Raw genomic sequence first — 72,089 nt, forward strand, 5'->3', positions numbered from 1 at the left:
ATATTTAATAGTCCACATTTAAAAGTGGTATTATTTGACTCTATTTTATTGTTGGTAATTATCTTTATTAAGTTAGAATGTCTAACTCCTCTTCTGTTTGTTATTGATTTATTTACTTTATTTACTTTAGTTTTTACTTTAGTAGGTCGAGGGACAGACACAGTCTCAATGGGGTTTTTAATTGGTGACTGCTCGAAAAGAAGCACAGAGAAGCATGAAAGACTGCAACTCTGTGTCTTGGTCTCAACTCTGGATTGTCATGGGTTTCTAATAAAAGGTCCTAAGCTGCTAGATAAGAGAGCTGCTCCATCCAAAGTGGGATGGACGCCGTCTCTCCTCATGAGACCAGGTTTCCCCCAGAAGGTTTGCCAGTTATCTAAAAACCCAATGTTGTATTTATATTGCTTGTAAATACTGGCCCTACCTGGAGAAGTTGGCAGTCTCCATGATGGACCTCAGACCTTTGCTGCAGATGAGGCCATTCCTTTCTGTGATGCATGCTAAGGCACATTCCACCAAGTGTGAGGTATTACATATTCATAATCAAAAGAAGTGTAAGTGCTTCAGTACTTGGATAATATATATGATGGGTTTCCCTCTGATTTGTTAGATCACATGGAGTGGCAGGAATCAGGAGGCTACCTTTCTCGATGTGCTCTCACAACTAAGTACATGACTAAATCTGGTAAGTATTCCTGATTTACACTACCAGTCAAAAGTTTGAATATTCTTCCTCATTCAAGTAAATGGAAAGGTGTGTCCAAACTTTTGACTGATAGTGTATATTATATTCTAGTTAGGTCTGGGCGATTAATCGATTTTAAATCGAAATTCGAATATATTTGTTTGGATGGGTTTGGATGTTAAAAAAATTAAAATCGATTTTTCCTTTTAACTTGGGTAAAACTACTACCCAAGTTAAAGTAGTAGTCTACTGCTCTCTCAGCTCCATCCTCCACCCCCACCCCCCACTAGTTCTCAGACAATATCAACATGGCAGTGTGCGCGGAAAGCAGTGAGAGAAGCAGTGAGAGTGCCGTCACAGGAAGAGATATCTGACACTAAAAACGTGGGTTAATCAATTACCAGGGAACTGTCTAAAATCTCAATATTTAACAGAGGAGTCTGGTCCGCGACCGGCATCACACTGCTGCTGTATTTCAGTCCAGAGAAACTTCTCCAGTCATGGAGGACGTAGTGAACAAATATTTTTAATTGTTGTCTATGTACAGTGCCTTGAGATAATGTATGTTATGATTTGGCACTGTGAAAAGCGAGGGGCTCGTTTTCCCAGAGCCTACCATCTAGCCCGGAGCCTGCAACACATAGCAGCGTTGTCCACGGGCGGCATTTCCAAGCCGAGTTTCGTAGCACGTTTGATCAACATATTAAGTGAAGCTAACGGCTACAAACAACCACAACACACGTCGGTTCAAGCAACGGCATTTATTTACTTAACACAGCGCACAGTGAGTTACCCACGGGTTCAGTTACATATTCCATTTAGTTAACAATACTTTCTCTAGTTTACCAAATGCAACACCACACTCACGAGTCGACTGCCGGTCTCCCAGGTCCGTCCGCAAATTGGTCTGGGTGGAAACGCGAGCCACAGTGGAAGCAGATCCTTATTCTGTCTACAATTGGTGTTTGCTAATGACGGGGGGGATACTTCTGAATGAAGTAATACGTGAATACTTCTGTGTATCATTATTATTGCTGATGTGATGTATTTAAAGTGTATGTTTGAAGGGGGAAATATGTATGGATATTTATAGGTATTATGAGGGGATATTATGGTGTTAACTCTATTGTCTATGGCTATTATAATGATTGTGCTTGGAGAGGTGTTACCTATCCGAGTGAGTTCTCCCAATGAGTAGCTGATTGGTGGGCTTATTTAAAGCTAGTGGGGAGACGGGGTAAGAGAGAGTGCTTTCATATGGCTGTAGGTGAGCTTGCTGCGAGGTTGCCTTTTCCGTGCCTCTCCAAGGGAGTTTTGTTTTGCCTATGAAGGGCTGGTTTGATTTTTGTGATTTCCAAGTATTTTCTTTATTTGTTTTTTTTGTTATTATTTTTTTTGCACATGCGCACTTGGCAATAAACCAGCACCATTTTTTCACTTGAACCCTTGAAGCTGTGTCCCGTTTTTGCACTTTGTGGCGTCCCATCCCGTGTGTGAATCGGGGGTGCAATACCACCTTTTCACAGTTGGTGGCAGTGGTGGGATAGTGGTGCCCTCCAAGAGCAGCAAGAATAACTCCGGAAGACGGGAGTCGATGCGTCCGAGGATGTCCATCCGACGTCTAACCAGGGATAAGCCGCAGCGAGGGCAAGAAGTACATGAGGAAGAGGACGGAGCCAAGGGAGGTGATCCAGTGGTCGATGATGCAGCAGAGGACCTGGGGACCTTAAACTTGGCATCACTCTACAGCCTCCTTCAGAAAACCCTCCAGGGCCAAGAGCGTGAGGCCTACAAGCAGGAGCAGAGATGGCGTAGCGTGCAGGTGCAGCTGAACAATGTCCGAGATGAACTGGAAGAAGAGCGAAGGCGTGGCGGTGCTGAACGTCAGCCAGGGGGTGATGGCGATCGACTTCTAATGGCATCGCCACTACCAGCAGCCCCATCAGAACCGGAATCTGGACCAGCCGACCCACCAGAACGAGCAGCACCGTCTCCAGCCGCCTGGACCAGAGCAGCGGTGCCGAAACTGGAGGAAGGGGATGACATCGAACAGTATCTCACCACCTTCGAGAGGCTGGCAGTGGCCTATCGGTGGCCAAGAGCTGAATGGGCTGTGTACCTGGTACCTTACCTGACAGGACGGGCCCGCTCAGCGTATGTGACGATGGATATTCAGGAGGCCATGGACTACAGGAAGGTGAGGGATGCCATTCTCGCAAAGTACGAGATCAGCGAAGAAATCTACAGGCAGCAGTTCCGTGATCCAGATGTGCGACCAGGAGAGACTCCGAAAGAGCTGTACACCTGCCTGAAGGACTTTTATAGAAAGTGGATCAAGCCAGACGGAAAGACTGTGGAGGTGATCGGAGAGCTCCTCCTCTTGGAGCAGTATCTGCAAACTCTGGCTCCTGATGTGCGTGTGTGGGTGAAGGAGCATAACCCGAGGACTGGCCAGCAGGCTGCAGAGCTGGTAGAGGCGTTCCTTGCTGCACGCCCGGGGGCGAAGACGTTCCGGTACCAGAGCTACAACCGACCACCAGCCGGGGGTAAGTTTGGGGGCTTCAGTGGGGGAGTTGGTCCTAGGGGGTTTGGACAGAGTAGGGCACTAAACACACAGCCTCACCCTTCCCCTACTTCCCACCCTAGACCACCATACAACCCACCATCTAACTCCCAGCCGAGACAGGCCCCAGCACCTACAGCCACACAGAGCAGAGTGAATGTTGTATGTTACCACTGTGGGCACACAGGGCACATAAGCAGAGAGTGTCCCATCAAAAAGGCCAAAGAGATGAGCATGTGTAGTGTAACCAGACCTGGTAGTAAATCGGAGGAGTGGGTCAGCAAAGTGCAGACGGTCCCAGTTCATGTCAACGGCAAAGCTACTGTTGCTCTCCTCGATACAGGCAGTACACAGACCTTAGTTCAGCCTTATCTGATCGACGGGTCAGAGAAGATTGGGAAAAAGCATATAAGGGTGTGTTGTGTTAATGGGGATGAGCATGTGTATCCTGTGACTGAGATAGGCCTGAAGGTTAAAGGGCGGACCTTTTGGCTACAGGCGGGGTAGTTGAAGGGTTGAGCAAGCCAGTAGTGTTGGGACAGGATGTACCCATACTACCCGAATTAGTGCAGTCTACCAAGCCAGTTAGCATGGTAGCAACACAGTCTCAAGCCAAGGCTAAGACGGAGGCTAATAGGTCACTGCTAGACATGATGCCCTTCAGTCAGAATGACGTTAGCCTACCTGAGAAGGTAAAGGAGCGAAAGAGCCGCAGACAGAGACGGGGGAGAAACTGCAGGGCACAGTGCAGAAGCTGGGAGACCATGTGCCAGTTCCTGATGTGTCACAAGAAACTGTGGGGGAGATTCCCAGTAATTTTAGTGAATTACAGAAAGAAGATCAGTCTTTACAAGAAACTTTTCGTAAAGTCACTGAGATAGATGGGAAGAAGACTGGGGTGGCTGCAGCGTTATCGGGCAAGCACTACTTTATCCGTGAGGATCTATTGTACCGGCAACCTGAAGGGGGCAGCAGTGAGCAATTGATTGTCCCAAAGTGTCTAAGGGAGAAGGTATTGGCATTAGGCCATGATATCCCTTGGGCAGGGCATCTTCACAATGTTAAGACGCTTGAGAGGATAGCTGCACGTTTCCACTGGCCGGGGTTATACAGTGAGGTTCAAAGGTACTGTAAGTCTTGTCCCACCTGTCAGCTTACCAGTAGCCACAAAGTTAAGCCTTCACCTTTACATCCACTCCCCATCATTGGTGTTCCTTTCCACAGAATAGCTATGGACATAGTTGGGCCGTTGGAAAGAACACAGTCAGGTCACAGATTCATTCTGGTTATTTGTGATTATGCTACTCGATACCCAGAAGCCTTCCCCCTGCGCAAAATCACAGCTAGCGCTATTGCACGTGCTTTACTGCAAGTGATATCTAGGGTAGGCATACCACATGAAATCCTCACAGATCAGGGAACTGCATTCCTGTCCAAGACACTTAAACAAGTTTATAGTTTACTGGGGATAAGCGGGATAAGGACCACTCCCTACCATCCTCAGACTGACGGGCTGGTAGAGAGGTACAACAGAACTCTGAAGAGCATGATAAGGAAGTTTGTTGCAGACAACGGCAAAGACTGGGACCAGTGGCTGCCATACCTCCTCTTTGCTTACAGGGAGGTCCCGCAGGCGTCCACAGGGTTCTCGCCCTTTGAACTGTTATATGGGCGTCAAGTCAGGGGCCCTCTGGATTTGCTGCGGGAGGCCTGGGGGAATCCTAGACCCACCGAGAGCACCAGCATACTCACCTACGTCCTGAAGATGCGGGACAAACTGTAGGAGATGGCTGGCCTGGTGGAAGATAACATGCGGCAGGCTCAGCAGACCCAAGCTCAGTGGTACGACCAGTCAGCAAGGCAGAGGAGCTTCAAGCCAGGACAGCAGGTTCTCTTGCTGTTGCCGACAACAGAGAACAAGCTTCTGGCCCGCTGGCAGAGGCCATATCGGATTACCCGTCAGCTGGGGCCAGTGACCTACGAGCTGGAGATGCCAGGGAGGCGTAAGACCAGACAGGCCTCCCACATCAATCTCCTCAAGGAGTGGCATGAGCGGGAGTTGCCGCTCAGTCACCAGCTGATGGTACGAGCTGTACTTTCTCTAGTTTACCAAACGCAACACCACACTCACGAGTCGACTGCCGGTCTCCCAGGTCCGTCAGCAAATTGGTCCGGGTGGAAACGCGAGCCACAGTGGAAGCAGATCCTTATTCTGTCCCAGGACAGTACAATTGGTGTTTGCTAATGACGGGGGGGGGGGGGGGGGGGGGGGGGGTGTACGTGAATACTTCTGTGTATCATTATTATTGCTGATGTGATGTATTTAAAGTGTATGTTTGAAGGGGGAAATATGTATGGATATTTATAGGTATTATGAGGGGATATTATGGTGTTAACTCTATTGTCTATGGCTATTATAATGATTGTGCTCGGAGAGGTATTACCTATCCGAGTGAGTTCTCCCAATGAGTAGCTGATTGGTGGGCTTATTTAAAGCTAGTGGGGAGACGGGGTAAGAGAGAGTGCTTTCATATGGCTGTAGGTGAGCTTGCTGCGAGGTTGCCTTTTTCGTGTCTCTCCAAGGGAGTTTTGTTTTGCTTATGAAGGGCTGGTTTGATTTTTGTGATTTTTTCACTTGAACCCTCGAAGCTGTGTCCTGTTTTTGCACTTTGTGGCGTCCCATCCCGTGTGTGAATCGGGGGTGCAATACCACCTTTTCACAGGCGCTATACAAATAAAATTGAATTGAATTGAATTAATTAACTGACACTGAAAACAACTGCTTTACAAGTCAGTAGTCAGTTGGTAGTTGGTAGTAGTGTGTGTGTGTGTGTGCGTGTGTGTGCGTGTGTCGTCATTCATTTGCACATAGTACCCCATATGAATAATTATTTTGTCTGGATGATTTGAGCAGAGAGCTTGGGTGTCCTGGGAACATGGTGCAGCAGTGGGTACATGATGTCAATCAGTGGGCAGCTGATGGTACTGTGTTTTATGGCCAATTTATTCAGTAATAATGTAAGATGATGATCAATTCAATAATTGAGGCTGTATGGTCTGCTTTGCCCAATGATCAAAAGTCTGATTAATTTACACTTTTGAACTCAGTACCTACATAAAATATGAAATGTTTACTTATATTTGTATTGCTGTTGTTTTTATTAAGATTCTCTCGGTACCCAATGCAATGACCAGCAGAATCTTCAGCAGTCCATTGAACAAATGTTTGTCAGAGTTCATCAGAAAAAAGCCAGCCTTTATACTCAGACTGGTATGTTGAAAACGCATGTAATATTTCTACCATCCGATGTCTGCATACGCACATATGTTCATCCTTTCTGTTTATTGGAAATTGAGGTAAGAGAAGACGAAACTCCTTGAGACAATCAAGCTGTATAATGAGGAGCAGATCGATGTGGTGAAGGTGGAGAGCAGACTCTCCACCTTCACCACATGGTTGGAGGAGACAGTGGGGCAGATCTGATACGGCCATGGTAAGTGCACAGCAGTGGTATGGGACAATTTTTCTTGAGTCTGTGATCATGATTGAACAAACTGATGACATGACGTATATGCTACTCTATATATACATGTATGCCACACAAGAGATCTTGTTCAGTGTTAATTTTGTAATGTTTGGGTAGCTGTGGTGTCTTTGACAGTCATTTCTATACTTTTAAAATACTTGCCAATACTTGTACTTTGTTTAAGTTCTGCATTCAGACATATTTGCACATACACAGGTTATCATACACTGATCCGCACACATTTCCACTTAACATACTCACACCCCATTCTTGATTATTGATTATTTGGTTATGCTATTAGTTACAATAAAAACATTGAATTGGCCCATGCCTTACTTGTGTCCCTCATTGTTGTCATGGGCTAAGAGCCAGCTTGTGACAAAAAAAAAAATATCTTGTGTAAAAATGTGGAACGTGAAGTCCCTTTTTTGTTTTAGTTCTAAAACTCATCTATTATATAGAGTACATAAAAAGTGGAAAAACATACCAAAAAAACAAGGTAAAGACATTAAGTGCTCCACTAAAGGACACTTGAATCAAACAATAACTGAAACAGTGCAGGAGTAAAAATTATGCTGAGAACACTAATCTGTGTGGAAATAGTGCAAATGCCTGAAAGGCACGCTGTGTGACATTTAAAATACTTGTTTAACCCAGTCAGCCTGCTGATTCTGACGCCTCTCTGCACCCGGAGACTCTGCGTTGTGTTTTATTGTTTGTGAGCGGGTCTAATGCAGAGGGACGAGCCGGACCCACGGTGGAAATTGATCGTGGCTTGGACCGTGCCGTTTATTTTCTTGATCTTCGTTTCACTCCTTTCGAGTACAGGAAAAACATTCAAACATCAGAACTCTATAAAAACAACTCCGTACTGTACAACTTAAAACAAGCCACACTCGCAGCCGATATAGCATAAAAAATAGAATCAAAATAAAGTGACATATTTCCATTCATCATAATAACTTTACAAACGCAATACTAAATAATATTCAAACTATACTAGAGAGAGCAGTTCACCGTGTGCTTACCTTTCGAGGACAGGACAAATATTAAAACAAAATGGCCATCAAGCAGCCATGTAACTTCAAATATGGTGGCATATACAGGACAAATAACTATAATTGCTAAACCCCTTTGAGGGCAAAAATAATGTACCAGCACCATCTATTGATCAAACTAGGCAACTGACCTACACTTGCATTTTGTACATGCTGTATACATTCAGCTGCAAAGTTTGTGTTGTGCTTTATTTACTAACCTTGGGTAACGCACGCATCGGAATCTCCTTCACGTGCTGGCAGAATGTCAGTTACACTCATCTCCCCAATGATGGCCGCCATTCTCTCTTCATGTGGCATCAGCTCAGGGCACTTGCCGTTCTCAACGGGTTCAGGCCAAAACAATATGCAGATGAGGTGGGTCAGGTCAGGCCTCGGCCTTCTTTTTTTCTGCTCATAAAACACATTTCTTGCAGGTTATAAATTACATTAAGTTACATGTCATTTAGCGGACCATCACCGATCTCCACAAAGCCGCAACTTTCCTGTGGCCGAAATTCAACCAGTTGCGGATGCTGCCCGCTGACCAAAGGGCAAATGTACAACAGAATGTGAAGTCCCGCCTGTTAGCTGCGCAGCAGCCGGTACCGGAGGACCCAGATGACATGACCCAGGAGACGGGTGCTGCGTCAACAGCAGTAGCACCCGTTGTTTTCTGGGTCCAGCCTCAGCTGCCAAAATCCATGTGAAGCATCCAGTTTGCTAAAAAAACAAGGCTCCAGCCATTTCACTCATAATCTCTTCTCACTTTGGGATTTCATAATGCTCTCTTTTAATATTTTCATTTAGATCTTTGGGATCGAGGCAGACTCTTAAAGCACCTGTGATGGAGTTCACCCAGTCTGTGGGCTCTTCCACTCGTTCAATGACACCCATATGAGTCATTCTTTCAAGCTCCCTTTTCAAACTAGCCCTCTCCTTGGGGCATGTACTGGCTCGGCATCATCCTTGAGCTGTATTTAAGTGTAAGGTAAAGTCCCATGTCCTTTGAAGACTGTAGGATATTTAATGACTGTGTCTGAACTTCCTTCACACTGTTGGTGTTCCTGTCTTTTGCCTTGTTTGACCACTTTCATGCTGTCTGTGTTAGTCGTATGTCCTCAGATGCTTTGTCTCCGAAGACAGACTTGTGTCCATTAGGCACAATGTTGAGCAACATGTTATGCTGTTTGCCTTTCGCAGTCACTCCAAGTCTGCATCCACCTTTTGTTTTTATTGGCTGTATTGACTTTTTCTGTGAACTTTTTAGGCTTCTTAGTCAGTGCCTTGAAATTCTTCTCACTGATCAAGTTAGCTGCTGCCCGTGTCAATTTTAAATGTTACAATTGTCCCATTGACCAACAGTGGAGCAGTCCATTTGTCATCTGAGACTATACTTACAGTTTGTCTTGTGTTGTTCATTCTTGAGGACTGTGTTGACATCTTCATCATGTGACACCATCTTGATGAAAAATATTTCAATTAAATCATCACTGTCATTGTTGTCTTCCTGTACTTTGAACACCTTGTCCTGTCTTTTTGGAGAGACACATTCCTACAAAATGGTTTTGTCCTTTACATTTTGCACACTTTTTTCCAAAGGCAGGACATTGTCTTGGTCTGTGTTTTTCATCGCATCTCTTGCAAGTGAACATTTCTTTATCACTGATTTTATTTCTGTTTGCTCCATGGCTTTCCTTTCATTGACACGGCATTCAGTGTCTCATTTTCTTGGTGTGGTTCTCCATGAGCAGGCTCTCTGACAGTACATATTGTTGTGCTAGCTCACTGGCTTGACCTATTTTTATGGCACTGTGCAACGTGAGTTCTGTTTCCCTCAACAGTTTCTTGGAGCTTCTTCTCATTAGTTCCGATCACTATTTGATCTCTTATCGTGGAGTCTCTGAGATCACCAAAATGACAGGACTGAGCTTTAATCTTGAGGTTGGTGAAAAAAGTATGAAATTACTCACCCTGGTGCTGCAAGCATGAGCGAAAGACGTACTTCTCGTACGTTTCATTTTTCTTTGACAGACATTGCTCATCAAACTTGTTTTTGTCCTCGGGTTGAGAAGACACAAAAGTGTCAAAAAAGTCAAAAGACCTCTATTGCTTCTGTTGCCGGTGACGGTGAGCAGCATGGCTGTTTTCCTTTCATCTGCCCATCGAGCTACTCCGACAGCCCTCCAACTTGCATCTACGTTTCCAGTCAGTTTCAGTGGACTTGGCGGTTTCATTGCATCCATCTTGTGTCACTTCTTATTCTGGACTCCTGGTACCATATAAAGTTCTTATTCTTCTATGAGTAAGTCATTCAGAAGTGATCGCTATGCTAGCTTCAGCTAGCTGTTTATTGTCATGGAAAACATGTGCCGTGTGTCCCTTCAGTCACAACTACTTCATTCTCTCAGTGCTCAAGTGATGTTAGCTCACCATCTAGGGGCAGCTCCTTTGTTAGCACTTATCATTACATATTCTTTATTTGTGATGTGGTTCATAAATTCTGAAATGACTTGAATTGATGAAGAAAAAGTTCTAATTTCCAATTTCCATATCTATAGTCACTTTGTCAAGGATGACAAACTGTTGGAATGCAATTTGATGTTTGGCAAGAACTCTTTATTCACAAATGTATCACTTTGCAATGAACTTAAGAACAAAAAAGATATAATATTTTTAGGCAATTTTTAAATGAGTTTAGTCGCTTCATTCAGTGATGTCACCTTGTATCTATGTAGGTGTGTTACTTGAGTACATTTGTTTGCACATTGTGAAGTTCAATAAGTATTTATTAAAAAAAAAATGTACCTGTTCCTGTGAAAATAACAATAATAATAAAAAGAATACACTGTATTTATTGTTGTAAACATTTATTGGTATTTATTTGGGTTTTAGGGTGTTTGTATATAGTATATTCATATTTGGCATGAGGGATTTATGTAAATATTTATTGTAGATTTATAAATATTTGTGGTTCAAATGGCATGGGCTTTCAATTAGAGTCAGCCACTATAATGGAGTCAGCTTCAGACATGTGGTGCTATTAAATAAATTATGGAATGTCTTTCCTCAGACTTTGCTCTTGAGCCAGCTAACAATTTGATTGAGAAAATGAATTACTGAGTGCTAATGCAAGTTGTAAAAGGTTAGGGTTCACTACAGACATTCTATTTACATGCTACTAGGACTAGAAGATGAATACATGAAAAAGCATAGCGCTAGAAATGAAGCAAATGTGCTTTGCTGCCTAATACTAACAAAACAAAACATAAACATGTTCACATGGGTCTTGTGTTCTCTCTAATGACGGTTGGATCAGAAGCTGATAAAGAACAATCCCAGAGTTATTTGACATTTGAATGAATGCTGATTAATGCTTTTCCAACTTGTTAAAAACCAAACCTGCGTTTTTGTCCAGTGGGCATATGGTATGACTTATAACATCTTGTATTGGCTTGCTGCAATAGCAGTAGCAATGGTGCACTGCTGTTTCTGCTTTTACTATAGTCTCTGTGGTGCTTAACGTCATTACTGCCCTCCTGTCACCACAGCAACTGGCCTGGCTACATCCTCAGCAGTGCATTTGTTTAGACATGAATTAACTCTCTCTCTCTCTCTCTCTCTCTCTCTCTCTCTCTCTGTGTGTGTGTGTGTGTGTTGCCAGATGCTCCTTGCTGTAAATGTATATCCCACACAGCAGAAAGTCAGCAAAACTCATGTCAGTATGGACACAGTGTGTCTATATTGCTTATTTTTTTTGCTTATTTCATAAGTGAATGAATGTCCATATTCCTTTAAGTGAATGAATAACATTCATTACTCTACATCATCGTATCACACAATATACTCTCCATCATTATTCTGTCTCTTCCTCTGCCACACACTGTGCTCCCACTGTTCTCTGGGAGATCTGGTCACATGCTGCCCGTTTAATAACACTAAAAGGTTTGTCGCACCCACACCTCTCCTTTCTCTTCTCTCTCAGTAACTTTACTCATCACAGGTCAACACTGATAACATGGCAAACAGTACTGGGAGTATCATAAACATAGCACGACTGTCTCAACACAAAGATACTCCCTCCTGGCTGGTCTCCCTGCATGTGCCATACGACCTCTGCAACTCATCCAGAATGCAGCAGCTCGACTGGTCTTCAACTTACCAAAATTCTCCCACACTACACCGCTCCTCCGCTCCCTTCACTGGCTTCCTGTAGCTGCTCGCATCCGCTTCAAGACTCTAGTGCTTGCGTTCCATGCTACTAACGGATCCGGTCCAGCCTACATCCAGGACATGATCAAAACCTACACCCCAGCCTGCCCACTCCGCTCTGCATCGGCAAACCGGCTCGCTGCCTCCTCACTGAGAGGATCGCACAGGAACTCGCGACTGTTCACTGTCCTAGCTCCCAAATGGTGGAACGAGCTCCCCATCAACATCCGGACAGCGGAAAGCCTCCACATCTTCCGCCGCCGACTAAAAACACATCTCTTCCAACTCTACCTTGACTAAGACGACGACGGAAAAAAAAACAACAAAAAAAAAAAAACGTATACATCGCACTTATGACTAGCACTTCATAGTTTGGCTTACTTGAAGCTCTTACTTACTTCTAGCTCTTATTTGTACCCAAATGTTTAAATGCACTTATTGTAAGTCGCTTTGGATAAAAGCGTCTGCTAAATGACATGTAATGTAATGTAAAAGATAGATTATGAAACAACATAATGAGTTATTATTTTAGTTTTATCATATATTTCCTTTTAGTGGAAGTGAAGCAATTAAATATCTATAATTTGTGCATCTCTCAGAGATTTATCATATACATCAGTCTTGAATAATACAATGTGTTTTTAAATCTCTGCAGCTGAAAGCACATCAGCACACTCTGTGCTGTATTCTACACAACAGGACTAACTCCAAAGCAACTTACAAGTGATGAACATAGTATTAGTAGGAAACATTCAATACAAGGGTGGGCTGAACATTTCATACGCTGACTAACTGCATTGTTTAAAACATGGAGAAAATTTGCCACCATGGTGTTAACAAATATCTGCAAAAAAAAGGGGTTAGGCCTCAAGGACATTCATGACATGTTTGACATGGTTGCTACATTAGAGGAGGATGCTACAGCTTTATCAACTGTGTAATTGTGGGCAGGTGAGTAACGGCGCAATGAGAGACCATTGGGGGGAAAGAAGTAAAAAGGCCTAGGTAAGTTGAAGTCAGTTAGTTAGTTAGTTAGTTAGTTAGTCAGTCAGTTAGTTCAGCAAGCATCCTGGTTTCTTGCAACCTGGATGTGGCTATGGTTGTGTGATAGGATGAGTCCATCAGTGACAATATGGCTAGTTTGAAGAAGCAAGCAGTTTTGTTGCTCTATTGAGTCAAAAGTAGGTCACTAGCATTGTTGCCTCACAGCAAGGTCACCAATTGGAATCCGTGTTCGAGCAAGGGCCCTTTTAAGATATATCTTACAATTCAGCACATTTTCTGCTACCCATTCGTGGGTCCTGCACCAGTCTTCACATGTGATATAGTATAGCAGTATGACTTATCCAGAATGTACAAATTACATAACACTTACCTGACAACATCTTGATGAGAATAAAAGCAGTTTGGGTTTGGTAAACACACCACAGCCAAGGTCTGTTTGCATAATTATTTATTCACATATTATTTTCACATACTATATATTATTATGATTATTGCTGCAATTTCGGAGACTTTCAGTTATCCTCTTTCAATATTCCCACAATGGGATTCTATTTTATGTTCCTTATATTTTTCATCTTCATGCATGCTGAGTAATACATTACACAGGAGCAGGGTGCAAATAAATAAAACAGTCTCTTCTTAAATACAAGTCATAATCTATCCATTCTATTAATGCTTGAGTAACATGCCTTTTTCAAAGTCCATAGGGTAAAATACTTTTAGGAAAGTATGCTCTCTTAAAGGGTGAAGGCTTAACAAAAAGCACATTAATAATACATATTGTTAAAGCTGACAATCTATGATGAATCTTCAGTACCACCCAAATCCCTGTTTCCCCTATCAAAGTAAAGCCTGTCTATACCACAGAGGGAAGAGGCTACATGTACTTAATACATATCATCTATGTACAGTCACTTTGAAAGTAAAATATGGCACCAGATCTGTTTGTGAAATATAAAGTTGGAGATTACATATTGAGATATTTCTGACTATAAGACTATTTCCTTTTTAACTAAAAACAAAATCTTCATGTATTTCTTTCATCCTCTTAATCAGTGTTCACACTTTACAAGCCAAAGTAGAAACGCTGACACACACCGACACAGTTCAGTGGTTTCTGAGAGTGAGGAGCATACTTAAGACCATGTTTAAAAGTAAATCTGACTTGTCTTCAATGCAACGTGTCTCACTTTGAGCACAACTTTCCGGGTAATGTCAGCTTGCAGTCTGACTGATATCCAAAGCTACAAACTACTGTATATGAAGAGTAATAGTGACAATAAGTTTTTAGGAAATTACTCAAACACTGACCACAAACATTGTGTTGTGTCTCAAATATCAATGTAAGCTATTGACTTTTGTGTGTGTGACTTTTTCATAGAACACGTCTAAAAAGGTGCATTTTCATCTGACAAGTGGCTTCAGTCAAAGTCTCTGGACAATGAGAAATAACATTACCTTATCTCAGTAGATCTCTGATATGCTTAGCATTCTTTTTTTCATTCTCAAAGTAAGAGATTGGCTTTTTTTTCCCATACACATGCGTATGCATGCACACGCTTAAGCTCTTGCATATGCACACATAACTAAAAACTGAGGGGATTATGTCTAACCTACAGCAAAGGCAAATAATAAAAAAAAACTTCAGATAATTCAACCTCAGACATTTTTTAATTTGATGTAATTCCCAATTCATTGCTCAGTATCTGTTGTTTCTTTAAAAGGCACCTAGTGTCCTCTCGACAGAGCAGAACTCTCCTGCATGTAAGCTTGAGGTGTAAGCTTTGTTCCAGCAACATAGTTGCTTTTTAAGGAAAGTGGTTCATCTTTGTGTCACAGTTTCTACCTTGTGAATTGATGTGTCTTCATGACTACACAGAGTATGTCTGTGCTCCTGAATAATAATGCAGTGGTGAGTTTTGTGCCCTAATGTTCACAGGTCCTGGGCCAGGGAAAAAATCTTCTCCAAAATCTGAGACATCCTCGAGCCTCCAGACAGAGAAGCCTCTGTCAGACGTAAGCTGACTCACTAGACTGGGTCCTGCCCAGGTTGGGGGCCTGGGACAGGTGTGAAACATCCTTCTTGCGCACTTCACAAATGGACTTCCTTCGAGCCTGCACCCCTCGCATGGCCGTCTTTATCTTCCTCCAGCCGAGGTGGTTGAGCTCAGCAAGGTTGAGCACCACACATACGCCACTCACTGCAAACATAAAGACCAGAAAGACGGTCTTTTCTGTGGGACGAGACACATAACATTCCACCTCCCTCACACATGGGTAGCGATCACATTCAAACATTCCCGGCACATTGAAACCATAGAGGAAGTACTGGCCGGCCAGGAAGCCAATCTCAAGTGCGTTGCGGAACACCACCTGGATGACGTAGAAACGTGAGATGCCTTCCTGTCGCCGCACTTTAGGACTTTTGTGTGTTTGAGGGAGACCTCGAGGTCCATTGGGGATCTCCTTGACCTCCAGGCAGTCATGATCCTCCTTGCTACTGTCAGGGTGCACCAGGATGCCATTGATGTTGCGTGCATGAAGCTTGCGAGTGTGATGGTCATGGTGCCGACCGTGGTGACCGTGACTGTGATGATCCATGAAAGGATGCAGCAGAGAATAGCTGCGGTCGCGGGCTTTAGCGGACTGATGAACAGAGTATGTGATGAAGCACAGGCTGGGCGTGCACACCAGGATGATCTGAAAGACCCAGAAGCGGATGTGTGAGATCGGGAAGGCCTTGTCATAACAGGCCTGGTTGCAGCCAGGCTGCAAAGTGTTGCAGACGAACATGATTTGCTCATCCTCATACACCTTTTCACCAACTATGCCGACTATTAGGATGCGGAAAATCACCACCACAGTCAGCAGGATCCTGCAGATAGACAGAGGGAGGAGGAGGAGCAGCAAGAGGGGGGTGAAGGAGGAAAAGACAGAGAGAGTGATGAGCATGTGCACAGATGCAGGTTCTAGAAATATCTGGGTTTGAGTCTGATAATGTGTTGATGGAATACCTAGTGTGGTTGGATACTAAAGCAGCTTGTAGATTTAGCCACTTTCAGACAGTAGTGTGCCTTACAATTAGGAAAAATGGTCCAAAAACAGGACTAAACTGGCCAAAATGTAAAAAAGTTGTGCTTATAAAAAGCAAAGAAATTATGTAATTTAAGAAATGTTTACTTAAAACGAGTATTCCATCTCTTAATAAAACTGTCTTATACCTTAGATTTTTTTAGATTTGCACAAACAGTGCCAGTCTTCCATTCCAGGATTATTTTTTCTTTTCAGGTAAAAACTGTTTACAGGGTAGCCATCGCTGTCTACTAATTTAAGGAAAAGTTCCATTCCTCATATTCATCTTCATCGTGAATCTCTCTAGGCATAAATACACTGCCTGGCCAAAAAAACACCTGGAATTAACAGATGAAGCGATGCACCCATCATGTGGGCATATTCCAAGATGACAATGCCAGGATTCATCAGGCTCCCTCTTCCAAAGGCTCAACTAAAACCTCTAGATCAGCTTAAGCCTACCATTTCTTAAGTCTATATAACAACCACTATATCTCGCCATTAGATTGCCAGTTTTGTCAGATAATTAAATTGTCTAAATTCTCATTCTCCTGCACCAATGTTTAAAAAGAAACTCAAAGTTTTTAGTTTTAGTTTCTCGTAGTGAAACTGCTGCCTCAGGTAGTTTCACCAAAGAAAATTAAATCGAAACCACAAAATAACACATTCAAACTAAATTTGTGACAGCAGTGGATAACAACTTTTGTGTGCTGAGATGTAAAATTACAGATTTGTATGGACTTAGGGAACGGTAATTTCACACCAGCCGTGTTGTGTGTGTGTGTTGCTGCTGCGTTCCATCATATTATTCATTTTGGTACCCATGTTAACAGATGAGAGTATTTACACCGCACAAAATGTGTGTCTCACATGGCGAATGCGGTTCCCAAATAAAAGTTACGGACAAAAAAAAATCAGTTTATAATGATATTGACATTCTATCAGCATTGTTATATAAAACACCTCTCACTGTAGTTTTAATGTCCTGGCTAAATCTAAACACAAGGTATATTATCTCTTTCAAACAATGTTTACATTTTTACTTCTGATTAAACAAATATAACATGACATTTTTTTGTCAGAGATAAATCAGAAAATTAGGTCCTAATCATATTGGTGGTGTGGGGAGACAAGCGAGACACAGCGCAAGTGAAACACAGCAGACAAGCAGCCAGTGAAAACACACATGCGCGAGCGAGGCGCAGCACAGCCATAATCTACACATCATGCAAGTGTGAACAGTATTAAGAATAGGTAACAATTTTCTTAAGCCGTCATAGAATGAAGCAGGTGCAGATTTTAACAGGTGAGACTTTTGTGAAGCTGCTAAAAATCGGTTTTCCCCTTGGTCCCCATCAGCAGCCATGTTTTCATTAACAATAGGGAAAGCAGGGGACACTTAGAGCTCAGTTGCAAAGCTGTGTCAGTAACCCATACAACCACATTTCAAAAAGCTGGAAGTATTCCAATAGTCTTTAAAAAAACAAAACAAAAACAACCCAATATTTACTGATTTACTGCTCTGACACATCTGTAGCTTAAAGCTTAAACATCAGTTGCTAAAATGGAGACAGCTCCTGCTTCAAGAGTCATGTAATGGATGTGGGTGATGTTTTGTAAAACCTGGGAAGACTTTCACAATCAGTGCTGCAGTAAAACAGCTGTGTCCAGTGGATTCTGCTGTTGAATCATTGTTGGCACTGCGGTGGAAGACTGAGGCTTTAGGGCTGCACTGTCAGCTCTTTTTAATGAGTGAGGCAAGCCTGTACATTATAGGGCTCCCCAGTATTTATGCTACGACGCAGTGGATGCGTATGTTCCCTGAACAGAGAAGTCAATTACTTAGGAGACAGAAGAGGGGCATCCAAGGTAACTAAAGGGATATAGATGGTGGATTAGAACAACTGCTGAAAATGGCAGATTCATATGGCAATAGCCTTCAATTTGGGTGATGTGGGTGTTACGTGCACATTTTAAATGTACACATAAAGAATTGTCTTTATTTTGTTCTTTAATCCACAACACATCAAATGATATTCCTTGATCTTGTTCTTTTAATGAGGCCTCAAAAGCAGCCTTCCATGGCCAGTAACCATGAAATAGAAATGAGAGGTTTAGTGCAAGGAAGGAAAAGATTTTTTAGACACAGAGGGGACATAGAGAAAAGACCTCTAAAAAGTAGTTTGTTCCTTTGGGAGCGACAGTGGTGGTAAGAAACATAATGTGAAACAGGCTGAAAATAGAGCAGGGCGATGCTGCAGTACTGTTTGTGATCTTGGTTTTTGTTATAATTGTGTAAGAAAGACAGGCACAGGGACAAAAGTAGGGTACACCATAAAATGGCATCAGCGTCCAACCGTCTGTGTTCGGAGCAGCTGCCAGTAGATACGCTACAGTGACTTTCAGTATGTTTGGAAAATCAGCTGAATGAAGCCTCTCTGCACCTTTTGTCTACCAGAAGCTAAAAGCACGTCTTATATTTGATTTTGTGAGGGAAATTTCTAATTTTTAAGGGTTATATTTGTTCAGAGAAAGGGACTCGGACTCTAGTCGCACTTAAAGTAACACAACATAGGATTTGCTCTTGGGTTCCACCCACAGTTGGCAAAATGTATAATTTGTTACAGCTCTCATAGAATATATGTCAAGGTAATGTGCATTAATTGACAAGCCAGCGATACCAGCGAACCCTGATGAAGGACTTTTAATATACAAACAACCATGTCTTCAGATCAGTTACCTATAATAAAGCATTTTATACAGATATGATTACATTATTTTATTTTTAATATATAGAAACTAGAAGTAAGCCCCCTGCATAAAAGACAAAAGGCTGCAAAGCTGTAAAGTAAAATATTGTAGTTGAGTATTACCAGCAGCAGAGAATAATCAGTGTTTACCTTAGACTATCATTCTTGTTTTATTCCAGGTGACTAGCAAAGTTTACAAGCGCCATATAATTCCGGAGGGAAACTAATGGATGCAATCTGGCTTTGTAACATCAGCATTAGCAATGGGAAGTTTAATGTAAATAATTGCTATGTTAACATTGCTATGCAGACTATCCATCCATCCATCTTCTACTGCTTTAATCCCCACATGAGGGTCATGGGGGGCGCTGTGCCAATCTCAGCTGATATAGGGCGATAGGCAGGGTTGTTATGCAGACTAGATCTAGAGCCAACCATGAAATCTGTTGCTTGTGGCATCCCATTGCTCTGTCTTCTGCTCACTGTGAGCACGTTTCATAGCAGTGATTCACCGCTAACTATCTCTCTGGATCTGTGCGGACCCGGTAGGTTTTTACCTTGGTTATGTGACATCAGCTACTGGAGCTCTATACAGCCACTAACTGAGACAAACGTCATGTTTCTTGTGGTGCTGAACACAGATACCAAAACATTGTAAAATGCAGTCATTGAATTAAAACAAAGTTTTGATTGTGTGTTTCTTGACATTGCAGTTTTGGAGACAAGCGAGGATGCTTATGTCTCTCACACTTTGGACACCTATTGTTTCTTAAAGAGGACATAGCCCGGAAGTGCCAATTAACGCTGCATTTGGGTGTGTATCTGCGTCATTATATCGTCTATGAAGCCCTTAAAGTCCATAACAGTCAGTTCAGCGACTGCTGAGAGTGCAGGCTTTTATTGTTTTCCTGAATTCTACAAAGCGGCAAGGCACTTCCGTTGACTAATTACGTCACTGGCGAACCTCACCACTCCTGTAACAGCAGCGTCTCCGAGTCCAGGCACATCCAGTGACGTACTTTCAACCGTAGAAGAAGAAGAACTAGTCTCATTGTAGCTGCTGTATCAGTTGAGAACGACATTACTCAATGTGGACCCCCCTGACTCTGTGCACATTAAGACTCTGTCAGACTGTGTGTTACAGTAGGCTAATAATCACTATAGACACTATCTGGTACTGTAGACATCATGTGTCAGGTTGTGAAATGTTCCTATCACATCATGATGAAGATTATAACTGTTTTTGAAGATTAATATCATGGTCATTTGCATGCGTTAATATTTCTGCTAACTGGATTAAAATGGAGGCTGTGCTCTTTGTATACCCGTTGCCATGGTGAATCGTAGTATCACAGCTCAATTGATGATGGCTTTTTTCATTCCCAACACACACGCTTAACTCAGTGAACATACTCAGAGTTGATGTTAATGCTGATCAGCTGTTCTGAAACCCAAAACTCCGAGTTTGACAGCTCAGAGTTGGTCAACCTAGAGTTAAGGTTTTAACTCAGAGTTTCTGAAACGGGCCCCAGATCTTTCCAGTTTGTGTCGTCCAGGTTCTAATGAAATATGATAAATTCATTGACAGGCAACTACATGTATCAGCTCTGAGGTCCAGCTGCTCATGTCTGATGTTGCCTCTGTTCTCATCACTCACTCCAGAGAGTTCCTCACTGGTTTCCAAAGATTTGGTAACAGAAAACTCCACAACAGATATCACCGTTCACTTGTCATTTGACAACAGTGGATTTGACTGAAGGCTTTTCACTGAGGGTTCTTGGCACCACATGAAGTCATTGGAGACATACTACTACATTGATATAGAAACCTGTCATCAACACAGCACAATTATGTATGAATATAACTCAGCTGCACATGTGCTGTCTAGGACCAGAAAAAGAAGTCAAAAAGCACAGAACTGGCTTCCTATTTCTTTTAGAATCGGTTCTAAGATTATTTTTATTTGTTTTTTCGATCTTAATGGTCTTTGCTTTTAACTCCCAGGTCTTCAGGTGGCAGCCTTGATGAGTTGTTTTTTTTCTCCTTTATTATATTTTTATCTTGTGAAGCACTTTGAGTGACATTGTCTTGTATGAAAAGGTGCTATATGAATAAAGTTTGATTGATTGATTGATTGATAATTATTAGTTTAAATAATAAAGGCAGTGTCATTGTGAACATGGGAGGAAAGACTTACAGCACGTCTGCATTTAGTTTCTTTTCAAGCTCTGGCTCCTCTGATCACAGGGATATTGCTACATTAAAATGGCATTAAACAGATGTCACTAAGTCTAGTCTGCATAGTGACACAAGCTCATAGACCAGGTCGATTTTTTATTATCATTAAAAACTTTTTTTTCTATATAACTATCCAAAACTAACAGATGGTTGAATTGTGTGATTTCTGCAAAAAATATAAATAGAATGCCACTGTGGAATACACTGGCAATCCCTCATCCTAACATATGCTGAGTAAACTAAATTATATTGTCTTTGTTAATTTTAAAGGGATACTGTTTTAAGTGTGTTTGTATGGGGTACTGGCAGGAACTGGCTCGTGACATAAATACTCATTATTATTATTACTATTACTAACAAAATGGCTGCAAGCTGACAAAATGTACGTCAGCTTGATATCTTAAGAATATGTTCACCTCATCTCATTTCAGTCCAGTGACGGAGTATGTGCTCCGGTCATGGAGGAAGTACTGAACAAAGAGTTTTAATTAACTGATTCTAATGATTCACTTACACAGTTACACTGAAAGCAACTGCTTTGCAAGTCACTAGTCACTCGTTTGTGTGTCGCGTGTAAAAGGAAGTGCAGTTATGGCTCCATCCACGTTGAGTAGGTAGTTTTTTTGTAGTGGAAACACAATCTAAACCGTGCCATGCAGTGCCATGCCGAGGCGAGCCAGGACCTTAGTGGAAAAAGGCCATCAGAGTGTCCAATTAACAATGAGCAATGGGTATCTTGCTCAGGGGTAGCCCAAGCCATGACTTGGCTCGGATTCAAACTGGTAACCCTCAGTTTACAAGCCCATTCCCTTCGGCTTGGATATGGGCTGCCCTACCTTTGATTTAATGTATTTAAATATAGTCAATAATCTGCCAGCAGAAGCCTAGAAAATGTGTTTTGGTTGTGTGCTAACGGAGGGTAGCACTTGATTGGATGAAGAGTAAAGGGGTATTTTAAATGTTGGCTGTCATATGCATCTGCCTCCATCTTGTCCTATAGCCCTTGTGTCTTTTTGTCAAACATAATCATTGTCCCTCTGCTGCACATGACCAAACCATCTCAAGCATGACTCTCTCTTAATTTATTTCCAAATTGCTCAACCTGAGCAGTCCCTCAAATGTGCTAATTTCTAATCCTGTCCATCCTAGTGACTCCCAACCAAAACTCTGCATCTTCAGCTCTCCTACTTCAAGCTCCACCTTCTGTCTAAAAGACAGAAGGTGCTCTGTTGTCGGCTGCACAGAGCAGCATGTTTCCTTACGTCAGCCTCAGAGGAGAATTGTGGTAGTTATAGACTGCACTTTTGTGAATTTTCTTTCCAAAGGATTTTTAAAAATTCTGTACGGTATCAGCAAGAAAACACGAATACATCACAAATATGAAGTGTTGTGTCGGCAGGCATACGTGTACTGTTTGTGTATGTGTATGTGTAGGTGTGCACTCTCCAGCTGGATAACAGGGTAATCAGCATGGAGCAGATTGCTGCATTTGCAGAAAACAGTGGGCAGTGGTTATCTGCAAACATCAGTGTTTTAAGCACTGCAGTGTAACAAGTCAATACTGGGTGTTTGAGCAGATTTGGGTGGGACAGCTACAAAGGCCTGAACCTGCAGAATATTTAATAACTTTCATAAATGATGAAAAAGATTTTACAGTTTTCAGAACCTCAATCCTGATGGGCTGAATGTGAAAACAGGATACACAGTCAGTGAGTGGTTTCAAAAAAGGACAACATGAAGAGAGTGCAGATACAACAGCACTTGCTGCTGGATTCCTTTAGGATCCTCTGATCGCTAAGAACATTCATTCACTTTTCAAACATTCTAAATCTGTGACACTGAGGAAGATATTGAAAAGAGTAACATTGATCTCATGTAAGTCTCTTTCCTAATTTTCACATTTTCCCTTGGTTGCGTCACTGACAGCTGGTATTTTCACAGGGTGCAGAGAGCAACAGCAGCTTACAGACGAGTTAAGATTAAGACGAAGTAAAGATTAAGGACACGAAACCTTAAAATGTACTGCTCTGTGACTTCAGAAACTGATGTGTGGGCAGCTGACTGACCTGTAACAGTGGAACGGGAACCGCTCTTCAACTGTTTTTCACCTCAACATGCAGGCTCTGTCTTTCCCTGTGGATCCTCTCACACGCATATGCACACACACACACTCATCCGTATGAACACATTCTTGTACAGTATTAATATTATTAATTAAAACTCTTTAAGATTCTTACCCTAAACCTATTTCTAAACCTAACCCTAAAACAAAGTCATAACCGCCCGTAACTGCCCTTTTAAGTGTGAGAGAATGTAAGGACAAGCCAAAATGTCCTCACTTCCTGTGGTCTATAAGGTTTTTGGTCCTAACAATGGCAAACGCAGTTGGAGGCACCATGGAAACCACGGACAAATATTGTCAGCCCGAATATAACCCTTATGGGACCCGCATGGACATGCTGGCTGGGTTTGGACAGGCTAACCAAGACATTATCTCTAATCTAAAGTGTAACATAACCACAATTGACATCTTTCCTGTAACCAAAACAAGTTCCTCGTAAATTAGATTCTGTCTCATTACGACCAGGCTCTGGACTCCATGAGGACTGCTGGTCCTGACAAGGTCAGTGTTTATGCCAAAAAAAGGTCCTAACACAGACACACAGACACACACACACACACACACACACACACACTCCTGCACTTTCATTCATGCAGCAGCTGCTGTCACTAGCCTCCTGGGATAGAAATGACCTGGAGCACAGCAGCAGATGCTTTGGAGAAACACACATTTTACTCTCACACACATTCACACTGTCACTTCTGACTGTACCTGAGTCAAGATTAACAAAGACAAATACCAGCACAGAGAAAATCCGAAGATTACTGAATTCCATATTATCTGTGGAGAAACACTATGTAAAAATATTCGTCTTACGTCTTAATAATAAGCTCCACTGATTGCTGGTGGCAGCACATAATGAAAAAGACGTTAGAAATTAGGAAGTTTAGTTATCAGAGTGGAAAAAGTTATTACCCCTTATCGCTTGCTTGTCTCTCAAACAGTTTAATCCCTTCAGGTCTTTTCAGCTGGTGGGATGAATATACTAAAATCATGTTTTGAAGAATGTCTAGAGAATTTTAGAAGTAAGTGGAATCTAATTTTCTACACAGAACTAATCTACACATAACTAGATAAATGATGGTTAATAACAGTGCAAAATTGTATTTATCGTAAACAGGGCACTTTTGTATAGGGTTAGGGTAAGATGTACACTATAGCTGCACTATATACATCATATAGCCACAATACATTTTACTAATGTTTTATTTGACATTATATTTACACAATGGAATCACAATGACTTGATAAAATAGTTTTGACCTATAATTAAACATTTTTCTTTTCAGTAATTTGTGTTCACTTTTGATAGGACTTTATTTTGAAAACCGGAAATAGGACTGCTTGGTTTGGATCGCTTGAGTATAATTGACTCACTTCATATTTAAGAGGGGCTGATTTGACCACAGAAAGCCAAGTGACGGCAGATTTGACCACAGTGTCTGACCGGCACAGGTCAACGGGTGAATGGTCATCAAGACTAGAAAAACGCTATGTAAATACAGACCATTAACATCAAAATTGTTCCTGAATTTTGATAATACATTTACATTGTTTATTAAATATCCCTTTAAAAAAAAAAAAAAAAAAGGTTTTATTGTAAGAACTCTCTGTGAATAACAGCTGGAGGATATTGTGTTTGAAGAAATTCCACACACCACTTTTCCTTTAGGTCAACCATGCTTGATGATGCTGATGCAGCTTAAACCAGATGCAGCCCTCCTCCATCCCATTTGTCTTTTTGCCATCTAAAATTAGCCCTTCTTCTAAGATTGTCCCTTTATCTGTATTCTACCTAAGGAGGGAAAAATATGTGAGGAAATTAATTAATTAGATCAGCATTTTTGCTTTGTTTCTTATATTTTTGTAGGGTTAGGGTACCAAAAACAATGCAAATGTTTACAATCGATATTGGACGTTTTAATTGGTAATGTTACCTTGCAAAATCAAAATTCCTTATTGACAACTGACAGGAAGCTAAGGAGCTGGCTTGTATTATACCATTTTATATAGATACCATGGGTGTAAAATATTAGCAAGCATATTTTTTGTAATACAAATGTAAAAAATGTAAACAACCACAATTTTAAGTTGTCTGATGTAGTCCAAACAATACTTCTTTAGTTTATTTTCTGTTCTTCTGCTGACTTGGCATCATATTTTCATTGGTGATCAAATAGGGGTTGCTAAGGTAAGTTGCCACTGTTTGTCTTGTTGTTGGTCAAAGTTTTGCAGCTTCGGACTGGACTTTTAACACTTTCAGACACAAATAACATATTATTTTTATTTTTTATTTCTTTATTTTTTTTTTTTACTTAGCTTAAAATTGTTTATATGTCAGTAGAAAAAATACACACACGTGCCTTTATGAGCTCCAAATACAGATAAACACAGTGTCTGGATTTATAATTTTTGTATGCTCCCAGTCATAAAGAGAGAGAACAAAAACCTTTATTTAACAAATAAATAATTGTTTAACAAAATAACAATATTTCAAAAAAATTGCTTATAGGGGAATGTTACATGCCTACGACAACACACACACACACACACTATTGATGTGTTGTTCAGATGAATAATAGCCTGTGCTGAATGAAAGCTGAGGTCAGCTTTAGTGGCAAATTCCCTCGTCAAACAGTATAATCAATAGCATTCAACATCACACATTGCTGCACAAATAAACTAATGACAACTCTACATGCGCAGGAAAAAATGTTTCATTTGAAAGATAGACCTGCTCCTCTCTGCTCTATGATGGATGACTAATCCAAGCAAAATGCTCAGATATGGCCCCATTTGTTTTCCTTTGCGTCACAGTCTTTTCAGACAGCAAAGATTTTATCCAGGGAGACAACTATTAATGATACAAGAAATACCATCAGACAGAATGGTGCTCTCAGTTAAAGCAGAGTTTTTGCACGTCTGATTATTTTGGGAGAAGTGGTGTGCCCTTTTTGAAAGTAGGCTACCTTCTTCTGTGGATATCCTGGCCTATTTAGGAAAAGTAAAAGCTACAGGAGTGGACATTAGGGCAAAGGAGTCGAGCATCCATCTAGGCTTTTCAGAGCCAACAAACTGGATGTTGATGTATTGGGTCCATCAATCATTTCAAGCATGTCCATGCTTTCAGAGTCAAGAACAACAGAGAGTTTACTTATTACCTTGTCCATTAAATGAAAAGGCTGGTCAGATCTTAATAAATGTTTGATGTTGTCTTGATATCTTTCTATGCAACAGGGGCCACACCTATTAAGATTTTATGAAGTATGAAAAACACTCAAGGGGGTAGTGATGTGAATAATAAATTATTTCACTCAATTTTGCAGTGGAACAAGAGATCATATAAAACAAATTACTGTAAGATAACTGTTATTTGAAAATACACAATGAGTTATTTTGCCTCTACACTAAACCTGCACTGCTTTGCTTGCATAGAGAGTGAATACATAGTTGCATGTAATGCCTTTCACAATGTTATTATCCTGATGTTTGAGCCAGTTTTACATTCAGATGAATTGAAGGAGCCTTGACTGACACAGTTTCTTCACTAAACCTCTGCAAAGAGAAAACTTCCTTCCTCTGTCATCTCTCTCTCTCTCTCACACACACACACCTTTTTTGATCTGCTTCTGCAACTCACTCCCTCTCCTCTACCTTTTCATCCAACTACTTTTTTTTATCCTCCATAGATCACCCTAGTCCACCATTATCTCTGCTTCTTTTTTTCACTGTACTTGTCTTTGGCACTGACCTCACTACAGCATTGCAGTGCGGATGAAGATGCATCAACTCACTGTCTTTCTCGCTTCCTTCCAAACTACAAGGTGAATAATTCAAACCTAATGCTTCATTCTGTCATGTTCTTTTAAAATTAATTTAAAATATTATATGACACATCTGAAATACATCTGAGCACCACATGTAAATGTAATGTTGTGTTTTGATTTATTTCACATGTCTTCACTGTCATTTTACTGCAGTATGCTATATCACATACAGTATGTGTCACACAATTATGTTAAATGTGAAAATACATTATTTGTAGAGAGTTCAATGTTTTTTAAAGTGTAACTAAACCCTGATCCAGATGCAAATGATACATGTTGTGACAAAACTCACCACTGGCTAAATTTTGCCATTGGCTATTAAAGTCCATGCTTGTCACTTATACACTCTTTTGTCTAATCAGTATGAGGCTTGTTGTCTCAGACTCCTCCCCCTTCCCCCCCAGATTTCACCACTGGACCACGCCCCTCACTGCTACACACTCTCTCTCCCTCCCGCCACCTCTCCCTTGTTAAGTGGTTAATTGTTCCATTTAAATCGGAACTCAGAACATTCCAGTTGGAAAAAAACATGTGCACAAACGTATCTCAGGTGAGCCATTGTTAGCCATTACAGGCAATACCAGTCAATAACAACACTCTACATACTATTTTGCACACACAAACCACATAGCATCAAGTCTACAGTTAAGAATTAAACAGTACTATGTGTGCGACTGATTTACTGTGAAACAAAAATGACAGATGTGCTATTAACGGTAAAAGTAGCAGTGTTTGTATGGTGGCAGCCATTTTCGAATCCAATGTCAATGTTGGTGAAGTTGCTCTGGGTATCATAGTAGGAAATCTGAGTTCAGGGGGCTTTCCTCTGTAAGGAATGCCTCACGACCTTGACAATTCTGAGTTTCAACTCCTAATGGAATGCACCATGAAATCCCTTTGTCCTTGTGTCCCTGCTGGTAGCCATTTTTTAATGAGGGCACTGTCCTTGTCTATGTGTCAGTGCCTCATACAAACACAAAAAAACCTGAACTATCAAATATATTAAATATGTTAAATAAAAAGAGATTGAATGTATATGTGTAAGTATTAATGTAAATGAATCAGTCTGTGTAAAAACCTTTAACACAACTACATACCAAACATTATCAAGGCTGCTGGTGTCATTTTACACAAATACAGCTGCATGTCATCAGTATATCAACTGAATACATTTGTGACAAAACATCTGTTATGTGGAGGTCTATAGAAAGTCACCTGAGGCTGATCTGTAGCGGTTTGCTTCCTGTAAAGGTTGTCAACTGACTGTTTAGGCCTGGGTCATACTTGCGTTTGATGTCTACAGTGCACCGCTATTCAAATGCATTTACTTGACAGTGTTCTGCACATATGTTCTAGATCTCATATTCCATTGCAGGAGTGGTGATTTCTGACCAGGAGCTTGCCCTTGTTTGTGTGTCATTGTTAGTCTGGTTTTAGATGCCAGATCGCATCTGAGTGACATTAAATGCAGGTCTGGAACTGGCAAAGTCACCTCCCACTCTCAAGAGCCGCGACCGACATTGATCCAAATGCCTCTGGACACAATTGGATAGACCTACAACCAATCAGACCAAAGAACGACAAATGCTGAACGACTTAAAACATGTTAAGAAATGTGCTTATTGTAGTTTTCTAAGAGCGATGGCTATCATTACATTACTTGTCATTTAGCAGATGCTTTTATCCAAAGCGACTTACAAGGGAATTGAGTACAACCTACCAGGGGTGAAGGTAAACTTGTGATCATGATGTCTTATGCATAAGGGGGTACCGGTCTTAACCACTGAGCTACGCCACCCCATGTATCATGTATTATGTATCATGTATCATGTAATGGTGTCTAATGACTTCTGCCTGGGGGACCTTTGTGGAGCAAGTCGCTTAAAATGGAAGCAACAGCCAATTTGACAGCTGCACTCTGGTTTGTGTTTGGAAATTATCTAAGTTGGCTGAAATGGTGTCCTTGCAGAACTGTCTGCAGAGCGGTATCAAATTGCTGGTTTACCCAGGCTACTTTGAACGATGGGTTATACTTGCAGAATCTCAAGTCAGGGTGCATGGTTACTGTCTTCAGTGTCTCTTTGGACAGCAACAAGGATGCACCCCCAACTGGACAGGAATCATGCACAGTCAGCATGTGTGGTCCATGTAGTCAGAAAATGTTGAGGCAACATTTACTATGACCCAGGCCTTATGCAGCTAGAAAGATTGCAAAGCATTTATGAGGCTGTATTTTCATTCTATGAGCACCAGTTCTTAACAATAAGCCTGACTGTGTTTTCACCTATTATCAGGAAACCTGTGGTTACATCAAGAGCAATAAACATAATTCATGGAGGCTTCCTAATTAGCACACACAGCCCACACTGAACTGCCTTATGCTGATCACTTCAGGATCAGTATAACTATGAATAGACAGTCATTTCAGTTTAAACTGGAATCTGAGATTAGTATGCAGCCTTGACAATGATTCCTTTCAGAGTGTAATGAAGGTTTATGTTAATTGCTTATCCATGCACACTCACTGAACATTGCCTAGTTAGAAGTCAGGTTGAGGGAAATCACAATACACAACATTAATCTTTGAATGGGTCATATTGTGCAAGCCACCTGTGGTTAGTCAGAGGCACAGAAGCAACTCTCAAGTGTGTTTCTTTCAAACACCATAATTAAGCTAACCTATGCCACTGCATTGAGCTTCTCTATCCCTTCTTTGATCACAGTTCTATAGCCCTAGTCTTATTATCTGTCCTATGCAAGGGCATGGGTTAGCTTAAAACCTACAATTAAGACACATCTTAATTGTAGCTGTATTAGACAGTCTAGACATCCAACAATGCTATCTGAGAGTGTCTTGTGAAAGCTTATCCTCTTGTTGCTGGAAAGAGGGTTGGCAATCAAACAGATCACTGTCATGCATCCACGTTCCAAAGTTTTGATGCAGGGGAGACACAACAGTCCTGGGGAAGTTTCACTGCTTTGTTCATTGCATCACTGGTGCTGCAGGTGCACACATGCAAACTCTTAAAAAACGACACTACACATGGGCTGAACATTCTGTATATGATGCCATCTAGTGGCTGCTGCATGCTCTGGCCACCCCCTCTGAAATGCAGGACTTATAATGCAGTGCAACACTACACAAAGTTGGTGGTGTACATACCTGACCACACCCACCTGAGTTGTTGGGTGTGATCAGTGGTACAACAGACTTGAACCTTTCAACCCATAGAGGTCAGTACAACAATTTTGACTCTGTACATCATTTAGTGTGGAGTTGCTCATGAATAATCTAGGAGGCACCTTTTCAGCACAAAACTGTGCCAGTGATGAACAATTCTCCAACTTGCTGGTACATCCAAAAAACATCTTAATGATCACTTAAATATTAACTGTCACTGATTTCCTGACCATGCAGACACATGCTTAGGATTAGGACTCAAGTCTTTAACTTTAGCGGTTTTGTGTTACGTGTAATATCGTATGAATATTTAATATGCCTGTCGACAGGTAAAAAGTCAAGATCCAGACCACCACTTAATTAAATATTAATACACTCTAACACAAGTTCTCTCTGTCTACCAATACTTTTCCAATATATTTTATATTTCCTGTAAACATTAATTGAAAAAGATAAAATGAATATTTGTAGTGCAAAGCTAAAAAAATTAGGAACCTACATTGTAAAATATTCAAAGTGATTCGAGAGACAATAAATTTTGGCTTGCATGGTATAAACATGCAATGTAGAAAGAGAGAACCTCAGTGGAAAGCGGCTAATGTTACAGCTAATACCCTCGGGTAGAGTAGAGAGCCTTGTAGGACAAACACAGTTTGAGGGAAGCCAAAACACACAGGGATCATTTACAGAGCAATTTAATGAATTCAGCACAGTAGGGCATTGCTGTGGTCATCATAGATACTACTTCCTGTATGATCAAAGGCTTTTACGATACTTCACAATTTAAATTAACTATCTCATGTCAGTTTGGAAGCCATATACTCTGTATGAAGAACAAAATTATGTGCATAAATTGACCCAGAAAAGCATAGCTCCTTTTACTAAATGTGTTTATTAGGTATTCAAAGAACCGGTTATAATGTTCAGCCAGTGAAGTGCATGATCAACAAATAGCACAAATTAAGCATATAAGAGAAAGCCATTACATCATCAAGTATTCGTTAAGACTTTTGAAAGAGGTAGCAGACAAATTGAGAGTTGCTTCTGTGCCTCTGAGAAACTGTAGGTGGCTTACAGTCACTGAATCATCCAAAGATAGATTTTCACCATTTTTGTACCCCTGTGCTTCCAGGGTATTACTGATTCAACTGCCAGGACAGAATTTTAAAGCTGCATTAAGTAATTGTTGACCACTAGGGGGCAGAAAGACTCCGGAACACCTTCACAACAGTTAGCAGGTAGCTAATGACGTTGTTATGGCTAACATATTAGCAAACAGTTGCCTACTTACATATCCAGCAGAAACAGAGCAACACGGATATCCCTGTGGTCTCCTTTTTCTGGCCACCTGTTGAATGTAATCCCAATATTCACTGGCATATAGCCCCTATAGTAGTATGTGTCTTTTTGGCTTGTTAAACGTATTTATTCTTTCATTACTTCTTCAGCTCTTTGCCATTTTGCAGTTAGCACTGAGTTAGCTTTTAGCTTCTCTGCTAGGAGCAGCAATACCAACATTTAAATAAATCATTGTTTGGATTTTATTACTTCATAAAACCAAACCAATGAGCTGAAAATGAAAGAAATACACAGCTTCAAAGTAGGATGTTGATTTTCAGTGGTAGTAACTCCAGAGGCAAGAGGGAGTTTTATAAATTGCTTAATGCATCTTTAAATCAAGTCAACATGCTCAGTTATTTGCAGGTTTGCGTTACACTTGACTAGACCAGGCGATTTTAACAAATGTTTATCATCCAAAGAAGACTTTCGCTAATCACTAAAATTACTTGGGGTAGGTTGGAAGGAAAATCTCCATCTCATATGGTTTCAGATTCCTGACCAGCAGATTTCTGACCTCTCTTTCTCTCTCTCTCTCTCTCTCTCTCTCACACTCTCTCTCTCTCTCTCTCTCTCTCTCTCTCACTCTCGCTCTCTCTCTCTCTCTCTCTCTTACTCTCTCTCTCTCTCACGCACACACACACACACCAAGGTTCATACGGGTGCTTGAAATCCTTGAAAATGTTTTACTTTTAATGTTTTTTCAAGGTTTGAAAAGCGCATGATCTTGAATTTTGTAGCTTATTGACTTAACAGTTTGCTTATTAGACGGAGGAATAAACAAATACCAAAGAATTAGGTCTGGACCTAGCTTGTGTGTGTGACAGTGACAGCGTTTATCTCTTTTTATGTCCTGGAGTGAAATAATCATTTTGAGTATGTATGTTGATATTCGTTTACCACAGCTGCAAGGTGCTGGAAAAGCATTAAACATCACTTTAAAAGTGACCTTGGAAAAGGTGTATGAACCATAGCATAGACACACACACACAGATAGAGGGAGGGAGAGAGAGAGAGAGAGAGAGAGAGAGAGCGAGAGAGCTGCTGGAACACAAAAGTTAGACCATGCCCTTGTTTCAGAAGCCCTGTGATATGAACTAATGAGCAGCAGTGCAAACCCAATTCATGACTTGGGTATTTTTTCCCCTGAAATGCAATTTTCAATTTACAGACCTATACACACATGCTCCAAAATCTAAAGCATGTTGACTCTTCATTTTTTTTTCTAAATGAGCACCCCAGAATGATATGTGGATTGTGTTTACTTTGTGGGAACATTCCCATTTGCAGTTCACGCAGCGATGATGTGGATCACTTCTGTTTTTTTGCACACTAATTTCACTGTTCTGTGTGGCATGTCTCCATTGTTAATCAAACTAAGAGCTTATCTGTTTAACCCTTCTCCATGTACCACTCACAAAAAATATGAGATTATTAAATTTGACTCTTACTAAGTCTCCACTGATGAGAACATACTGGATAAATGTTTTTCTCTCTCTCAAGTTGGCATACCTCAGATCCACCTACTCCCCTGTGTACATCCTACACCTGCTTGCTCACCATTCTTTCATCTTCTGCGCCTCTGCTTTTCCCCTCATTCCCACATCCCTCTCCTACCTCTGTCCTATTGGTCTGTGGCCATTTTAAGTGTAATCTATTAATACAGAGGCTAATGCTATCAACACAGGAACCTCTCTGAATGAACTATAATGCCCATTAAGGCCCGTAATTGATTATATACAGCACAACCATTGTTAGTTAAGGGATAGTATCCCTTAACTAACAATGGTTGTGGAGGACAAGGGTGACGAGAGCAGGGGTGTGGAGAGAATGGGGGAGGCAGGGATCACTGTGGGGGACTGTAGAACAGAGAAGAGCACTGGGACAATCCCGAGGTGGGTAGGTACTGTAAAGATACCATCAAGTGATACACACAGAATTACATGTACACTTAAAAATACTCACTCCATCATCTTTATGGAAGAAAATGGATACACATATAGTAAAATAAAACCTTTTCACACAAAACAAATCAATCAGTCTTACCTTCCAATCATGGTAGAATGCTGCTGGACAGCCGCCTCCAGCAGCCTCTCCAAAATTGTCCATTCCCCCATGGTGACAGAAAGGTGGCAGAGCTGTCAGAGGAAACAGCACTTGGGGAGTCGACCCCTCTTTCTTCTACTTCGTCTTCTTCTTCAATCAAGGATCAGCTTCTGCTCTGGTAGACCTGCCAGCCAGCGTGGGGTAAACCCAGCCCCCTGTGTCACACCAGCTCCCTTCTGACCTCCACACACTGATCAACTCACTAGTCAGGTCCTTTTTGACTGTGTGTGTGTGACTGAGTGTCCTCCTGGGCCTGTCCTGTTGTGCTTCTCTTCCTGGTGAAAGAGAGGTACTGAGCTGATTACCTCCCCCTCCTCTCTCCCTCAGTCTCTCCCCTCCCCTATGCAGTGATGCTTGCCCTCTCTCTGCCGCACCAGTCTGTTCTACACTACAGCATATGCTATAGTTCACCAATGACAGCCATGATCACCCTCTCTTTTCCATTTGCCTCTCCTCGTCCTCTACCCAACCCCCGGGACACTCTGTGTACCTTAGCTGCACTCCCTACCATCAGTGCTGCTCTGTGCTTGTCCTTGCATTGTGAGTGATCTGTGCCTTTGCAGCACCCTTGCTGTTTGAACCTAAACACACATGCGCGACATATAGCTGATTCTTCCTTGGCTTACCTCAGTTAATAGCTCTGACAAGACACACACTTGCATCGAGTGACAGCTCTGAATCACAGTCTTCCCTCTCCCTATCGAGGACCACAGATGCTCACCAGCACACAAAGCCTCTTCCTGCTGAGCGTCATTTTATGACTAAAGGAATGGTTGCTCCCACATCTCCAAGCACCTCAGGAACCTATAAAAACCTGCACACACACACACACACACGCAGAGCTGCACACACAAACACGCTATCACCCAGCGACTCAGTAATAAATCAACTGCCTTGCTGCATCCAGTGAGGCTGAACCAAGGCAGTGTACTATAGACCTGCTGTCCTGTGTTGTCCCTCTGGTTAATTTCAGCACAGTCCAGTGCTCAGAGTCATGTCTGCCGCAGAGAGCTGAGATGAAGAGCTGTCCTGAGAAGCCTATTTCTGGGTTCCATCATCTTGCATCCCTCTCTCTGTCTCCTTCTCCTCTGGCTCTCCTACAACCTCCACTATCCTTCTCTCTCCTTGCCTTTGCTTACATATGTGTGCAGCCCTCACTCCTGCCAACTGCCTCTGTCTTGGTGCTCTCTCCCCATCTTTGCTTTGGGCTCTGCCTCTCTGTACTTCTTTCTTGCTCATGGAATCACTCTATCGCTGTCTGTGTGAGCATGCAACAACCCCCCTCCCTCCTCTCAGTGATCTGCTCTCTTTTTTTTCTCTCTTCCCTCTCTCCCACCTCCTCCCTCCTCCATCCCTCTGGTAAATGTGCTTGGATTGCTACCCTGATTACTGCTTCACTTATGCTTGCAAGAATGCCTCCCACCGTACTGCTGCGCCTGCTCCTGCCTGATGTTGCGCAGTAAGAATGGGATTTGTGATCTAAACGTTTGCTGCTACACCGTCTCCACTGCAGTCCTTTGTTCCAGTCTGGAGCCTCAGAAGTGTTTCTCATACAGAATTGTTTCTCATACAGAAGTGTTTCTTATCTCTCCTTGCTTTTCTCACTGTCACACATCATCTAGTCCATGCTTCCAGCAAGAGGATTACAGTAGAATTGTGGCTTTGCTCCTCCCCCTTCTTTTCTCCTTGTTACTGTACTGCTGATGTCAACACACCTATCCTGACCCAACCTACAGCCTCATAGCCTTTTTACATTTTTCTCTCCTCATCTTCTCTTTCTGCTCATCATTCACTCTATTCCCCCTCCCTTCATTAAAGCCTCCACACTCCTACCCCACACCCCCCACTCTCATGAGAGATCATTGCCGTATTGTACTATGGTGTGACATTGAGAGGCACATTGATTAGATTTATACTAAGGGGGTGAGAAAATGGGATCCTCCCGCCATTACATATAGACAAAATGTACAGTGATTTATCAAAATGCTTTTATATATGCAGGAAACAAAATCTTGTGCATCTTTAATACATGAATAACCATAAGTTTGTCTTCAAGAGATTAGTCATATGGTCAGACTTTTCCACTTCAAGCACCCTGTCAGGTTTTGGAGGAGTAAATGATGCAGTGGCATGACATCAGACCAGCATCCCAGAGTGAAATCAGTTCAAGCTATTTGCAGTTTTGTTTCTTTTTTCCTGAACCTCCTTTACTTTGACATGCTTTTATTGTTGACAGTGTATTTGTTCAAGACTAAGGTGTAAGCAGTTGGTGTGTTCTGAGAACTGTGTGTATTAGCCTACCACATTAACATCCTCAAATCCTGAGATTGTGAATTTTGAGGTGAACAAATTCACAATCTCAAGCTTTCACACCAACTGTAACATGGTGTGTTCCATTTGTATTTGAAACTAAAATTTCCAACTTGGAAGCTTGGCGCAACCTCATCAAGTTAGGATTCCAAGATGGCTGCCAAACATGTCTACTCTTATGGCCCTTTTCCATTATGGGCCCGGCTCGCCTCACCTCTGCACTGCACGGTACGACACGGCACGATTTAGGTGGCATCTCCACTACAAAAATAGTACCTCAACGTGGGAGTCATCACTGCACGGCTGCGTGAAACTGCGTTTTCAGTGTAACTGAATTAAATCACTAGAATCAGTTAATTAAAAATATTTGTTCAGTACTTCCTCCATGACCGGAGCACAGACTCCGTCTGACACAGTCACTGGACTGAAATATAGCGGCAGGGTTTGTGATGCCACTTGTGATCAGCAGTGCTTTCCCTGGTAGTTGTTGGAGACTCTGGCCAATCAGTGGCCGGCAGTCTGGCGACGTCGTGCATAGTACGTACTCTGTGCGCTTGGAACCTCGCCAGAGCAGGTACTAAAAAAAGTACCTGGTACTAGTACTATGCTAGCGGAAACACAACTTAACCGTGCCGTGGCGAGGCGAGTAGAGCCGGTGGAAACACGCCATTACTGTTAATGGCACTTCTGTTATATTTGTTTCACAGTAAATCAGTTGTACTCATATTACTGATTAATTGTTATCCATAGACATGTTGCTATGCTGTTTGTGTGCATGTAGAGGTTGTTATCAATTGGTATTGCTAACAATGGTGGTTGTTGCCTCATTTTTCAGTGCATGCACTGCCTCCACCTCTTTGGGATTCCTCTTTTCTTCCTCTGCAGAAGTGATTGGCCCCACATAACAGACATTTTTAATGTCTTTATCAAATCTGAGGCTAAACACTAGCATGTCATGCAAATATGGTGCTGGGAGCATGCAGGGGCGTTAGTGAATCCAAGTCAATGGTAGGTTTCAAATACATTAAAGCCAATAATAGAATGTTCAACCAGGATCAGAACCAGGACAAGTTTGTCACTCATTCCAGCCATAGCATCTTTGGATAAGGACACTTCAATTTACAGCCTCAATGTCAGTTCCATTTGCAGCTGAAAGCTCCAATGCTCCATCCTCAAGCAACTCTTTCACAGGCCACACCTCAACATCGAGTAGGTACTTTTCTTTCCAATTCATTCCCACTACTGATACCTGTGAACTGGTGTCCCACAGTATTGTAGTGTCAACACCTCCTAAGGAGGCTAAAACCAGACATCTCTTCCTCACCAGCTTCACTGTTTGTCGCTGTTTACCAGTGGAGCCCCGATTTTGAGATGGTTTTCTTTCTCTATGTTTTCAGGGGAATGCTGCAGGACTTCAATTTTGTTGGTGCTAGCAACCTGATGCCCAATGTTCTGTGCTGTTGCACTTGTAACAATGACCACACTTCCCTTCAGGATTGGATAATTGACATTTCTAACTTTGCTATTAGCAGTCTTGGACTGTGCGCTATATTTTTAAGTTTTCACTTGCAGGCTTGCAATCTGAGTAGTGAGGTTCTGTATGGATTCACATATTTCTTTGTTACCCTGGACAACTTTTTTCAGTAATGGATCATGTTTGTTCATCTCTCCACATTTGTGGTTTTGTTTGGGCATATCTTCACCTATTTCATTTTCTTCACTGATTGCTGACACTCTTATCATCTTTGCCTTTGTTGTGGTTGACAGCTTGATCTTTTCTTTCCATTTCAAGATTATGTGCAGCAGTCATTTTCTCCAACAGAACTTCATCACCTTAGGGTTTTGTGAACATGGCTTTATTATTATAATAATAAAAATAATAATAATAGATTTTATTTGTATTGCACTTTACATTTGAACAACAAATCTCAAAGTGCTACATTTTAAAACCAACATAATAAAAGAAATAAATTAGCTGTATGCTTTTCAAAAAAGGTAGGTTTTGAGTTCTTTTTTAAAAGCATCCTCCGTCTGTGGAGCTCTGAGGTGGTCAGGAAGGGCATTCCATACACGGGGAGCGGCAGCCCCGAAAGCTATGTCCACTCGAATGGTGTCATCATGAAAGCCATCATTGGAGGAATTGATTTGTATCAGTTCTGTACTGTACTTCAAACCAGACTTGACTTTTTCTGATGCTATGTTGTCTCAAGTCCATATGTAGTGGCCGTTTATACCACAGTCCAAGTTCCTACGGCCACTTATTTTGCAGTGGTTTTGTTTCTGACTCGTGTCCGATTATTTATTTTTGAGAAACCCAATGTTACTCACAAGTATTCCACAGGAGGCAGGTAAACGTTTACGTCAATTTATTTGAAGACAAAAACCAAGAAAACAAAGGTCTGGTCCAGTACCAGAATATTGCAGTCCAAATTACGACCCTTGCTTGCTTCCTTATTCAGTTTTATATGCACAAACGCACGGTCAAAAACTTATATACATCCACACGTGCAAAATCCTCCATATCCTCACATTACTGCCCACGTGACCAAACTGCCTTAAAACCTCCCCTAACTGTCGTAAAGCTCAAATATAACATGCTTTTATCCAACACAAATCAGTTTCACACTCACCATAAACTTGAATATATTAACAATGTATTACACATACTACACTACATATACTAAACTTAATGCTACAAAATTAATTTGAGTGGCTCTCACACCATATCTCACACCAACAACTGTATGGGGGTTTATTTGCAGTCTTGGGTAACACATGTGAAGAAGTAATACTGCTCGGTAGCATATTTTTCAACATAGTGAGTCCATAGTATTTGCCTGAGGTCTTGCAATGTCAAATCAACTCTGCTTCCAAGATAACCTTTCAGTTGGTTCCTGGAGCTATGGCTTGAATGGCAACGCCAGTAACTCATTCCTCATTGTATCCCCTTTTCAGTGCCTTTAGAATTTGGCTTTTCAAACTGGTGTAGGATCATTTATCCTACACCAGTTGGCGGTTCCCCAATGTGGCCAGTTATTTTCAAATCCCTCCTGTAAAGTGGATGGACAAAAAAAACATCATGACCAATTTTGGAGAATGTCAGTGCTATCAAGCCTCTTGGACTATACTCTTGGCGAGGGAAATCGATGATTTTCATTTTTAATTGGTCAATTTTGTCATTTTGGTGTAGTAAGAGAGAAATCCCTTAATCCTCTGTGGATGTAACTTCCCCTTCTATACTGAAGAATATGCCTTCTCAGCTTGTGAGGTATGTATTTTTCCCCTTTATCCACAGTAGGGTCAAGTGCTGTGCATACTTCATTCAACTCTGGTGCTGTGTGTCAGTAACTTCTCCTCTATCTCAGCCATGGCAATGTTCCAGTCAGAAGACATCTGTTGCACATTTTACATGATGGTACACTGTCATATTAATGCTAGTAGGTCTGGGTAGAGGCTACGATAGCATTAGCTCTCACTGCATTCTTTCCAGTCGTTAGCAACTCATCGCGCTTCATGGTGGAAAATCTCCGGAAACACTGTTTTAATTCATGCGCTCCTGATTCAGACACGATTCTGTCTTGCATTTAGCAACTTTTATTTTTATTCCCAGTCTTTTAAATTGGAGATTTTTCACAACACGTCACGTTTACACCACAACATACACAGTGCTAAATGTCACCTCCGACCCTGAACACTGACCTTTTTACTGTAACATTTATCAGTACAACATTCAGAACATAAAAAATACATTGGCATGATAAAATATTTTCTTTAGACAACTTAAATGAATTTCAATTGAGTGAAATCAAAATTATTACTATGTAAATGCAACGTATTTCTGGGTTGCAACACCTTGCTCAGGGGCACTCCAGCCCTTGATCTGTCGCTTTGAACCATTTTTACCTGGCGTCCCTTCAGTTACAAGCCCAGTTCCTTTCCTCATACCTCATACAACCACAGAACCACAGAAATCTAACCTATATCCCTTTAAAATGATCAGTTTGATTCTTACTTTCACTAAGTGCTTCAATTTCCATTTTTTTATTTTTCAATGAAATACATCCACTCATTATCTACTGCTTTATAATACACATGAAGGTTCTGGGGCCACTTGGGTTATGTGGACATTGCAGGGTCAACATACAAAGATGAACAACCAGTTCAGTGTACTCCTAGTGCTGTTCACAAGCCTGGATAAATGGGAAGTGGCAGCCCAGATTGTGTCAACCTTCCAGGATAAATGGAAGGTTGCATCAGGAAGGGCAAATCAAATATGCAGATCACTGAAAAAGCGGGTGATCCGCTGTGATGACCCCTGGAGGGAGAGGAGGGAGAAGCCAAAAGAAAAATAAATGTAATTAATAAATGACAACAAGTTTTAGTTTTATTTTTGTATATATTTTTTGAATTAGAGATTAATCTATTTTACACATATTTGTATACATGCAAAATCCAGGTGAGTGTACAGAGAAGTTAAGCATGTGTGGGAGAGACTGAAGAACAAAAGAGGATTTTGTTAGCTCAGCATCTTCGGGGACGGGTTGGTGGTGTTGTGTGTGTGTGTGTGTGTGTGTGTGTGTGTGGAGGGGGGGTGGTCACTTTATCAAGGACAAATGGTGTATAGGAGTGCTGTTGAGGAAAGCAGTTGAGGGGAGATGGGCAGTGGGGGTGTAATGGCTCCAGTTTGGCATGGCTTGGGTTGCAAACAGAGCATCTGAATCTGTGGCATCAGCTGGGTGGCTTGTGAGCTGGATAGCACATTGGTGAGGGTGAAGCGCAGGTGTCTTCAGTGACCTGGAACAGTCAGCTCAAGCATGCATTAAAAACACCCACACTGTACTCACACAATCATAATGCACCACAATTATTCAGATTAGTGCAAGTGTAAGACTTTTACTTTTATATTGTGTAACATTTCTATTTGTTTGACCTCAGTAAAAATCCCTTTGTGTACATTTCCTATACAGTAATATGGCCCTGTGTACTGTAAATATTACATTAAGGCATAGTGATTCCCAAAGCCTGGGTTGGGACCCATAGATTTTTCACACAGTCACGGGGGGACTGGATAGTGGAAAAGCGTCATTACAGTGTCAAATTTGCCTAATCCCCAAATCTGTATGTCTGCAGACTGTGGGAGGAAACCAGAGAACCTGGAGAAAACCCACATATTCACAGAGAGAACATACAAACTCCAAGGCTCTTGTTCCGACAAGAACCGTAAATGAGATCATTATAAATCATAAATCATTATCAAGTCATAATTTCCACATTAACATTTTTACAATGGAAACCTAATAATGCGATTTATATAGATACATATGTATACAGTTACAATAAAATTTGTGGCTTGTTATTTCTGATTAAGAAAAACGTGTCATGTAATCTTGACATTACTGTAGTTGAGATTGTGAAAATGCTTCCTCGGTGAGATGTAGCAGCTGAATGAGTATAGAGCATGAGCAGTAGTGTTACTCCCATAATGCCTTTCGGCTATGTGAACTCTGCTCATCCATAATCAGCTGAAGGCATGGTGGGAGTATGCTAATGACGTGCGCAAGCGGATTTCATGAATACCGATTGCACGTTTGCTTCGGTCTTTAAACCATGAACGATAGTGAGTACAGTAAACTGAAAAGTATGATGACGTCATTACAGGTTAAAATTATCAATTTAATGGTTCATTTAATTGACTGTGAATATTAGTTTATATGTTTATATATGTTTATATGATTATGATTTTTGGTCTCATTGCTATGCTTTATATTTTGGTTTAAATTTCGAAGTTCACATTTCTAACTGTTTTTGTATAGGTGGTTAACAAATAAGCTAACTTATCATTATAATATAATAAATAAAATATTTTTAAAAAAGTCAGGCCAGAAAACATGCAGACTCATGATAATATTATTAGGAACAATAACAATGTGTTAAATGTAGTTTTATATTTACTCTATTTTACTCTAATCCATGTGTTCATCACATTTATCAGTAACTATTAATCAATTGTGAGAATAAGACAAGTACCCTACCCAAGAATCAGTGGTGAAGTGACTGCAGGTCTCAGTGCATCACACCGTCACAGCTCCACAGCCCACATCGTCATCTGCCCCGTGTTCACGATGTCAGTATGAATCCACACAGCAGTTCATCGATAATAAGTTGGAAAATAAATCCTCATGAGTGACGAATAAATAACTAAAACCTGTTTTGTCGTAATATTTTAAAAAATGTAAAAGAAAACTCATTGCCTTCATTTATTCATGTTTTTCAAAAGGTTTTCCTATGGTTTCCTCATAGTAGCTCTGTTCCCGAGACGCCACATGACCGCGCTTTGCTGTGCTTGTACACACCTGTGACGTCAACTCTGGGAAATAAGATTTTTCTGGGCATTTTATGGCCTTTAGGAAGGTTTTACAAATGTGAAACTCCATGAATTAAAAATATAGAATATACAGGTCTATACATGCCTATGTCTACGTCTCGAGGTGTCCTGTGGAAACTTTTACAGGCGTCTCTTTTACTATTGTGGTCAATGGGAAGATTTACTTTTTGGGCCGCATGAGTATTTTATGTTGCAGTACCACGAGTGGCCACCATGACAAAATTGTCTTCAAGGCAGAGGGGGCGGTGCTCTATCCAGTCCTTATCATACATCCATGGTATGGTTGTGGGTGCATTTTCCCCCGACGTTAGGGGGCAGCATAGCAATTTGTCAGTTTATACTTGTGTATGAAGAAGAAGACGTCCGACGACGGTAGCTACTGCTGCTGCGGCTGTTGTGGACATGTCAGAGGAGGCGCAGCTGGACTAGTTTTAGTGTTTTGAAGCTTGGGGGAGTACTTTTAGCGCACGAAACGTCGCCAGCTGGACTAATACAGCGGTAATACGTCACGGATCCCGGTCCTTTGATATTTGACAACTGGTAAACTAGCGTTAGCTGGCCAACTGGCGAGCCTCGGAAAGTAGGTCTTGTTCCATACAGTCATGTCTTCGGCCGGAGACTTCGGAAACCCTTTGAGAAAATTCAAACTGGTCTTTCTCGGAGAACAGAGTGGTAAGTCTGAAGCTGACGTTAACAGCTGACGGGCTGTCTAATTTGCATTGAATTTGCAGTGTAGCTAACTTGTTGTACTGTAGGTGTTTAACGTAAACCTGTTAGCAAGCTATCGTTAGCTGGGTAGGGTGAGTTAAACTTGGCTCAGTGATACATTGCAACAATTGTAACCAGCTGTGTGTCAACACCACACTCAGATAAACGCTATTTGTTTATCACCCAACTCTGAATCTGGTGTATGTGCTAACTTCCGTGACTAGCTGTGATAACAACAGATGATATTAGCTGAGACAGTGGCAGCTAGTATAAAGTTACATATACAATTAAAATAGAGCAACAGAGTAATGGGCTAACTTAATCCTTATCTTATTTGTATTTACAAAGGCGCCGGAAGTGCTATGCGTAGAGAGGAATGCTGTCAATCTCGGTCAAAGTACACAGAAATTACAGTGACTACACTGATCGCACCCTGAGGGACTGACACATCCCCACTACCTTACCTGCCCAGTGACATTCCTGCAATCTCCATACTCGTTTTCCTTTTTCAACAGAACCCCGAGTGTTCTGTTAGAACAGCAACAGAGACCAACCTCTCTAACCCTCTGTTTAGAGAGGTTGGAAATTGTTTAAGTTGCGTTCATAAGCAAAGGCTTTTAATATCATTAAAACTTAGCGCTTCCGGGTTACAGGAGACATTATTACACAAATCACAGACCAGGTGGGCTGAAGCTGTTACTTAGTGTAAAACTGGGATTAATTCATCCAAATCTTTTCCCAATACTGACTCTGATACTGCGAATTTAGCATGTGTTGACAAGTAACAATATATAGTAGAGAGTAGGGTTTGGAGATAAAACCACTTTCACAATATAATTTTAAATAGGCACGTTTAATACATATATTCATGCAGTGTGCTTTAAGTCGGGATGCAACAATTAATCATCGATTAATCAATTACTAAATTAATCTATTTATCTATTTTGATAATGGGTTTGAGTGTCTTTTTAATCAACAAGCTATTTGAGGGTTTTTTAGCTTCTTTTTAGCTTGCTAAATTGCTCCATAGATAAGATAAGAGTTTTATTTGTCAAAAAATAATCATTAAAAGTTTGTGGAAAATCAGGTTATTTGAGAACATCATCAATTCGATGAACCATTAATCGGAACGATAATTGACAGATTAAGTGATAGTGAAAATAATGGTTAGTTACAGCTCTAGCTCTATGTATATATTTTTTGAGATATAATACACAATTACTGAAGATTGTAACTCACATAGGTGACATGTTTTACTGTCTTAGCAAGTGTTCTGCCCTAGTCTATAGTGTAATATTTAGGATGGTTTATTGGCAGAAATGGAATATCCTTCATAATTATGCAAGTGTGTAATCACTTTAAAACAAAATGTTTCTGTAGACTTAGTATAAGACTTTAAAAATAACACCATGTCTCTGCAACTGCCAACCTAATTCCAGTGGGGAGTGTATTTTAATGAAAAAAGAAAAAAAGTTTTGCCTCTTGCTGTGACAGTCTGCTGTTTCAAACTAGTTTGATGTTCACAAAAGTTTATAAAGACATAATGGACTCATCACATGTCTCACCTGCTGTGAAGTTTACCTATTTTTTGCGCTGCATTTATTTGCGTTCTTTGACCAACTGGAATAGTGAGAGAGGACTGAAGAATTCCACAACATTACTGTTTGCAGTTTCGGCATTAGATTTAAGTTATTCTTACATATTGGACCTTTAAACCACAAATGAAGTATTTCTTTAACTTTTACTCGGGAGCAAACATCATTCTGTTAATTAGCTGACATTTATTGCCATTATTGATAACTTGAAAATGTCCATCATTATAACGTTTGTGGTTGCACTTACTTACATACCAATTTTTACATCATTCAGTATCAATATATATGAAGATATAAATCAAATTACTATTTCTATAAAGCTGGGTGATATGGTAATTTTTGGCTATACCCAATATACGAGATACACAAGGATATATTGGGATATAAAGCTGCACACAGGTTATTTCTCTGGGATTCTCTGGGAAGTTATCCTTTGAGATGTTTGCTCTTCTCAAAGAACAGTGCCACTACACTGTGAATACACTCTAAAATAAAATATCTTATGTTTATGATCTGTATTACATACTTATAATACAGTTATTACCTTTCATTTCAGATAATACCTGGTTTATTTCTATGGCTTGTTAATGTTAAATCAAGGATATTCATGTGTGTTAAAAACAATGAAAGTGACTATGGTCAAATTCTGCTCTAACACAAATAATTAGGCTTGGAATTAGTGTACAAGTGTTATTTAGTGACTTCCATCCATTTTCTACCACTTTCTCCTCCACAGGAGGGTCGCAGGGTATGTTGTGCCAATCTCAACTGATATAGGGCGCCATCGCAGGGCCACATATAGTGACAAACAACCATTCACTCTCACATTCACGGTCAATTTAGAGTCACCAATTTACCTAATCACAGCACACACGGAACATGCAAACTAGAAAGGCCCATGTTCCAACTGGATCTTGAACCCAGGTCTTCTTGCTGCAAAGGCCAGAGTGCTAACCACTACACCAATTGTTTGGCCCTTTATTATTTAGTTTTAGACTTTAGTTTTAGACTTTTAAAATATGTTTTTGTCCATTCAATGAATTATTAATCTATAATTTTTTTTTTTAAATCTAATGTATGTCAGAAATGTCAGTCAGTCAGTCATCATCTACCGCTTTATCCTCCACCAGAGGGTTGCAGGGGGTGCTGTGCCAATCTCAGCTACATCGGGCGATAGGCGGGGTACACCCTGGACAGTTCGCCAGTCCATCGCAGGGCCACACACAGATAGAGACAAACAACCATTCACTCTCACACTCACTCCTATGGTCAATATAGAGTGTCCAATTTACCTAATCCCCACATTGCATGTTTTTGGACTGTGGGAGGAAGCCGGAGAACCCGGAGAGAACGCACACACGGGGAGAACATGCAAACTCCATGCAGAAAGGCCCTTGTTCCAACCGGGGCTTCTCGCTGCAAGGCGAGAGTGCTAACCACTACGCCATCGTGTGGCCTATGTCAGAAATGTCAGTCAGTCAGTCATCATCTACCGCTTTATCCTCAACCAGAGGGTCGCGGGGGGTGCTGTGCCAATCTCAGCTACATCGGGTGATAGGCGGGGTACACCCTGGACAGTTCGCCAGTCCATCACAGGGCCACACACAGATAGAGACAAACAACCATTCACTCTCACACTCACTCCTATGGTCAATTTGGAGTGTCCAATTTACCTATCCCCACATTGCATGTTTTTGGACTGTGGGAGGAAGCCGGAGTACCCGGAGAGAACCCACGCACACACGGGGAGAACATGCAAACTCCATGCAGAAAGGCCCTTGTTCCAACCGGGGCTCGAACCCGGGTCTTCTCGCTGCAAGCCGAGAGTGCTAACCACTACACCACCGTGTGGCCCATGTCAGAAATGTATTTAGTATAATTAGTTTACTTTAGTTTATTAGTTTAGTTGACAGCGACCATGTACAGAACCAGGTCTATACCAGAGTTAGCTGAATAGCTCATTTGCATCTGTGGTCCCTGGGCAGGGAGTTAAAAGACAGTAAAATGACCAAAAAAGCATCATACAAACCACATAATAAATTTGGAGTTATATATGCAAGATCAATGATAACATGATTGATTTTCTTTCAGCCATATCGGCAGATACATTTTAAAACTGTTAAAAGTTGCACAGTCTTAATATGATGATTACCAATGCAACAGCCTTAAAAACCAGGAAAACCTTCAGAAGGTCAAATCCGGCCAACAAGATGAATTTGTGTAAGCTACTGTTGTAAGAATGCTGTAGCCCCTTGAAGAGCCGGGCAAGTGTACGGCGTACTGCAGAGTTAGCATTAGTCACTGTGAAGTGGGTATTATGTGTTGTTTTCCAAGCCTGTTGAGAGAAGGAATAACTGTAACTATTTTGATCTTTATTATAAAGAATTCCCTCCAGAAATGTACAACGTTGCAATAGCAGCAGTTCGCAAATTCAACCAATTACCGCAATTTTTGTTCAACTTTGCATTTTTGTCCATCGCTGCAACCTTGACAAATCACTGCAATGACTGTGACAAAGGCCTTTGGCTTTTACACCGGGATATTTTGTATTTAGCTGCTCGTCTCGCCTCCCTTTTTTTATTATTTGAAGATATCCATAAAACAGAAACAGAAAATGCGTCTTGTCAACAAGAAAACCTCGGCGTCTAAGCAACTTTATTCACGTGTAGCATAGCACAGGACATCTCCACATGCATCATAAGGACGTAGATGTAAATATGAAAACAACTTCGTTAACACAGGCAACTATTCTGTCCTAATTTGGAGCGAAACGTTGCAATCACGTGTCATCCATTTTGCTGAGCTGCTGCTGTTTTGCACAGGGTTTGCCATTGAAATTTGCCGTCAATAATAAACATTTAAATTCTTAATGCTCCCAGGAAGGCAATAACATGTCAGGATTCTCCAACCCTAATCTGCAAATTTTCCGTAAATATTGTGAATATTTCCCAAAAGCCCTTTTACTGAAAAAGGCACAGAGCGTGTTAAGTTTGTGACACGTGAGACCCCTTGCGACAGAAATGACATACTGTGCATTTAAGTATTGAATATGCTGTATTCAGTATTATATAAGGTCTTCTATATGTGTACACTGTGCTGTGTTTATTTATTTATTTATTTTGTAATGAAGCTGAAGTTAACCATATATGGTATTATGATATCGCACAACCCTAGTTGACCCAAACTCTGTCGTGTTTGTTTAGTTAGTTATTATTTTGATAATAAATGTATGACCATATTCTATGTTTTGTGTTTTACAGTATGTCCTATTGATATTTTCTTCCCAAACTTTTATTAATCCCAAATGGGATTAATAAAGTTTCAATCTAATCTAATCTAATCTGATTTTATCATTGTACTGTTCTTTTTTTCCAGTGGGAAAGACCTCCTTGATCACAAGGTTTATGTATGACAGCTTTGACAACACCTACCAAGTGAGATGATTCCCTCCATTTTATTTAATCTTATTTAATTTAATCTTATTCCATTTTATTTAAAAAAAATGAGTATTGACTGAAAATGATTTTGAATGCTTATTTACTGTGTCTTACTCATTTTCCAGGCCACAATAGGAATAGATTTCCTGTCAAAAACTATGTATCTTGAAGACAGAACGGTAAGTTTTATTTTCATCACCACTGGTGTTGTATCACTGAGAGGAGTTTATGGGGAATTTCTCTTAATTGACTGCTTTAGATGGGGCTTTGGTGTCAAGTGACACTTGTGTACTGATTTCTAACATGATTTTTTTGTTCATTTCTGTGTTTGTTTTTTGAAACAGTTGAGTTATGTTCTTTCTTGAAAAGGCACTCTGGCCTCCCAGTGTAAGCTGGATGGCGTTCTCCTTGGGCTGTCCTTTGTTTCTGCTTATTTTCCCCTCAATAAGTTTTCTTACCTACCTTTTCCTATCCCTCCATCTATTCCCTTCATTCCTGTTTTGCAATTATACACCTTACTTGATCAAGAGAGGAGGGATGACGACAAGTGAAGGATGATGATTTATTTCTCCCCATGGGCCCAGAGTGCTTGCTCTTTCTGGTGTTCACCCACTACCTGCATGCACTACGTTTCTCTCTCTGTATTTTCCCATTAGGTTTCTTTTAAATTTTGCTTTTTGTCACCTTAACTTACCCCATTTCTGACCTTAGTTTTTTCTGGTTTTGTTTTCATCCTCTCTGTTTTGTTTTTTTTTTGTGTTTTTTTTCCTTCCATCCCTTTCCCCTTACTGTCCCACAGATCAGGTTGCAGTTGTGGGACACAGCAGGACAAGAGCGATTTCGAAGCCTCATCCCAAGTTACATCAGAGACTCTGCTGCTGCTGTCGTAGTGTACGACATCACAAGTAGGTAGACAACCGGTCCACCTGCCTCTCAAACAAAAGTTTCAGTTAAAAATACACTTAAAACCTAATAGTGTGCAACTTGGGATACATTTTTCTGTCCGAACCGGACCCAAATCTGACAGGTGTCCTGTGTAGAGCTGTCACTTTTTCCAAAGATCAAGTTTGAAGAAATTGGTAATGACTTGGTAATGATGTAATTTATATGAATAAATTAAAATACTCCCAGGAGGAAGCAACTACTAGCCCCATGGGCACATATAGATACACACAAGTCACACACCTATATGACATACCACCATATGGTATGAGTATTATAAACTTTCAGCCTCCGCATTAACCACCATCAGTCCTTCTTTATTAATTCTAACTGTAACCGCTGATGACTGTTTACATAATCCCACCATTGTGGGTTATTTGAGTTGTTGTGGAGAAGCAATTAGCATCTGCTGTGGATGGCCTAAATAACCCATGTGTTGCTTTCACTGTCCTATGGTAAATGGTCACTGAAGAAACACTAGGTGAGTCAATTTCTACCTATGATCACTTTTTCTGTACATGATACATCTATTTATTACATGTTTATACTGTATTTTATATTAAGCAATTACATTTTTTTCCTATTTTAGTATATATTTCACTAAAAGAACTTACCGTGTAAATTGATGTGACCAAACTGGACCAGCGTCGGACAATCCTTTCTGGATTTTTTATGAACCCAGCCTGACTGGGTTCTGACAAGCTCGGGTCAGGTATCAATGTTCTTAAAGCTACTAGGGCTACAACAATTATTGATTAATTGATTAATTTGTTTTAGTGTTTTTTTTTTGATAATTAAAAAAATCTTTGTTATTTTTCTGCTTCTTGAATGTGAATATTTTGTGGTTTCTTTTATCATATAACATTTAATTCACTAAAATACAATGATTAGTTTAGATTAGGTTATTAGGACATTAAAAGAAATAAAAGAAAAAAAAATCATAGAAGATAAGACATTGTGTAAGGGAGGTTAGAAGCCATAGAAGATAAAGATAATAATAAGAAAATTATAATTTTGTTTAGGTTTCAAGACGAAAGAAAACAATTTTGAGTTTTGGGAAACACTAATCAACAGTTTTCAATATTTTCTGACATTTTATGGACCAAATAAGTAATTGAGAAAATAATTGTTACTTGCATCCCTAACAGGAAAACAAAGTTTTTATGAATTCAGCAGAACACATTTGCTTTTAAAAATCTTGTAGTCCCATATTTATTCATCAGACTTGTTTACTGCTGGTTAGTGATGGGAAGCCCGGCTCTTTTTAAAGATTGGGATCTAACCAACCTAACCCTGCACTGAGCTTTGCAATCTCCAATATCTTTGAATTGCAGCTCCATGCTGCTTCTTTTTCGGATTACTTTACATTTTACCTGACCCAGTTGTATTTAAATCTGGATCCCACGTCTCTCTGTTGCTCTGTGTAAACCTGGCCTGTACCACTGCTACACTGGCTGTCTTTGGAACGTGTGCCCCTTCCTTCTTTTACATAATGGTATGATCCTAGTCTCTACTCACATTTGATTAGCCACATGGTGTGTCCATCAAAATAAAGCCCCGCCCATGCCTGCATGGATTCTCTGCAGAGCTGAGCAGAAGCAGCAGAAGATCTGGCTCTCCCCGACGGGAGTCGGCTCTTCTCAAAGAACAGGCTCTTAGAGCCAGCTCGTTCGTACCCGACACATCACTACTGCTGGTGGTGTTACTTCCTTATAACGTTCCCGTCACAACAACCTCACCCATCTCTCTACTGATGCATTGCTTCCCATTTCTCCTGTATCTCCTTCAGATGTCAATTCCTTCCAGCAAACCACAAAATGGATTGATGACGTGAGAACAGAGAGAGGGAGTGATGTCATCATCATGCTTGTGGGAAACAAGACAGACCTTGCAGACAAGAGGTAAGTTCTTCCCTCGTCCTGCTTCTCTGAAAACAGGTTCTCTCCATTCAAAGCATGTTCATGAAGTCATTAGTTGATTGTTGCTGTTGACCCATCAATACTACTTTTGTCTTTCCTGAGATCTGAGGAGCTTACCAGTGGTCTCTGTGGATGTTAAAGCTATTATTGACTTCTTTATTTATTTGTAGACGCTTCTGTTTGTTTTCTAAGTAATTATTTGGTACTTAACAGAGGTGTCTGCAAAAGAGATTAATGTCAAAATCGTGATTCTTATACTCAAAGATTTCAAATTGATTAACTTTTTAATAACATTGCTTTAGTTTTGATTGACATTGCTTGTTTAATTTCAAATTTGTTTCAAGGGCCTGTGCCCTTACAGCGTACTAGAAAACAAAGTTTTATGAGTACAACTGAGCCAAGGTATGTCATACCCTCAGTGTAACTTTTCAGGTTTTACTCAGTATAGTTGTGCGTTTTCTTTAAAAGCTACATCATCTTGCACAAACTTCACTCTGACTTCATGACGACAGAACTTTTCTTTGCACAGTAGCAGAATAGACACTCAATTTAGAAGCTCCATGTACTGAATCAATTTTGATTCAATTTTGAATCCACAATCGATTTTTAATCTTGACCCAGGGAATCAGAATCATGTCGAATGGTGAGATTCTAAAAGACTTGCACCTCTAGTACTAAACCAGTCAAGCTCGGAAGTAAATTGATAGCTAGCAGTTGTGTGTATTAAAGATCTGAGTGTGATCCTCTTGTTTAATGAAGCTGAATTGTTTTCTCTGGATGTGCATTTTTTTAACCCCCTTATCTACCACAGGCAAGTATCTATTGAAGAGGGTGAGCGGAAAGCCAAAGAACTAAATGTAATGTTTATTGAGACTAGTGCAAAAGCGGGCTACAACGTAAAGCAGGTAAGTGTGTGTGTGTGTGTGTGCGAGTCATGCTCTGTAGTCCTGCTGCACATGCTGCCATCTGGACTCCTCATCCAAAGGTCTTCTGTCAGAATCAATATTGCTAGATGCTAGAAATTATCTTAAAATGATTTCTGTCTATAGACGGGATCAGTTGTTTTTAAATATTTTTTGCTGACAACTACACAGTAAATAAGTTGTTCAAATCAGTAGCTGCTTATTTTAACATTTCAACTGGAAAGAGAGAGACACATCTTTTTTCCAACTGCTGAAAATACTCAATTTCTCACACCTCAGTTATTGTTTTCAGTTCAAGTTCATCAATGATTACTATAACTATTATAATAATTATACTTAAGTATCGTTGAAGCGATATTATGCGTGACATCGCCAGACTGCCAGCCACTGATTGGTCAGAGTGCCATCACAGGAAGAGGCATGAGCAAGACGTCCGACACAAGAATCAACCAAACTGTAGATCAGTTAAAAAGACTTAACAATCCGTAAAACGTGGGTCAGACGGAGTCTGTGCTCCATCATGGAATATATAAATATTTGTAATTAACTGATTCTAATGATTGAGTACACTGAAAACAACTGCTTTACAAGTCACTACTTTGTTAACCGCGCTGTGCCAAGGCGAGCTGGGACCATAGGTGGAAAAGGGGCTTTTATTTATGTGTGGAGTGTGTATGAATGTACACTTCTAGTCAAAGGTTTGGACACACCTTCCCATTTAATTTACATTGTAGATTCTCACTGAAGGCATCAAAACTATGAATGAACACATCTGGAATTATGCATCTGAAAGAGGAGGCAGGGAAATCAAAACATGGCACTGGTCTGAGGGCAACCAGTTAGCCAGTCCTTCTTCTCATACCAGCTCCTGGAGAAAGAACGAGTGTAATTCCTTCTTTCGTTTGCTGCTTTATGGCGGCGTTCGGCTGGTCAGGTCCAAGTTCTATAAGCCAATGATTTTCTTCTATGAAACGGCTTATTTTGCTGCGAGAGAAAGATGTTTGGTGCTTCTTTTTCATGATGAAATTGCAATTTAGCACAACTAACACAGACGAGAGCGGAGGTGGTTCCATTTCCACTGGCATCAGGCCATGTCCGCTCTGCTGTGGGAGGTCTCAGTGATGCATCAGTGCTTATGACAAAATCACGCTGGGGCGAGCCCTCCCAGAGCCTATTGAAATGAATTGTAGGGTCCAAAACTCAACATGAGATTTTCAATCTGACTGAAATCGCTCTAAGGGGGCGGGGCTACTGTTTTTTGTTTTTTTTGGAAAGTGAAGCTTTCCTTCTTTACATAGCAAAGAACACAGCATGTTAAAGTCTTTGTAACAATTGATGAACTTCCTTGATAAAACTGTACCTTGTTGAATATCTACAGAACATGTAAGTTGCAACAGGGGTAAAAACACTAGAAAAACGTAATGAACGACATTCAACGTTAAATCGGCATTTTGGTAAGATATTGCTAAGCTAACCAGCTGAAGGCAGCAGTTGTCGAGTTGAAACTCCCAGCAAATTTCAATCTATCACTCCTCTTCCTGTTTGAAAACGTTTGGTCTTGAGTGAAGGTGACAGTTGCAGCAGGAAAGGGCACGACTTGTTTACCCATTTCAAAAATAACCACTGTATCTTCCCCGTCTTCTTGTCTGTGTCTCTCTGTGGGTGTTGTGTGTTGTGCATGGTGACTGGTCTCGTGGGTCATCACAGACAGATAACCACAGAGGAGGGAGAACAGAGAGCGAAAGAGATGAATGTTCTTTTTATTGAAACAAGTGCAAAGACAGGCTACAATGTCAAACAGGTAGAGCGTGTGCACTGCACCTTTCTCTGTGTGTGTCCATAGTGCTCATGCTCTCCTCTGATTGGCTGCTGTTTGACACACCGTGTGTGTAATGATGTGCTTCAAACGTCAGCTTCCTCTAGTCACACGTGAGATGTGTGGGTTTGTTTTTTAAGCTCTGTCCTACCTGGTGGTTAAGTAATGACTTCCATTGGCTGGCCTTAGACAGAGGTGGGTCAGGGTTTGCAAACCAATAACTCCTCTCTCACCACTGTAAAATTTGCATGTAAGTTAGTCTTGTTCTATGTAGGGCTGGCACGTTATTGCAATGCTGCCATCTTGTCACGTCCTCTGCAGAGTCCAACTCACCATTGCATCACAGCAAAAAAAAGGGAAAAAGTTTCTGTCTATTGAATATTTTTCTCCACAACGGGAAATGTCTGTCAATGAAGAGCAGTGCATTCAGGTGCTTATTATTTCTTTTTACGAAGACTTTGGTATTTTTCTTCTCATAATAATGCATTAAGTTAAGAATAAAATCATAACAGATTGGATCAACAGCACCGCATTTACCTCACAGCAGCTTTGCTGATGAGCGCATGGTACATCCTCTCCTTTACCGCAGGAGCTTAGTCTGTATAATGGAGGTTCAGAGTTTAATGCAGAGTTTATTTCAGAGAAAGGGCAAGCCGCTTTACAAAAGTACTTTTAGACATATTGTAATGTAAAATAATGTATTAGTGTGTATGACTCTGCATGTGAACAGCCGATCACAGACAGATCTATGTACTGGACAGTCATAGATGTGCTCATGCCTTTTAGTTAGGAAGTACAAGCAGTGACCATACCGCAGTGCATCAGTGAAACTTGGTGCAGTTTAAATAATGACCTGCAAAAGAAAAGAAAAATCAATATCGTGACAGCCCTAATTTTATGTTGTGCTTTTCGCGGTGGTGAGCATGTTGACCATCATCATACAATTTACAACACACTGTTAAGTGATGTCGCTTCCTATCAATGAAATATCTCAATAAAGCACAATTACATCTTCTTTTAGTAATATGGTCTCTCTGTAGTTCAAACATTACGGACAAAAATTCCAATCTAATGTTGTAAAGTGCTGTTGGGTGGCTTCCTCTTTATGAGCTTCAAGTGGTCCTCATGCCAAGTCATGTATTGGGAATATTCACAGCTCCATCTTGTTTTGTTTTCATTTCCTTGTTTTTATGTATCCAATTGTCTTTCCTTCCAGCTTTTCCGTCGCGTGGCAGCTGCCCTCCCTGGCATGGACTCCACACAGGACAAAGGTCGAGAGGACAGTATCCTTAATTCCTCATGTCAGTGTCCATGTCTGTCAACACAGTAGAAAGAAAATGCTCTTATGTCTCAGAGGTGCAGTACTGTTCTATAAAGCATGTGTCCTCTCAGATTCACTTCACCATGTTCCCCACTCAAGCTGATGCAACCAATGCCATCATTCATACATTAACTGAATATATAACTTAATATTTATAATATATATATATATATATATATATATAAACTGAATATATAACAGTGCATGGACAGTATGTGTGTGACTGCAAGATTATGGAATTACATTTGTGTCAACACTTTTCACACAGCAAATAAAAATATCGATTGAATCATTCACACACAAACCTGGAACCTTGATTTATGTAGGTTGTACACAGCCAAAACTGTAGTAGCATTTTACTCTCTTGTGTGATGTTCCTTAAGTCCTAAACTTTTCAGTGATTGACATCAAACTCGAGAAACCACTGGAGCAACCCGTCAGTGATGGAGGCTGCCCCTGCTAATGGCGTGTGCCATTATTGCTAAATAATGCTACTGGCTTCTTTACTCTTCACTACACCTGCCTCTGTTCCCCAGTGAGAACCCCTCCCCCCCTCCCCCCCGGACGAACACTACATCCTTTATCATCACCTTTGTGGAAACCGTGCACTCTCAGGTGGATGCTCTGAAAGTCATAAATCACTTCAACTGAACATTTGCACTGTAACATACACACTGAAACAGTATTTCAGCCTGTTCTACTGAGTTCACTGTCAATTTATTTTAGCATCGCTGTTGTTAACTTTTTGAAACAAAGTGAAAGAAAAATCAAAGTCTGTGCGTTTAAAGGTGTGATAATTCTTTAAAATGTTAAATGTTGCTCTAAAATGAAGAGGCACAATGTGGTTTAGGTGTGGATTATTGATCTTTAGCAGTTGATTATGTTGTCATAATTAACATTCTTTTTTTAAGGAAATCATTACTATATTTGGGAGCTCAGCGCTGATGTGTTTACTTGACACACGCACACACACACTCACAGTGCAGCTTCAGTGGCCACTTGCAGCCGTTTTGTGGTTTGAGGTGTCTGCACCAACAGAGTCACATGATATGACGAGGTACATGTTATAAACACACTGAAACATTAATACTAAGGCAATACTAAAACAAGCACGCAACACCTAATACAAGAGCAACACTACCACTCTATTATCCACGTTTCTGTCCCCTTTTCCTTCCCCCACTGTTCCCTTCACATGGGTTATTATTAGCAAGGCTTACATTTTCTATCACTGTTTAATTTACATATTCTTTTTTTTATGTTTTAAGAATTATCTCTTCAAAACCCTTCCATAAACATTAGATGTGGAGATTTGGGCCTGTTTGAGTTAAATTAGTAGTAGTAGTGGTTTTCTTTAGCACTGGGTTTGTTAAGTTTGGTATGACATTTGATTTAAAGATGCAGTAGACAGGATTGCTGGGAATGTAATCCACATTCGAGATTGAGCCACAGATTATGAAGATATTCAGATTTTAGGATTGGTTCTCTCTTGGAACCTTTCTCAGATTACTTTGTTTTACATTATGATGAAAGATTATTGTGGAATTATTGATCAGTCACACCAAATAAATCCTGCATACTTTACCTTTAAATACTTTTTTTGTTAGTGATTATTCTTGTTTGTATTTAATCCAAAATGGCAATATTTATTTTTGTTGGATTTATGTTTTTATTTTATTTTATGGGTCTTCATATCTTTTCACTTTTGCTGAATCACTACTCAAATGTTCAACAGAATCAGTCGAGAGAGCGTCTGCTGCTTCCTTCAACACTTCTAAATGACAATTTCATCACCATCCGGATATTACTCTGCACATTTTTGTGCACTTATGGAAGAGAGTCTTATTTCTATAGCATAGTAAGTCCTTACTGTTCCTGTCTGGTATGGTTTTAAATGAAAGAATAAAATGACATGTCACCACTCCTGGAATGCATGTCTTATTGAGAGATGTAATGTTTTGTGTGTCACTTTTACATTTGGTTACTGTATAAATCATAAATCAACGTGATCTCCATATAGTGATCTGTTTCTGCTTTGGTTACAGTTATGTGTGATCCACAGCATCCACTGCGCTGATAAGTCAAAGGCCTAAAGGTGTCACAATGATGCAATGATTTCATTTCACAGCACAGGTAGAACTAAAGGTAGCAATGCGTACATACACAGTATATACTGTATATTAACTGGGATGAGGGAATTGATAGGATATAAGTATATGCTGTCCTCAGCAGGATGTCAGACAGCAGGGGGCGTACTGCTTTATAAAACAGGAAGCAAGTGTTTGAAACATGCCAAGGCAATCAAAAAACCTGATTTTTCAGGTTCATGACTGGGGAGGCACTCGTCAGATGCACAAATATATGAACCCAAGATAGAAGCTTATATTTAAATTCTGGCCTTAATTGAATCATTTAGTTGTTTTAAAAGCTTTTAATTATGCTTTATTCAATTCCAAACTGTTCATTAATACGATCGCAAGAAAAACATAAGAATATTAATATAAATATTTTTTTTTATTAAATTTTTTTGTGGCTTTTTTTAAATTAAAATTTAAAATTGTGTATGGTCTTACCTTTATATGTATATATATTGTAAGTCCATGCGCCTATCCTTCTCCAAGTATACCTCCATCACCCGCCCTCTGCGTAGAAGAAGAGCATGCAGTGACGTGCACCTGTTACCGTCTGTGCACTGCCCCCTATCAGCGCGGCCCGGTACATTCTGCCTCACCTTTAGAAAGACTAAATAGGTCACACACATTCATTACATATATTAGGCAGACTGTGGAACGTCAGCATGTGTATGAATATTGGCGATGTAAAGAGAGGCAGCAATGGACAAGCGCCAACTGCTTGCTTCAGTCAGTGTGTGTGGCACAGCCTGAGGCACAGCTCATCACTGCCTCAGTGTGTCACAATCACTGTGTACGCTGCACCTCAGCCCTTGACCTGTCCTAGAATTTGAACTGAGGACCTTCCGGTTACAAGCCTAGTTCCCTTCCACTTCCACATGGGCTGCCCGTCTTGTCTTAAAGACCACTCAAAGCACTTTTCACTGCAGTTCTTCCATTCACCCATTCATTCACACAACACATATGCTGTTTCTGCTGCAGTAGATTACACATCTGTTATCCCTATTCACATGCTGGCAGTACCAGAGTGACCTGGGCCCAGTTATACGTCAGCATGTAGACGAGAGGAGCCAGGGATCAAACTTTTTGACCTTCATCTTCAAAGATGACCCACTGCTGACCCCAGTTGTTCCACCACTTAATTGCAATTTGCCTAAAAAATTATCCTATTTGGAAAAGAATCAACCTTAAGTCAAAATATCAACCATAGCAATTATTTTAGTTGGATCCAGCTCATCCTAATGCAATTACGGTGATTGGGTATATAATGGAAAGAGACCAAGAGATATAATGTCATAACTGATTTTTGAAAACAAACTGAAAATGAAAATGTATTAATTAATTCAGTCATTCAAAATAAAGGTGATAAAACCTGAGTATCTTGTGTACAATATAATAATGATAATAAAAAAAGAATACTGTACAGCTGACACAGCATCATGTAAACAGCAAACACACATTAGGGAAATGATACTGTATGGTCAAACTGAAAGCAGCTGAAGACACCTAAATTGATTTATTTATTTATTCCATATGTTATATCTGACTGAACTTCTGTTCTATGTTGTTTTTGTAAATCCTTTTTAATTTGAAAAATGAATCATTCCTGTTGTAAGTCAGTCAGTTTTTATTTGTCAAATATACTATATGCACGACATACAGCACAGATGAAATTGCAGTCCTCTCAGACCCACGGTGCAAAACAGGCAGTAAAAAATAAACTTCTATAAATAGAAGGACATAAAATAAACAATCAACAAGACTTATATTAAATACCCAAATACAATGTAAGATAATGAATAATATTGTAATATATTATTGTTTCTTTATCGATAAATTATTTTATTATACAGTTGTTCTTACACTTCTGAGAGTAAAGGGGGAAAAGGAGACGTAGGGCCCCTCACATACTTTATATAATATATATAATTTTATGATCCTGTATTTACGAATGTATGTGTGTATATGTATTATGAATATGTTTATGTATGTCTACGTATGATTTTATTTTATTGGACTGTGACTCCGTGATTGTTTTTTTTTTCCTCAAATGTAAAACCAAGTACCGCGAGAGTTTCCAGAGCGGCAGCTAGGTTACCTTGGAAACGAGCCCAAACATCACGCGTTGAAGCCACACTGAGCTTCATTCACATTCTGAAGTTGTGACGCGTTTAATTCTATAATGACTGTCGATTATTATGTGACCCTGGAGCTGAACAGAGACGCAACAGACGCAGATATTAAAAAAGCGTCGGTTTTCCCCCTTTTTTTTCTTTAACTTTAATTCCGTTCCGACGTTTACATTTGAATTAAAGATTCTTGGTCTTGTTCACATTCTCACTTTTTCCTTCATTTTCACAGATATCGACGTCTTGCGTTGAAATTTCATCCGAGCAGCAACAGAAAACCTGGAAGCAGCGAGAAGTTCACTCAGCTGAGTGAAGCCTACGATGTTCTCAGCGACCGTGAGTAGCTCTGTGTGTGTGTGTGCGCGCGCGCGTGCGCGTGTGTGTGTGAGTGACACTTTATGTCTATGATGAATTTATGTCTTTACAACAATATACATAATCAAAAGTAATACTGCATGTTTATTTATTTATTTATGAGTTGACAGCGATATTGCACAACTGTGTCCATAGAGGGCGCTGCCCCACCAGTCTAATGTGAAGAAGAAGAATCATCTACAGAATTCATAAAAAACATGGAACATTTAAATAAATGCATGTAATGATGAGTTTTATGGACTGATGAGACAAAGATTAACTTTTACCAAAGTGATGGAAGGCTAAAGTTTGGACAAAGAAATGATCTGCTCATGATCCCAAACGTACAAGCTCATCTGTGAAACACAGTCAAGGTAATGTCATAGCTTGAGCTTGCATGGCTTCTTCTGGGATGAGCTCATTAATCTTCATTGGTGATGTAACACATGATGGCAAAATGAACTCAGAAGTTTAGAGAAACAGTTTGTCTGCCAATTTAAGGAAAAATGCAACCAAACTGCTTGGGAGATCCTTCATCATGCAGCAAGATAACGACTCCAAACACACAAAGGAGTTCATCAGGGGCAAGAAGTGGAAGGTTTGAGACTGGCCAAGTCAATCTCCACACTTTAACCCTATAAAGCACACATGTTACCTGCTAAAGAGGAGACTGAAGGGAGTAAACCCCCAAAACAAACAACTGAAAGAGGCCTGGTGATGTCAGTTTGGTGATGTCAGTGGGTCACAGGCTCGATGCACTTACAGAAATCATTATTATTAATATAAGTATTGAAAGGATTTGCAACTAAATTTGAAGTCTTATTCATTTTAATCCTTTTTAAGCCTGTTCCAATACTTTTGCTCGCCTAAAAATGTTGTGTTACAAATAATGCTATGTTCTAAATTGTGTATCAGATCCAGATCCAAATACCTGGAAATAAAAGCTAAAATGTTCATCTTTTGATGTCAAACCCAAATGTTTCAATCTATGGCAAAAATAAAAGAATTGGCCCCACTGCTCCAATACTTTTAGAGGGCATTGTAACCACATCGTGGTTATATAACCCATGAGGAAAACTGACTTGCCTGATTGTGCCCCCCTGAAAAACAATTTCACCGGTCGCCACTGGTGTCCATAACAGAAACTACTGTACTTTTTTGTGGCAGTTGTTTGAACCTATAAAGTTGCTGGTTTTGAACCCTTGTCCCAGGTTCTTTCTGTGTTGAGTTTGCATGTTCACCCTGTGTGAGTTTTCTCCAGGTTTCCTCACACATCAACATGTTTTAGGGTAATGCTGCTGTCAGTGCTCCTGACCAAGACCCATCAGGCACTGCTAAGTGGCTTCCCACTGCTCCTAGTTCTAGGAAGGTTGCTAGTAGAGAAGTTAATTTCACCATGGTGATTAATAAAGTTACCTCGATCTCCCGCTCACCACACAGTTGTACAGAGTGGCAGTTTATGTCCATAAGAACATCTTTCTGTTCGTTTTCCAGCTAAGAAAAAGGCCACGTATGACAAGTTTGGTGAGGAAGGTCTAAAGCGTGGTATACCACCTCAGTGTGGCAGCGATGGAGCTTGGTCATGTAAATATACCTACCATGGGAGACCAGACAAAACATTCAGGCAATTCTTCGGAGGTGACAACCCATTTGCAGGTGAGACTATATGAATAAAGCCCACACAGAACCAACTGCATTGATCTGATTATTTTCTCTGCATTTATTACTAGATTTCTATACTAACGAGGAACCACTTCAGTTTGGTGGCCTCCAGCAAGTAGTGGTGAAGACACAAGACTCTCCAATAGAGAGAGACCTTAATTTGTCCCTGGATGATCTCTTCCATGGATGCACGAAAAAGATCAAGATTTCTCGAAGAGTAAGAGCACCTGTATCTGAGACAGCTACCTTTTTACAGATGCACAAATGCAAAACGATTTATGTGTTGAAATCTGTGCAGCCACATTCCACATGGCTTTTTCCATTTCATTGTCTGAGTTTGGAGAATATAATTAGAGATAATAGAAAGGGAAGGAGGAGGATTGTATAATGCCAGGCTGTATACTGTTCACTTGAATTATTTTAGCATTAAAAAAAGGAACTAGTGGTTAGCACTCTTGCCTTTGCAGCAACAATACTCTGGTTTGTACACAGGTCAGAACAAGGACCCTTCTGCATGGAATTTGCATTTTATCCCTGTGTGTGTGTGTGTGTGTGTGTGTGTGTGTTCTCCGGCTTCCTCCCACAGTCTGAAAAGGTTAATTGGACATTCTAAACTGCCCATAGGAATGAATTATGTTGTGGAGAAAATAATTGACAATGCAGACAGATGTGAAGTAGTTACAGCCTAAGCGAAGCAAAGCTTTATTTACAATTTACATATTACACAGCGGGCCACACTGTTGGTGTAGTGGTTAGCACTCTTGCAGCAAGAAGACCTGGGTTTGAGCCCCGTTTGGAACAAAGACCTTTCTGCATGGAGTTTGCATGTTCTCCCCATGTATGTGTGTGTGTGTGTGTGTGTGTGTGAGTTTTCTCCGGGTTCTCCGGTTTCCTCCCACAGTTCAAAAGTATGCAATATGGGGATTAGGTAAATTGGTCACTCTAAATTGACTATAGGTGTGAATGTGAGAGTGAATGGTTATTTGTCTCTATGTGGCCCTGTGATGGACTGGCGGGGTGTGACCTATCGCCCTATGTCAGCTGAGATTGCCACAGCACCCCCGCGACCCTCCAGTGGAAGATAAAGTGGTAGATAATGGATGAATGGATGATATTAGCATGTAATTCGTTCAATTTCAATACTAATCTGGCTTTGGTATTGGTTTTGGTGAAAGGACAAGAAAATGTTTAAATGTAGCTTTTTGTCATCAATCATTCATACATTTATCACGAAAACGTTTGCTACATATAAAACCTGACATATTATAATTTTATCTCTGATGCCTGATTTGCTGGACAGATTATGAATGAGGATGGACACACATCGAACATCAAAGACAAGATCCTGTCTGTTGATGTAAAACCTGGATTGAAAGAGGGCACAAGAATCATTTTCTCCAAAGAGGGAGATCAGGTAAAGGAACCTTCATTTTCTGTTGCTATTTCAAACAGTTGTAGTAGTTGTCAACACATTAATCTGAAGCAGTGTGATGGAAGATTTAACTCATTATCCAAGATCACGATGGCTTATTTTGATCCTGTCGACCCCTTTTTTATTTTCACAAGATTATTAAACACTCTTGTCAAAGTACAATTCATTAGTTTTTCATAAGTAATTAATAAGTGAGGTAGTAATGGCAAATAGTCTGTTTGACCACTCAAAGCCGCTTTACACTAGGGGACGATACTTTAGCTTGATCAACTGTGCAATAGCGGGCAGGGGAATTCAAGGTGTAGGGAGAGCCTTGAAGATGAGCCAAGGTCTCAGTGGACTTACCTGCTGAGGACTTTTTTGACTATCAGGATGAGTGCTGCAACACAGATGAAAGAAGTATGTAGACCACCTTTACATTTATTCTCCCAGTCATAAGGGGAAAATAAATGCTTGGAGCCCATTAAAGATTAGAAATATAAAATGTCAGAATCAGGTAAAGGCGGTAGAAAAACAATGATCTAATATAAACAGGTAAGTGAATGGTATTTACAGTAAAAGTTGAAACATTCTTCTGTGTGTGGACCTGACATTTCTGATCCTTTTGTGCTCCCTGCTTAGTAAAAAATTATTATTAAACCTTGCTTTAGAGAAGAATCTTGGCTGCTATGTGACCATCCTGCTGTATTTAATCTGTAGGGACCGAACAACATCCCTGCAGACATTGTGTTCATAGTGCGACAGAAGAGTCATCCTCTGTTTGAAAGACAAGACAATGACCTGATCTACAAGGCCCACATTAGTCTGGAGATGGTGAGTCATTGTTACAGATCTTATTCCTTGTCAGATTTGAGGATTAAGCTGCTTTCAGACCTGCACTGAAGACCAGATATTTTCCTGAATTTGTCCAGAGGTGTGTGCGCCAACACAAATAATAATAAATAGTTATCACCCACTGCATTACAAGCAGCATTAAATGGGCCCTCACATCCCCCACAGGTTGGGGAATGGAGCAACCGTGATTTGCCATTGAGTGGTGCTAGTGAGAGGCCATCAATCATTTTTCATGTCAGATGTGCGCACCAAGTTTGGTGAGGTTGTCACTGCTCAAAGTGTGAGTGAAAGAAAAGAGAAGAAAAAGAGAAGGTAAACTAGAGCCTTCCCACCGGTCAGTGCTCTGAAAATAGAAACAATAATTAACAGTTTTACTAAAAGATGACTCATCTGCTCCTCTCTTCATCTATCCATCCATTATCTACCACTTTATCCTCCACCGGAGGGTCGTGGGGGGGTGCTGTGCCAATATCAGCTGACATAGGGCGATAGGCGGAGTTCACCCAGGAGCCACACATACGAACAACCATTCACTTTCACATTCACACCTATGGTCAATTTAGAGTGACCAATTTACCTAATCCCTCCCCTGTTCAGAAAATACTAATTTCTATCAATTTTTTGTGAACATATATCAGATGTGGATGTATAAATATGTACAGTACATATAATCCATGACTTGCCAATCCCTTAATGAAATATGTTCAGGCCATCCACTAACGTCCAAAGATCTACAGGTCGATCTAGATCAGCGGTCTAAAGATTTTCATCTTTCATTTTGTTAGACTTCTCTTAACCAACACACAAGTACAGAGGATCATCTCTTTGAAACACTACAGTCAACATCTCCATTGTTTTCATTTAAGAAAAGCATGAGGACATGTCTGATCAACAAAGATGTCTGTTGATTGGATGGGTGGTGTCTTTATAAGCCTAATGTCTAATCTCCCCTCCACAGTATTTTAACTATTTTGATTTTTGTTTTTCTTTCACATAATGTGCAAATAAGGGATTAGGTAAACTCAACACTCTAAATTGACCGTAGTCAATGTGAGTGAATGGTTGTTTGTCTGTATATGTGGCCCTGCGATGGACTGGTGAACTGCTCTGGGGTGTACCCCGCCTAGTGCCCTATATCAGCTGAGACTGGCACAGCGCCCCCCACCACCATCCTGTGGAGGTTAAAGTGGTAGAAAATGGATGGATGGATAATAAACTAAACTAAACTAAACAAGAATAAACAGCAGAGTCATAGATTTCAAACATTCTCCTGCTGCTCTTCTTCTTTAAATTGATGCCAGCAACAGCTAGCATACGACTATGTCTGTTTAAACCCAGAGGTTTCAAACGGGCAGCACGTGGGCCACATGCGTCCCCCCCACAGTCTCATATGGGCCCACCACTTAAAGGTGACATCGAATGCTTGTATCACACATATATGTTAGTTATGGAGGTCTACTTACATATATTAACTTGTTTTCATGGTTAAAAACCTCCTAATCGCTGCAAACGAGCCGATCAAAATATCTCCTCACTGACGCTCTCGTCAGCCGCGCTGTTTCAGACCAAAACCACACCCCCAGAACTTGGACTGTGTTGTGATTGGCCAGCCAACGAGAGCTTTTCCACTGTCCTGTGATTGGCCAGGTACCTGGAAGTGACGTAATTGGTAGGCCAGCTCTCAGATACACAGCTCCCCCTCTGGCACGGTGGATGCTCTGCATCTCAGCAGCTACAACAAGAGTAGTTCTTCTTCTTCTGCGTTTGAATGTACGCAACTGGATGTGCCCGGACTAGTGCCCGCACCAGGAGGCACTACGGTGGTGAGAGGAGTGGTGAGGTTTACTGATGACATCATCAGCATAGGGAAGTGCCGATCCGCTTCGCAGAGCCCAGGAAAACAATACAACACTATTTTCTCAGCAGTGGCTGAACTGTTGTTCTGAAACTTTAGGGTTTCATAAACGAGGTAATGACGCAGATACACACGCAAACGCAGCGTTAATTGGAGCTTCCGGTCTATGTCACCTTTAATATCATGTTACCTCCTCTTTCTTTAAACATATGTAGCTTTTGTTTAGCTACATGTCTATCTATGTCTATCTATATTTTAGACAGAATATAATACTAAATATGTTTACCAGCAATATTTTTATAATAGTAATAATATGACTATTGTTAAGTATAGACCATTCCATATCAAAACAAGCACTTTTACTTTGAAATTTTTTGAAACATCTTTATGAATATTTATTTTTATATATTGTATAAATGTGAATATTGTTATAAGTTTAAGCTCATACTGCCCACCCCCTCTTGACCAGACTAGTTCCTCAATGGCCCTGAGGTCATTTGAGTTTGACACCCCTGGTCTAACCTATAAATGCATGAACAGCAAATGTATGGACTACTGCTGATTTTTGGGGCTACATGGGGGATTTAGTCTAGCTTTACATTTTTGCCTGGAGCCTCAAACTTTCAGTAGAAAAAAACACTGAAGCCAAATAACTTCTCCCACAGGCCCTGAGTGGATTCTCTGTGGATTTGGAAACACTAGATGGCAGGATACTCACCATCCCCATCAATGACATTGTGCAGTAAGTACATTTTGTATGGGTGCGGGTGGAAACCTGTTTTAACAAGCTTCAGTGAATGTCAAGGCAAACTCCCTTTGTTTTTGATAATTTGCTTATAAGTGGATAAACTGGCGATGCAAGCGTTTGTTGACGTGTCTACTGTAGCGGAAAAACCAGGGCCTGTTGCACGGAACTAGGATAAGGGATTCAGTCAGGCTATGTTACTTATCCTGGCTAAACTTAGCCTCAAGTTGGTTGCACAAAAGTTACACTGTTCAATGTGTTCAGTCAGCTGTTAATCTGATCAGAAATATATATGTTTGACACGTTATTCATGATCTTTTTGATTTTTTTTTTGCATTAACATATTACAGTGATTACATGTGGTTCAATGTTGTTTTAATTCTGATTAGTCTTGAATGATTGCATGAAGACCAAACACCCTTTCAGCTGAGGTTGTAAAGGTGGTTTCAATCAAATCAGTGACAAGAGCAGTTATATGAAATACTCATCCATGTCATCTTTGTTTGTGTCACAATGATGTACGGATCGGCCTTTAATGTGTGGTGGATAAATACAACAAAATAAAATGATATGACCGGCATAAAAACTGGTATTTTCTAAATATAATAATAAACGTGCATGCAAATGTATTAGCAACGTCCTCATTATTATTTTTTGCAAGGGGCATTTTCTTATATTCACTTGGACAAGTGGACAATCTAAATAAATGCACGATTTACCACAGTGTATATGTCTGTATCTTCTATTCAGCTGGTTTTAATGCATGCAACGTCCTTTCAATAACTATATGCAGAACACCCTATATAGCACCTTCTACTGGCCATAAACTGCTATAGCACAGTCACTCAATCAATATCTTAATTCTACTTTCGTGCACCAGGCCCCCTGGTAATCGGTAGAAATGATCAGAATGGCTCCTATAATATATAGTCACTTGTTGAACAGGGTCTTCTCTTCAGGGATATGCTTTGTTTTTGTCTGCATCAATTACTCTTTTCTTGTCTCTCTTTTGTTTGTCACAACACATCAGCCCTACATACAGAAAGGTGGTGAGTGGAGAGGGAATGCCGTCATCCTGGGAACCTTCACAGAGAGGAAACCTCGTCATCACATTTGACATCCACTTCCCTGAGAAGCTCTCTGCAGAGCAGAGACATCTGATCAAGAAAGCTTTGAAATAAATACTGAGCACATATCAACACATGTTGCCAATAGTTACTTTTAAACTACTGATACTTTGATTTCAAACATGCTCTACAAGGAAACTATATAGAGCCGTCCATATGTACGGAAGCGTATTGCTGTCAGAGTTTTGGATCAGTATATTGTATAAACGTGATAATTAAATATGAAAGAACTGCGAGTCTGTTTCTATAGTCCAGAGGGAAGACAATGGCTTGTGTACGGGTACACAAGGGTCTCATCAGCCGCCTTCTTCGCTGTTGATCCATGGGGTCAAGACATTTTTAACAGGTGTCTCACTGTACTTTGGGTCACAACATATCCAGCTTGAACACATCTAAGGTATACAGTATACAGTATAACAAACTCTGTAAGTATTTATATTGTATTAGTCAGATGCGTTACATCAGCGTGTCCGCCATATTGGATCTGCAGATCTGCCCGTAAACTAATAAAAGGAAATGGACTGAACTTCATAAAGCGCCTTTCTACAAAGTGCTTTAAGTTAATGCCTCTTATTCACCCATTCACACACACACACACTAATATATCTGGGAAACAATAGGCACCAAAAACAACTATGTAACTTTTAAAGTGATGATTGTAAATGTTTACTCCTTATGTTTAGGATATAAGTAAGCACCAAACCAACATATGTATTTTTCTAATGCTGAGTGTTTACAGCTACTAATGTGTGTAACACTGTTACTGTGTTGATACATATTGAAATATTTATATTTAACATTTAATCTGTGTCTATAATAACCAGATCCTGAAATGTAGATGTGACATAAGGGTTTTCTAAATAAAGAGCACTAACGTTTACATTTAACTGATTTGGATTAATTGTTTTATATTCACATTGGTGAACATCAAATGTGAATGTAAATCACACTTACTTTTATTTTTACTATGTTCTATTGTATTTAAATTCCAATGTTTTAATGTAATTATGCAATTCTAATGACTCTGTACTGTATCTTCTTCTTCTGCCTCTGTAAAGCACATTGAATAGCTTTGCGTATGAATGATTTAATGTAAATAGAAACGGCCTTGTCTGAGAATGTGTCCATTTACAGAATATGGAAAAAAAAAACACTACAGGCGCGCGACATCAAAGGAACGTGTCGCGTGACGTAATTTTCTATCATGTGGAGACAAGAAGAAAACACTGAGCCACGCTGAACTCGACACGGCAGACTCTAAAAATGCTGAGGTTTTAATCACACAATGACTTTGGATTATTATGAGACGCTGGAACTCAACAGAGACGCAACAGACGCAGATATTAAAAAAGCGTCGGTTCTTTTCCTTTTTTCCGACATGCATTCCGTCTGACGTTTACATTTGAATTAAAGATTCTTAGTCTTGTTCACGTTCTCACTGTTTCCTTCATTTTCACAGATATCGACGTCTTGCGTTGAAATTTCATCCGAGCAGCAACAGAAAACCTGGAAGCAGCGAGAAGTTCACTCAACTGAGTGAAGCCTACGATGTTCTCAGCGACCGTGAGTAGCTCTCTGTGTGTGTGTGTGTGTGTGTGTGTAAAATAATAATAAATAAAATGTATATAAACCACAGGGAGGGAACGTATAGTTGAAAGACACGAGAGACAGCGAGGTCCTCCCAGTGGCATTGACAGGTAGTGGCACCGCACCCGCTCGGCAGACTCGCTGCCAATAAGGGCGGGGCCACATTTCACTTCCGCCATGGAGTCATGATGAATACAAAATAAAAGTTTAAGGGAAAAATCAGCTACTTGTTTACACATTTTAATGTACAAAGTTTTGCACAATTTCTCTTTGTTTTGCACTTCTTAATATTATCTAAATATATATTCATATCTGTTCCATAGTGTAACTGTTAATGCAAAATAGTGTACATATTGTACTATTGTTATTCTTATATTTAATATTTCCCTGTGTTTATCGTATCTTATCTTATCTTATCTTAAGAAGCAACAGAGTGACAATGGACACTGAGAGTGTTGGAAATATTACAATATCTAATATGAAATACAATTATAGAAATATGTTATTATTTATAATATTCCCAAATGTTTAAATGCACTTATTGTAAGTCGCTTTGGATAAAAGTGTCTGCTAAATGACATGTAATGTAATGTAAAAAATATCTTAATTTAACAGTTGCTATGCAGTGCCAAAGCCTACCACAAGGTGGCAGAGTGCTGGATTGACAGAATGTAGCAATAGCATAAATGGTACTATTAACAGAAGCTATATTACAATATCTAATATGAAATAGGACCTAAATCTGTTTACACAGTCATATTATGGTGACTTGTCTTCCTTATGGGGACAGAAAGTCCCCATTTAAATTAAAACATTTTAAAGTGAAGACATGTATGGTTAGAATGAGGCTAGGTTTAGGCCAATAGTAGTTGTGGTTAGATTAGATTAGATTAGATTTGATTTATTGATCCCACACTGGTAAAAATTCACATTGTTCCAGCAGCAGAGGGTTCAGTGAAAAGGGATATCAAATAACCACTAATAGATTAGACAAGTTAAAAAATACAATATAAATATAGAAATAGAATAAGCAATATATGGAAAAAATATATATAAAATTATGATTTTAAAAAGTAAAAAAATAAAAAAATATGTATATATACATGTACATTTACGTACATATATACTGTATGTATGTACCTTTTAACAGCATAAATGAGAAACTGAAGAAAGTGTAGTGGCACATAATTATGCAATTTGAATACAATAATAATGCAAGTATATCATTTGCAGTGCTGGTGTTATACATTGTTAAGGTGTGTGTGTTAGCTCTTTAAGACCTTTTCTGGCATAACACTGACCTAGTCAGGACCAGAAGTCCTCATCGAGACAAACAATGTGGTCCTAAAAGTCAAGTTTAAGATTTAAAGATTTAAATTGTGCTGTGGTTAAAGTGTATCTAAACTATGTCATTGTCTTGTATTGTATACTATACATTACCTAAAATAAAGTAGTATAATAATATAATATATTAGTCTGAAAATATTTAAGATGAAGAAAACTATGACACAAAAACATTGTTGTTATATATAAAGATGGTACTTTCATGGGCTAACCTTTAGTCGTCCACATATGTGTACATAAAAACATCTCTTTATTTTATCATTTTTTTTACAGCTAAGAAAAAGGCCACTTATGACAAGTTTGGTGAGGAGGGTCTAAAAGGTGGTATACCACCTGAGTTTGGCAGCGATGGAGCTTGGTCATCTAAATATACCTACCATGGGCGACCAGACAAAACATTCAGGCAATTTTTCGGAGGTGACAACCCATTTGCAGGTGAGAAAATATGCATAATATACAATAATACAATTATTTTTAAAATGTAATGGCAATAACACTGATCTGACATTTTATTTGCATAATTTACATTGCTAGACTTCCACACTAATGAAGCACCACTTAGGTTTGGTGGCCTCCAGCATGTTGTGGTGAAGATACAAGACCCTCCAGTGGAGAGAGACCTTCATTTGTCCCTGGAGGAGCTCTTTCATGGATGCACAAAACAGATCAAGATATGTCGCAGGGTAAGAACAACAAAGACCAACTAATGAACTCAACTGTTACATTAGAAAAAAATAATCACACTTAAATTATCTTTTCTTTTGTCATTTTGAAAAAGTGCTCCATACACATGGCATCGTTTCAAGAAATGACAAAATCCCCCAGAACGACTATAATCTCTGTAGTATATGCCAGGCCTATGTGGCGCTGTAGCACTGCTACAGCAAAACTAGAGCAGAAGACATTGAGCATATGCATAAAGCATGCATGTCGTTTTTTTTAATTAGCCTGTTAGCCAACTGTTTTGCAATAGCTTTCTACATGATTAAGACAGCCGGCTAAAGAGACAGGTTTTCTGAGATACTGCCTGATGTATGTGCTGCTTACTGTATAAGTCTATGGGATGAGCCACGTTATTTCCTGCCAGTGTGCGTGTCAGTCACGTGAGGTCCAGAGTTGTATAATTGTACACGTAAAACACAAAAGGGTGGCGTTTTTTCACACTCTATTTTCAAAAAATACCATTTCAGTGCTCCCAAAACACTGTTTCCTTGTGGATAAAAACTGATTCAATTTTAAAAAAAAAACTTTAGGTGATAATGTGTATGGCCGCTGAGTGACATGAATTTATTTGTTAACATTTTGCCACATTTGATTAACAGGAATTGACTGAGGATACACAATCGTCTATTATCAGACAGAAAATTCAATCAATTGATATAAATCCTGGATTGAAAGAAGGCACAAAAATTATTTTCTTCAAAGAGGGAGATCAGGTAAAGGAACCATCATTTGAAATTGAGTGGTTACTTACATTAACCAGTCAGATCTGTTGTGCATATCTTCTCCTTCTTACTTTCCCTGCTTTATTTAACCAATAGGGACCAAACAACATCCCTGCAGATATTGTGTTCATAGTGCGACAGAAAAATCATCCTCTGTTTAAAAGACAGGACAATGACCTGATCTACAAGGCCCACGTTTCTCTGGAGATGGTGAGCCATTGTTACAGATGTTTTTTATTACCACTTTATCCTCCACATGAAAAGCAGGGTACAGTCATCACAGAGCAAACACACAGGAACAACCATTCACTCTGACATTCACAATTTAGAGTGTCCAATTAACTGAATGTTTTTGGACTGTGGGAGGAAGCTGGAGTTCATGGAGAGAACCCTCATTGACATGCTGCATGCATTAACCACACAG

General features: G+C 40.2%; 4 protein-coding genes across 7 annotated transcripts in view; 3 read left to right on the plus strand and 1 right to left on the minus strand.

Annotated features, from left to right (window-relative positions):
• Positions 1-14,136: 14,136 nt before the first annotated feature.
• On the minus strand, positions 14,137-35,010 carry LOC131457921 (gap junction delta-2 protein-like). Of its 2 annotated transcripts, XM_058626452.1 has the most exons (3): positions 33,604-35,010; positions 31,511-31,567; positions 14,137-15,904 (listed from the first exon to the last, which is right to left on the minus strand). In XM_058626452.1, exons 1-3 carry the CDS (start codon positions 33,672-33,674, stop codon positions 15,040-15,042), a joined length of 993 nt encoding a protein of 330 aa, XP_058482435.1. In that variant the 5' UTR covers positions 33,675-35,010; the 3' UTR covers positions 14,137-15,039. The 2 variants fall into 2 exon arrangements, with proteins under 2 accessions (XP_058482435.1, XP_058482436.1); XM_058626453.1 differs by lacking the exon at positions 31,511-31,567 and having other exon boundaries at positions 33,604-35,005.
• Positions 35,011-42,691: 7,681 nt separating this feature from the next.
• LOC131458263 (ras-related protein Rab-6A) lies at positions 42,692-56,968 on the plus strand. Of its 2 annotated transcripts, none has more exons than XM_058627180.1 (8): positions 42,692-43,030; positions 48,037-48,095; positions 48,224-48,277; positions 48,898-49,003; positions 50,830-50,941; positions 53,590-53,683; positions 54,915-54,981; positions 55,418-56,968. In XM_058627180.1, exons 1-8 carry the CDS (start codon positions 42,961-42,963, stop codon positions 55,480-55,482), a joined length of 627 nt encoding a protein of 208 aa, XP_058483163.1. In that variant the 5' UTR covers positions 42,692-42,960; the 3' UTR covers positions 55,483-56,968. The 2 variants fall into 2 exon arrangements, with proteins under 2 accessions (XP_058483163.1, XP_058483162.1); XM_058627179.1 differs by lacking the exon at positions 53,590-53,683 and adding an exon at positions 51,771-51,864 and having other exon boundaries at positions 42,698-43,030.
• A 2,319-nt stretch (positions 56,969-59,287) lies between these two features.
• On the plus strand, positions 59,288-67,525 carry LOC131457991 (dnaJ homolog subfamily B member 13-like). Its single transcript, XM_058626572.1, has 8 exons — positions 59,288-59,401; positions 59,513-59,616; positions 61,129-61,290; positions 61,365-61,513; positions 62,597-62,710; positions 63,428-63,541; positions 66,083-66,159; positions 67,193-67,525. Exons 1-8 carry the CDS (start codon positions 59,334-59,336, stop codon positions 67,341-67,343), a joined length of 939 nt encoding a protein of 312 aa, XP_058482555.1. The 5' UTR covers positions 59,288-59,333; the 3' UTR covers positions 67,344-67,525.
• A 913-nt stretch (positions 67,526-68,438) lies between these two features.
• Positions 68,439-72,089, plus strand: part of LOC131457990 (dnaJ homolog subfamily B member 13-like) — a 4,390-nt gene continuing 739 nt past the window's right edge. The window contains exons 1-6 of one of the 2 annotated variants that reach the window (XM_058626570.1): positions 68,442-68,642; positions 68,749-68,852; positions 70,494-70,655; positions 70,755-70,903; positions 71,543-71,656; positions 71,762-71,875. In XM_058626570.1, the coding sequence (XP_058482553.1) occupies positions 68,575-68,642; positions 68,749-68,852; positions 70,494-70,655; positions 70,755-70,903; positions 71,543-71,656; positions 71,762-71,875 (711 nt within the window). In that variant the 5' untranslated portion in view covers positions 68,442-68,574. Of the gene's footprint in view, positions 68,643-68,748; positions 68,853-70,493; positions 70,656-70,754; positions 70,904-71,542; positions 71,657-71,761; positions 71,876-72,089 lie in introns of both variants that reach the window. The other variant, XM_058626571.1, reaches the window with a different exon arrangement.

This window comes from Solea solea, chromosome 4 (genome assembly GCF_958295425.1).
Source record: "Solea solea chromosome 4, fSolSol10.1, whole genome shotgun sequence".
NCBI lineage: Eukaryota > Metazoa > Chordata > Actinopteri > Pleuronectiformes > Soleidae > Solea > Solea solea.

Coding starts and splice junctions, on each gene's coding strand:
- LOC131457921 (XM_058626452.1), bottom strand. CDS start 33,674: ATGGGGGAATGGACAATTTTGGAGAGGCTGCTGGAGGCGGCTGTCCAG. Junction 31,568..33,603: donor CATTCTACCATGATTGGAAG/GTAAGACTGATT, acceptor TACATTCAACAG/GTGGCCAGAAAAAGGAGACC. Junction 15,905..31,510: donor GCTCTGTTTCTGCTGGATAT/GTAAGTAGGCAA, acceptor GTCTATCTGCAG/GATCCTGCTGACTGTGGTGG.
- LOC131458263 (XM_058627180.1), top strand. CDS start 42,961: ATGTCTTCGGCCGGAGACTTCGGAAACCCTTTGAGAAAATTCAAACTG. Junction 43,031..48,036: donor CTTTCTCGGAGAACAGAGTG/GTAAGTCTGAAG, acceptor CTTTTTTTCCAG/TGGGAAAGACCTCCTTGATC. Junction 54,982..55,417: donor GGACAAAGGTCGAGAGGACA/GTATCCTTAATT, acceptor TAAACTTTTCAG/TGATTGACATCAAACTCGAG.
- LOC131457991 (XM_058626572.1), top strand. CDS start 59,334: ATGACTGTCGATTATTATGTGACCCTGGAGCTGAACAGAGACGCAACA. Junction 61,514..62,596: donor AGATCAAGATTTCTCGAAGA/GTAAGAGCACCT, acceptor TTTGCTGGACAG/ATTATGAATGAGGATGGACA. Junction 66,160..67,192: donor CCCATCAATGACATTGTGCA/GTAAGTACATTT, acceptor ACAACACATCAG/CCCTACATACAGAAAGGTGG.